This window comes from Carica papaya, chromosome 5, assembly GCF_054855325.1.
Source record: "Carica papaya isolate Zhongbai chromosome 5, ASM5485532v1, whole genome shotgun sequence".
Classification (NCBI taxonomy): domain Eukaryota; kingdom Viridiplantae; phylum Streptophyta; class Magnoliopsida; order Brassicales; family Caricaceae; genus Carica; species Carica papaya.
In genome coordinates, this window is record NC_142313.1 from 15,614,838 (window position 1) to 15,684,789 (window position 69,952).

The window sequence follows — 69,952 nt, forward strand, 5'->3', positions numbered from 1 at the left end:
ATAGCCTAGGGTCGTGTGTACCACCTAAATGAACCCATTGCTTTTCCTACTCTCATTCTTATCCATGGTATATTTTCTATTTATGATACTTCTATCAAGGCTTTAATCGATACAAGTGCTACTCATTCTTTTATTTCTTGAGCATTTACTTTATAAACTTGATTTTAAGCCAGAACCTTTAGCGAAAATATTAACGGTAGAGACTCCCTCTAGGGGATTACTAGAAACTCGCTCTCTAATCTACTTCCCTCACGAGAGGTGGAATTTCTAATTAAATTGCTACCCAGAACCCAATCGATCTCGAAAACCACCTATCACATGAGTCGTGTTGAGCTCGCAAAGCTAAAAAATTAGCTTTCTGAGCTACTTACCTGGAAGCTCATCCTCCCTAATCAATCTCCTTGGGGTGCTCCAATATTGTTCTTAAAAAAGAATGATGACTCCCTCAAACTCTGCGTGGACTACCAGAAATTTAATCAAGTAACAGTTAAAAGTAAGTACCCCTTACTTCGAATTGACGACTTTTTTGACCAATTATAAGGAGCCATGATCTTCTTCAAGATCGACCTCAGAATAGGATATCACCAGCTAAGAGTTAAAGAAGAAGAAATTCTGAAGGCCGCATTTTAGTGTAGGTACGATCTGTACGAGTTCAGGGTGATGTCGTTCGGGTTAACCAATTCCCCTGCAGTCTTCATGGACCTCATGAATAGAGTTTTTCGACATGTACTAGATTAGTATGTCATCGTATTTATTGATGACATCTTGGTGCACTCCAAGAGTCCGGAGGAACATGCAGTCCACTTGTTTGAAGTGTTAGGGACACTACGCCAGAACTAACTGTATGTTAAACTTAGCAAATACTCCTTTTAGTTGGATCGAGTTTCCTTCATCGGTCATGTAATTTTGAGTGAAGGAGTTTATATGGATCTGGCCAATGTTGAATCACTGATCAACTAGAATCTGCCCACCAATGCAGCCGAGGTGCGTAGTTTTCTTAGCTTAACAGGTTACTACTGGCGATTCATCGACGAATTTTCTAAGATTACTACTCCACTGACTCGACTCACCTAAAAGAGCATACCATTTGTCTGAAATTACGAATGTGGTGAAAGCTTTATGGAATTAAAATATTGTCTTACCTCTGCTCTGTTGTTGATCCTCCCTAACAACATTAAAAAATTTCAGGTCTACTGCGATGCATCTCATATTTGCTTGGGATACATTTTAATGCAGTATGGTAGAGTGGTCACTTATGGATCCCGATAATTGAAACTCCATGAGTAGAACTACCTTACTCATGACCTGGAGTTGGGACCATTTTCTTTTCCTTGAAGATATGACATCATTACCTATTTGGTCAAACCTTCGAGATTTACACTAACCACAAAAAGTTTGAATTACATCTTCTCGCAGAAGGAGTTGAATATGAGACAAAGATGCTGAATGGACCTCCTAAAAGATTATGACTGTAAGATCATCTACCAACCCAGTAAAGAAAATGTAGTTATTGATGCCTTAAGCTAAAAAGAGTCCGCAATGTTGGCCCAAACTGTGGCCTCTAGTTGGAAGTTAATTGATACTATACAGTTGCTCTACCTCAGCTACTATGGCAAAGGTACCTATCTCACTCAGATCCAAGTCTTGCTAAATCTCTTCATGAAGATTTGGGAAGCTCAGTCCACGGACCAGGAACTTACCAAAAATCTGGGTGATTTTTCTTTAGATGAATTTCCTAATTTCAGGATATCAGATGATAGACTGTTTAGATTTCAAAACCGAATTTGGGTCCCTATCACTGTAAGGATGGAAGTCCTGAAAACTATTCATGTCTCTAATCTATCTATCCATCCCAGGAGCACCAAGATGCACTGGGACTTGAAGCGCCAATACTGGTGGCCGAGAATGAAGAAGGACATAGTCAACTACGTCTCTTGATGCCTTACTTACTAGAGGATTAAGGCATAACATTAAAGACCCGGCGGTTTGTTACAAGGCCTCCCAATTCCAGAATGAAAGTGGGAGTATGTAACCATGAATTTTATCATCGGACTGCCCAGGATCTATTCTGGTTGAAATGCTATTTAGGTCATCGTTGATAGACTAACCAAGACTGCCCATTTCTTACCCATCAAGACTACTGACTCCACCAATAAATTAGGCCGCCTTTATGTTGATGAGATTGTTCGACTTCATGGTGTTTCCTCATCCATTATGTTCCATCGAGATCCTCATTTTACCTCCCACTTTTAAGACAACTTTCAGGAATCGTTGGGGTTTGGATTGTACTTCAGCACTACTTATCATCCCCAAAAAGATGGTCAGCTAGAACGTACGATTTAGACGTTAGAAGACATATTGTGTGCTTGCGTCCTTGACTTTGCGATAACTGGTATGAGTATCTCCTCTTATATGAATTTGCTTATAATAACACTTAGTATGGTCGTATGAAGTCTTATATGGTAGGTCTTGCTGTTTTCCCACTTGTTGGAGCAAAGTCGAAAACCAGCGTCATTTGGGATCGGACTTCATTCAGAAGATTATTGAGAAGGTCACGATCATCGGTAGAACTTGGCTACCGCCTAGAGTTGTCAGAAAAATTAAGCTGATAATCGTAGGCGACTTCTGGAATTCGCTATTGGAGACCAGGTCTTCCTCAAGGTTTTTCCCTACAAAGGAAAAATGCAGTTCGGGAAAAAAAAGGAAGTTAAGCCCTTAGTATGTAGGACCTTTTCAGATTGTTGAGTGCATTGAACCCATGGCGTACTGCCTTACTCTATCCTGAGAGTTTACGGGTTTATACGATATTTTTCACGTCTCGATGCTCAAGAGGTACCACCTTGACCCTTCTCATATCATTCCTCATGATAAGACACAGGTGCAAGCCAATATGACTTATAAGGAATTCCCCGTGGAGATTCTTGGATGGATCGACAATGTCTTGTGCAACAAGACAATTCCCATAGTGAAGGTGTAGTGGCAACATCATACACCAGAAGAAGCGACATGGAAGTTAGAAAGTAAGATGAGAGAAAAAATTTTGAACCTGTTTGAGACAAATTTGGGGACCAAATTTTCAAAGGTGGGGGGATGTAACACCAGCTCACCACTATGCTTAATTGTACTTGAAAAATCCTATTTATTCAGGCCTTAAGGCCACACAGAACTCATTTATTTTATTTCACACCTTATTATAGTAATTTATAAATTATGTTAATTTTTATTTTATTTTGATTTTATTTAATTATATCTAATTTTATTTTGATTTAATTATTTAATCGTTATTTTTGAAAAATAAATGATTTTCAGGAAAAAAGAAAAAACGAGGAGAAAATCTCACGAGAAAAATCCCGCGGGAATGGGCTACTCGCGTGGGCGCCCGTGCGCTGTGCGTGTGACAGGCGCAAGACATGCGCACAGTGCACACGTCCCATTCATGCGCGACGTGGAGATCAGACCTGCGCCGGCGTCTTGTCGCGCGCAAGCAGGCCCGTCCACGCGCATCACATTGCACACAGATAGACAGGCGTCGCACACTATGTGCGTGTCGTCCACGCAACAGGTCTGTGCAGATAGGCTTGCGCACTTGGGGCCTGCACATGGCAGGGTAGCTCGGTGGCTGTAGGCTAGGCCTGCAGCGCGTCCTGGGCAAGTAAGACCACTACCACCTCGGGTAGTGTGTTTCCACCCAAGTCTCAATGCTGCTTCGGGCAGTGTGCCGCCACCCACCTTAGGTGGCGTGCTGCCGCTGGTGGAAGAGATCTTTTTCCTCCATTTTTTATGTTGCGTCAAATTAAACATCTTCCATTTCAAAACTCTCTCTCTCTACACTGGATTTCGCCACTTGGCGTAAATATAACAACTCCTTTTTTTATAAATAGGGGTCCTTCCTCCCATTTTCTTATCACTTCCATTCTTCCACCTTTCAAGAGTTAAAGAGAGAGAGAGAGAGAGAGAAAGAAAGAGAGTGATCTAGAGAAAAAATTAAAGGAGAAGAAAAAGAACAGTGTAGGAGAAATTATCAAGATTTTGGTAAAGAATTTAGTATTTTTTTAAATGTCTTAAGGAGTATTTTTATACAAAATTAAATTTGTGATTTCGCCTGTTTACATGTTCTGTATCTGGTAGATCTAATAAATTAAAATATTCTTAATTTCAAACATGCTATGTGATTTATAGACACTTGATGATTTGTATGTAAATAAAATAATATAAAACCAGTAAGGTTATTTAGAAAACAATAAACAAAAAAAAGAGAAAGAAAAGAAAAGTGGAATAAAGTATAAATGGTCCAAAGCATATATTTATATTGATATGCATAATGCATCAAGTGTCTCGTTAGGTTTTTTTATCTTTAAGGGGTATCTGTTCTCTTATCCCCATTTGGGGTATCTATTTTTCCCTCCCCCATATGGTCTAGAAAGACGTAAGAAGACTGCTTCTTGTGGATGATGGCATACTTTCTGACAAGAATAGTGACGTGAATATCTATTAGGGGTCACCTTTGACTAAGTACTATTGTGACAATAGAATATATGATAGAACCTCTATAGTTGATACAACCGTGGTCATAGATCATACTTTGGTTTGGCAACCTGGAAATGTGCTTGAGCAAATTGCCGTTATCTATATTTGATTTGATCATTCCACATGGGTAGTAAAAAATCTGTATCTGCCCTCAGAGATGGAAGTTGTTACGACTTCGCAAAGCATAATACAAAAATCTGAGCATTTTATAATTTATTTAATTTTCTCTATTGTCGGGTATGCTATGTGTTTTATTTTGATTGTTGTGACTATAACATGATATTTTTTTTAATAAATAAATTATTTTCATAAGGCAAGATAGGACTATGACGCAACTAAATAGTAAGTATTTATGTTATAATTATTCATCTTTTAAAACCTTACGATATTATCTAAATACTATTTTCTTTACTGAGCATATGAAACTCATTATTTCCATGCCCCTCCCTCAAGATGAGGAAGATAATGAGGAATCGTCAGTTGACCTACTTATTGAATTCTATGAGGATCTTGTAGATCCACAAACCTTGAATGCATGATCGTCACCGCACTCTGATGAGTCCAATAGTACAATGATAGAAGTGGTCCTCTTTTATATTTTGACAATGTATTTTATAGCCACTTCTGGCCTCAGTTATAAATATGTAATTGGAACTCATATATTTGTAAGAGATTTATATTAATTTGTTCCGTTGCATATAATTTTTATCATGCACTCGTAATCTATTTCTGTATCTGACACCCTCATGCCTTAATTAGCATTTGAGATGTCACATGTCCCGATTCTTTATCCATAATAGTACAAGAGGTATCGCCAAATAACACTGAATACCCACTTCCCATTAGCTTCCCAACACTCAATAAGTTATGAGACATATTTGAAACATTAAATACACCATGAAAAAGCTTACCGGTGCAAGTAATAACAACAATTGTACCTTTACCTTCAACTTGAAATGGCTTATTTTCTCCAAACCTAAGTTTTGTCTTTTGAGACTCATCAAACTCCTTAAATGCTGATTTTAAACTTGTCATATAACTTGAACAGTCGTTGTCAAGATACTAGCTTCATTTGTAGTTGAATCAACATGTTTAACTTCATAGGTCATGGACAATACCTCTTCTTCTCTGTCTACTGCAGTATAACTTGCTCGTTTTTCTCGTTTCTAGCATTCAGCTTTCATATGCCCAAACTTATTGCAATAGTGGCATTGATATTGTTTTTATTATAACATTTTTTATTTGAAGATTACCCACGATCAGTTTGCCCATTTATAGTATTGCTTCTTCCTTTACCACAACCTTGATCATGATATCCAACTCTATTTGCTACTTTTCTCAACTCATTATCGTGTGAAGTTGTGTCACTTTTCACTTGAAATGCTTTTTCCTCAATATTTTCAAATGAGCTGCTTAATCTTGCCTCATGTGCTTGTAAAGAGCCAATTAGTTCATCAAATAAAAAAATAGAAAGGTCATTTGATTCTTTAATGGCAGTAACTACATGATCACATTTAGGAGTCAAACTCTTTAAAATTTTTTCAACAACAGTTCGATAATAAAGTTTCTCCCCATAGGATCTCATTTGGCTCATAATTTCTATTATGTTTAATATAAAATCTAGCACAATCTCATTACTTTTCATAAATAAGGTTTCGAAATTACGACGTATAGATTGAAGTTTAACTGTAATTACCTTTGTTGAGCCTTGAAATTCCTTCTTTGATATCGCTCATGCTTCCTTTGTTGTAGTTACAATTGAAATCTGTGAAAAAATCGTATCAAGAACAGCTTGTTGGATGAAAAACAATGCCTTTGAGTCATTCTTCCTATTTTTCCCGAACCTATTCTCCCCATCTTGGTCAGCATACCCACTTTCCACAAGGTCCCAAAGTTCTTGACACTTGAACAAAGCCATCATCTTGATGCTCTAAAACTCATAAAGTCCCCTTTGAAGATGAGACTAATGGGCTGGGTAACATCATACTACTAACATTTGCAACCATGGAAGCTTTCTCACATAATTTTTATCAAACACCTAGTGAGTAGTGAACATGGTGTGCTCTGACATCAGTTTTATTATAAAATAAAGACAGACTAACAAAATAATTTAAATCACATAGGAGTTTTTGTGGAATGCTGAAGAGAATTTTCTGAATGTTCATCAGTAAAGGAAAATTACTTATCTATAAGCTTACAAAGAAATGGCTATGCTAAAAATAAGTGCACAAAATCTACCACAATGCCCACTACCCAACTATGAAATACATACTTAACATTTAGGAAAAAACTTATCATAACTTGAAAATTTCGTTTGTAACTAAACAGATAAAATTTTAAATGTTTCCGACAAAAACAAAAATCAAAATCTACATCTGATATTTTTAAACACAAGCACTAAAATATGTAGTTTTTACAAAATAATTTTAACTCTTATTGAAAATTTATACTTTAAAACTCAACATAAATTACAGTTGTCCCAAATGCCACTAGATTGTTTTTCAGAAATTTTTTTTGAAGAGTTCTCTTTTTAGAAAAATATATTTTGATCTGTTTTAAGGTACTGTGTTCTCCAATTATTCTAAAAATTTAGCAATTATGTAGGGATTGAAATGTTGAGGGAAAGACTGCTTCCAAAAACCCCATGCCTTACACAAGAAGAATATAAAAAGTTCTCTTTTTCGATGTTTCTCTTCCAAAAAAAAAAAAGAAAGAAAAAGAAAAAAAAAAAAAACCCAAATGCATTTGGGTGTGCTGCCTCTGAAAACTGCATTTCCTCTCGGCTATTCTGAGTTTGGAGTCATCATCAACCTCAATATGTATAGAACACGCCTTTCTTGCAAAAAACTCTCATCCACATCCCAAGTTTTCGCCCCTGAACAAAACCCAGGTCTTCTTCTTTCTCTCTCTCTCCTCTCTGTCTCCCCGTAATGTCTTCTTCTTTTTTACCCTTTTTGTTGGCCTTTTGTTATTGATCTCCTTCTGTTGGGTTACAGGTTATGAAATTCGGGATAATGCTTCTGCGTCGGATGTTCGTGTTTCTGTTAGGAAAAAGAGAGTCAAAAAGTCTTTGGAAGTGGTCCAACCAGAGCCAAAAATGGAGTCTAACTGCAACAAAGTTTCTTTTCTTCTTTTTGCTTCTCGACTCCGCTTTCTTTTTGTTGATATTGAATTTTTCTTTTGTTAGTTTTTTGTTTTATGTAATACTCTGAGGGAGAAAAGTTTGAATAGCTTTTTCATTGCTTGTTTTTGTTTTCTTACACACAAATGACTTAAATTTAATTGAAAAAAAATAATTATAGTTTTATTTAAAAAGAAATGGAACGTCATTGGTAATTTTTCCTAAACAAAGTTTTACTGACCATCCAAAATTCTTAGTTGTCACTTGTTTCCCTCTGAACTGAAAAGGACAAAAATGAAGATAATACAGTGTAAAAGACCTGTTTAACACATTGCCTTTTCTTTTTCCTTGAATTTTTGGATGATGCAGTTATCTGACTTGCCAGATATAGAAGAATTTGCATACAAACAGGCAAATGGTTCTGCTCTACCGAGTTAGTTCTCTCTTGTTGATCTTCCCTTTCCTTTCTCCATATAATTGTGCAAATGAAGGGTTTGTGGATCAAGGGTTTTTCAGTCCCACCAAATTTCAGCTATTATGGTACTAGTCTATCTACATAATGGTACTAAGAGAGTGGGAAATTATAGATAAAAAAGGAAAAGGTGAAGGGGAAATCAAGTTCTTGTTTACTTTTTGGGGAAAATGGACTTCTCTGCTGTGTTTTTTTACTTTTAACTAGGGGCATTACTTCTTTCCAATTTCAACAACAAAGTTATGCTAGTGTTGGTTAATCAATTTAATCTAGGAATATGTACGTGCAAATTTTGTAGTTCATTTGTAGAAACTGATCTTCCTAGATTGCTGATACATGTTTTTGACACGACCTTTGGCATTAGGGTCTCAAGTGTTTTTTTTTTTCCTCAAAGGTCCAATATAGTAGTTATTCAAGAATCAGTACATTTGTTATTGAATGGGTTTTTAATATGACTGAGGAGGGAAGAAAGAAGTGGTAACAATTTTTCAGCAGCGGAAGCCAATGAAATGAATTCAAGGAAGTGTTGGAGAGGTTTGGGCTGGTTGATTTGCCTTTGTGCAAGGGGCAGTGGACGTGGTCGAATCAGAAAAGTAAATCCAGAATTGACAGATTTCTTATATCTTCTTGTTTTTTGGTTGAGTTGGTGGGGGCTAGCCAAAAAATTCTTCCTAGGCCAATTTCTGACCACTTTCTCATCTGTCTTGAGAATGATGGAACTCATTGGGGCCCGATTCCTTTTAGGCTTGATAACAAGTGGTTGAAACAGGAGTGTTTCCGTTAGTTGGTGGAAGATATCTGGGGAAATTGTAGCATTAAGGGTTGTGCTAGTTTCAGATTTGTCCACAAATTTATTGCCTTGAAGGATGCTGTCAAAACCATGGCCAAGGAGGAGAGGGAGCATAATAAAGTCTTTTTTTTATGATGTTTTGACCCAAATTAATGATTTGGATTTTAAAGTGGCAGCTGTGGGTCTAAATGATGAGGGAAGGAGTAGAAGGGGGTCCTTAAAGCTTCAACTATCTATACATATGAAAGATGAAGAAATGGTTTGGAGGCAAAAATCCAGGGAGAAATGGCTGGCAGAGGGAGACCGAAATACCAAGTTTTTCCATGCTTTAGCCTCTCACACAAAAGAAGAAGCAATTATGTTGACGAAATCTGGGTTGATAGCAGGAAGATTAGTGGGAATTCTGACCTGAGGGAGGCTGCCAGAGAGCATTTTTGTCAGTTATTTGAGGAGAAGTGTGCTATCAGACCTGTTTTTTATGGTCTGCATTTTAACTGTACATCTGAGGATAATAGGCAGATGCTGGAAGACAAGTTTTCTGAGGAGGAGGTTTTTGAAAGTTTGAATCCTTGTAATGGTAATAAAGCTCCGGGACCCGATGGGTTTAATATGAATTTCCTTCAATCATTATGGGAGATTTTGAAATCTGATATTATGGGAACTTTCAATGAGCTGCATCATTCTGGTAAATTTGTCAAATCATTGAATTCTACCTTTATTTCCCTCATCCCTAAAAGACATGGTGCTAATGAGTTTAGGGATTTTAGGCCTGTTAGTTTAGTGGGCTGGATGTATAAATTAATAACGATAGTGTTGGTCAGGAGATTATCCAAGGTGTTGGGGGAGGTTATTGGGGATTGTCAACATGCTTTTGTGAGTGGGAGACAAATTCTTGATGCTATGATGGCTGCCAATGAGACGGTTGATGATCTAATGGCTACTAAGAGGGATGGTTTGGTGTGTAAATTGGATATGGAGAAAGCATATGATCATGTGAATTGGAATTTTGTCGATTATAGGATGGGCTTTGGATCTAAATAGAGGAAATGGATGAGAACTTGTATCTCTACTACCTCTTTTGCTGTTTTGGTCAATGGAGGTCCTTCTAACTTCTTTCATGCATCAAGAGGTTTAAGGCAAGGGGATCCTCTATCCCCCCATATTGTTCATTATGGTGATGGAAGGCTTAAATGAGCTTCTTGAGAGAACTAAAGATCTTAATTTACTGAGGGGTGTTGTGGTGGGGAATGGTGATAATACTTTGGAGGTGTCCCATTTATTCTTTGTTAATGTTACGCTTATTTTTTGTCAACCAGATTTGAAAAATTTATTGCATCTGAGATATGTTTTATTATGGCTTCAAGCAGTGTTGGGTCTTAAAATAAATCTTTTCAAGTCTGAATTAGCAAGAATTGGTGGCAGCGGTGAGGCTGGCTCTTTTGCTACAATTTTAGAGTCCAGGAGGTAAAATTCCTCAAATATCTTGGGATTCCTTTGGGAGCCAAATACAAGGATCAACTTACATGGGAACCAATTATTGATTTATTTGAGAAAAGGTTTGCGGGGTGGAAGAGAAATTTTCTTTTTGAATGGGGTAGATATACCTTAATTAAAAGCACGCTTGCTAACCTCCCAATATATTATCTGTCTACTCTTACCATTCCGGTGAAGGTGGCAAAAAAAATGGAAACTATCCAATGCAGATTTTTGTGGGGTGATGTGGGTGATAACCGTAAATTCCATCTTGTGAATTGGGATGCCTTAAAAGAATCTATTTCTTGTGGGGGGCTTGGCTTCAAATCTTTGGTGAAAATGAATGAAGCTCTACAAGGCAAATGGTTATGGAGGTACTCGAGGGCGCTAATAGTCTGTGCAGGAGGGTTGTTGAGGCTCGGTGCAGCAAATTTATGAATTCCAGTGTTTCTGGTCGGGTTTCTATCCCCCATGGGAAAGGGCTGTGGAGGAAGATTCTTATGCACAGATCCTGTTTTATACATTGCGCTAAGTGGAAGCTGGGCAGGGGAATTAAATTAATTTTTGGGAAGATAATTGGGTGGGCAGTGGTAGCCTCAAGGGGAGGTTTTCAGGCATTTTCAATTTTTCAAAAAACAAGAATATGGCTGTTATTGAGGCTTACCAGCGGTCGAATGGGAATGTGATTTGGTCCATAAGTGTCAACAGAAATCTAAATGATTGGGAGTTGGGGAAATATGAAGGTATGTTGCAGCTTTTGGTGGAACAGAAAATGTCTTGTGTGGATGATCAATTGGTGTGGGATCTGGAAAAAAATGGTTTCTTTTCTGTTTCCTCCTACTATTAGTTCTTGTGCAAGGGGAGAGACGTGTGCAGGAGGGTCTTTCCAGCCAAACAAATTTGGAAGACCTTGGTTCCCCCTCATGTGTCTTTCTTTGCTTGGGAGGCTTGTTGGGAGAAGATTTTAACTACTGATAAGCTTAGAAACAAGGGCTGCATTCTGGTGAATGGGTGTTATTACTGGTTGGAGGCAGAGGAAACTTGTAACCACTTATTATTGTGGTGCCCTATGGCTTATGGTTTGTGGTCTTTTATTTATGGGTTGTTGGGTATTAATTGGGTTATTGCGGGTTCGGTGGGGGCAAGATATGGGCTTGGGATGGTTTAATTGTAAAAAACAAGTTAGCCAATATGATCCCATTGACTGTTTTTTGGGTTTTATGGAAAGAAAAGAATAGTAGAGTGTTTGAGAATGAGGTTAGTAGCATGACTAGGTTAAAAGATAGGTGGTTGCATTGTTTTGGGTGTATATTGTTAGGGTATGGTATTATTAAAGATGTGGATTTTGGGATCGTCATTGATTTATTAACCTTATTGTAAATTTATGTACATGGGCGGTACCCCTGTTCTTGGTACCATGCTAATACACACTTGATACTTTTTATTTTTTTAAAAAAAAAAATTCAAGAATCAGTACATGAAACTTTAATGAATTTGAAAGAGATTGTATTAAGAAGTAACTTGTACGGGGCTTACGCCGCCTTTATTTGTGTCAAAGGTTTCAGAGATGTATCTGCTCGAGACATTGTTTTATCGCCCTCTGTGGAAATCGTCAATAATCAACATATAGCTAGCCTAACGGAGCTAGTTGATTTGCGTATTGGATTATAATTTGAGGGAAATCGAGGATATGGCATAAAAATGCCAAATAACTTTCAAGATAGAAGTTATCCTATCGATGCTGTATTCATACCTGTTTAAAATGCGAATCATAGAATTCATTCTTATGGAACTGGGAATGAAAAACAAGAAATTCTTTTTCTAGAAATCTAGACAAATAGAAGTTTAACTCCTAAAGATGCACTTCACAAATCCTCCTGAAATTTGATTAATTTATTTATTCCTTTTCTACATGGGGAAGAAGAAAAGTTATATTTAGTGAACAATCAACACAAGGTTACTTTACCTTTTTTTCCTTTTCATGATAGGTTGGCTAAACTAAGAAACAAGAAAACAGAAATAGAATTTCAATATATTTTTAGAATGGCCTCCCAGAATCTATAATTGTCTCAAAAAGTCCAATATTCATACATACATTATTGGACCTTTTGAAGAACGATCAAGAATCAGTGCATGAAACTGACTTAGATTTGAAGGAAAGTCTAAACACACCTTAGATTTGCCATCTGTAGGAACTGACTTAACATCTTCAATTACACAAATAGATAAACATGAATTATGGTTGCATCCTTTTCATATAACTGAATGCAGTTTGATTGAGTTGTTCTTTTGATAAGTTTTATTCAAATCTATGCATAAGCGACTTTAGGCAATTAATTTTTCTCCCTTAAGTAGCATATTTGATGATTCAATACCTAGCTTGAAGGATATACCTGGCGTGCATATTCTTTGCAATTGTTTAGACTTGTAAATCTTTGTGCTAACTGAAAGAGTCGTTTGGTAACATTCTTTCCAACTACGTTTGATTGGAGAGCACAATAAACTAAAAGTTAGAATAATGAGAGGCATGAAATTGAGTTCTTACTTATGCAACCTTTTATTTCTTTTGTAAATTAAGTTAATAGACATGGATAGGGAGAAAACAACTTTATTAATGGGAAAATAAACAAATACATTCGCAAAATATGGATTCTTAGACATTTTCATGTTGTATGTTATTAAATGCTTGTATGAATGAATATAAATTTCCCTTTTTGAGTGAAGTAACCATCTCCTCCTTCAGTGTCCTGTGGCTAGAAGGTTGTGAGGAAGCCTTTTAATCCCCTAAACGTATCCTGGGTGGTTGTTCCATGCTAGCAGATGTGATTTGGGCTTGGGATGGTATGAAAGTTTGCAAGACTAGGAAGAAGCTTCTCTCTTTCATTACCTTGCCTATTTTTTGGGTGATATGGAAAGGAAGGAACAATAGAATTTCGGGGGCATTTGTATTCCTTCTGGATAGAAGAGATCATTTGTTCAAGATCTCGAGTATTTTGTTTTACAGCTGATATGCTCTTTCATGGAGAGGATTATAGGGAACCTAAGAAAGTATTGTCTTGTGGTGAGATATAAATATATATGCTACTTGGGTGGCACCCCTGGTTGCCTTGTTTACAATTTTCTTGTTTTTTGTCCAAAAGAATGTCTCTTGAATATATGTTTACCGTGGTGATAAATTTGATGAATCTCTTTGAAGATTGTCTCTTGTTTGAGAAACCAGGAAGTTTCCAGGCTTTGGTATTTAGCATTGCATGATGCTCTTGTTATTACACTAGTTAATAAATATAGAAATTAGAGAAAATAAATTCTTATGGTTTGTGTGAAAACACATCATACAGTATATAGAAGAATGTTGCTATAAGCAACCCTATGTCCCAGCCTTGGATGCAAGTTAATTATAGAAAGACTCCTACTAAAACGAGGAAAGGATTGCTGGTGGATTCTGGTACAATAACCAGATTCTCCTTATCAGAATATCCCCAAAGAAAATGCTAAAATAATCCCTAACTTTATAATTTAACTCCAGCAGGAATTCTACACTCCTTCTCAAGGGGTTGTATATATTAAACAAACACAGTTTGTGACTCAGTTCTTCAAAGTTGGTTCTTGTTAGGGCTTTAATGAGTACATTTGCTGTTGGGGACTTTGTAGGGGTATAAACTAGCTGCACAATCCATCCTCAATTCTCTTTGAGATGAAATGTCGATCAGTCTCAATATGGTTTGTTGAATGGTATTGAGAAAAATAAATATTAATTTTGATGAATGACTTTCTTTAAATTTTCTTAGTAATTATTTATAAGTTTTGAAGTATTTAATTTGACAAGTTCTTAAAACAGGAGCAAGGAACATGAAAATTTCCAAGATGTTTGAAGAAGAAGGAAGGAATCAAGATCAAAAGAACATTGAAGAAATTTCTCAAATAAGTACAGGTAAGTCAAAAAGTAAGGCTCAAGAAAATAAGGTTTAAAAGTACTTTCTAAGATTTTAAGTTAATTTTTCAAATATGAACTTTTATATGAAAAAAATCCTTGAAATGAAGTTTGAGAATAAAATATTTTGAAGCACAAAATTGTTTTTGGAAGTGAAGAATGTGATGTGATGATCTCTTTATTACACAAAATGCCTTTTGTTTGTATAGTGAAAAATGTGATGTGATGATCCCTTCATCACATAGAATATTTTGCTTAAAGAAGTGAAAAACATGTATAATTCTAAATGTGACAAAAATTTCATCATATTATTGCACTGGATAGTTTTCCAGAAGATGCGTTTTTTAGGGTTTTAAAAAGCAAAAATCACATTTTTCAATGTGAGTAACGACTACTTTTCAGCTTCATTATAAATGCTACTCACCCATCACATTTATTAAAAATTTGAGATAAAAAATTGAGAAATTTTTACCTTTACTCGAGTCATAGTTTTTGATCTTCCTTGCACTTCATCTTGTTCATCTGCTCTTGAAGGGAGAAAAGCTTGTTCTTCATCTGGTTCATCTACTCTTCAAGAAAGAAAAGTTTGTCTCATATTTTATCTATTCTATAAGAGAGAATCTATTTTGAATCTTTTCATCTATTTTCGTTAGATCTTGTAAGAAAGGATTGGGGAATCCTTGAGGAGGAATTTTGCATTTGTAAAAGGGGAACTCTTGTATAAAAGAGAGAAACTCTTGTAAAAGAGTATGAACCTCTTGTAAAAGAGAGAGAAACTTTTTTAAAAGAGTATGAAGCTCTTGTATAAGAGACAGAAACTCTTGTGAAAAAGTATGAAGCTCTCGGGAAAGAGAGAGAATCTCTTCCGAAGGAGAAGAAATTCTTGCAAAAGTGAACCTAGGCACTATAAACTAGCGCTTGTAAGGAGTTTGTTGAAGTTCAGTGAAAATACTCGAGCGGTGGCTTGGAAGAGGATATAGGAGGAAGATTGATGCCCGAATTTCTATAAAAATAATGTTTACACACTCTCTCTAACTCCTTTGATTTTCATAGCATTTAAGATTTTTCTTTATTTGGTGGTAGATTAATTCATAAGAGCTGCATTTATTATCCCTTAAAGGTTGAAATATTCAATTTGTTATATCCCTTTAGCTGTTAAAAATTAAAAAATTGAAAGAAAGACCCAATTCACCCTCTCTCTTGGATTTTTAAATTCACTTGGGTCAACAGGTGTCAATGCTTATAATTGCTTGATTGTGACAGAATAGCTTGGTAGGCTTCTTCATTGCTATCCCCAGCTCATTAACTAATCTCTGTATCCGAATTCATTCTAATACCCATGGCTAGGGCTTTAAACTCAGGTTCTGCACTACTTCTTGAGACTACAAGCCGTTTCTTCTCCAAGTCACAAGATTCCTCCTAACATAGAATCAATATCTGGATCTTGAATGCCTATCTCTCATACCCCTGCCCAGATCTGCATTTGAGAAGACTTTAACATCTCTGTTGTCACTCTTCTTGTACAACAAACCTTTTCTCGAAGTTATCTTGAGGTACCTTAAAATTCAGTACACATATTCCATATGTGCTTCAGTTGGGTTGTGCATAAACTGACTACAACCCTATCAAAGAAACTTATATTAGGTCTAGTGTGTGGAAGGTATATAAGTCTCCCTATTAATCTCTGATATCTCCTCCTTTCGATTGGTGCACTATCTATTTCAATTCCAATCTTCTTGGTTAAATCCATTAGAGCTGCTATATGTTTACATCCAAGTATACCTTTCTCTTTTAATAAATCCAGAACTATTTACATTAAGAGATAAATATAAGTTTCTTAGATTGTGCCACCCCCATAGCCAGAAAATATCAGAGATAACTAAGGTCTTTAATTTCAAATACCTTGGCTAAAAATTCTCTCAATCTCAACAACTCCTTATAATCACCTGTTAGGATGATTTCATTCACATACTCAATTATTATTGCTATTTTCTTTTCAGGAGAGAACTACACGAAGTGTGTGTGACCTACTTGACGTCGAGTGTATCCATGTCTCATCATTGACTTAGCAAACCTACCAAACCATGCACAAGGAGATTATTTGAGCCCGTATAATGATCTTCTAAGTTTGCACACCTTGTTATTGTAGTTGGTTTCTTGCCTGAATGGTATTACCATGTATACTTCTTCGTCTGGATCATAATTCAGGAATGCATTGTTGACGTTTAGTTGATATAATGGCTAATCTTGGCTTGCTGCCAGAAAGAAGTATTCTGGTGGTGTTAAGTTTGGTCGCTGGAGCGAATGTTTCTTGATAATTTATTTCATAAGTCTAAGTAAAGCTCCTTGCAACAAGATGGGTCTTGAGATTTTCAATACTCTCTTTAGCCTTATGTTTAACAATTAAGATCCACTTACAACCAGTTGGTTCCTTTCCATTGGGAGATCTAATATCACCCATATGGCAATTTTGAAAAGTCCTACTAGCTTTTCATAGAGTAATTTAGATGTTTAAGTAATTCATAACAGGTGCAGTAATCTCAGGATTAAAGTTTTCCTTATCGGAGTAAATTTAAGCAGATAGTAGACTCACTCAGATTCTTAGTCGTGTATGACAAGTGTTGAGTGCCCCATCACCCTTTCATGTCTTCTTCCTCCTAGTAAAGGCAAGGAGCTCTTCATTTGCAATTTGTAGTGGATAATCTCAAGCTAGGGATGTAGAAGGTCTTGCAGGAGGATGGCTCTTGACTTGTTCAAGATATGGTTGGTGAGTCTTATGGTCAGTGGTTTCTAGTTGAGGATAGGTTGAGATGTGAGTGAAGGGTCCCTAGATTGAAGATTAAGATCCCAAAGTTGATATTCCTTCATGTTCTCCCCTTAGATTTCAGGTTTGGCTTAGTAGGATTTATGTTCAAAGAACGTCACATCCATTAAGCTGTATAACTTTTTGGTGATGAGTGAGTAACAATTATAACTCCTTTAGTTTGAGAAGTAGCCAAGAAAATACATTTGTGGATTTGGAACCTAATTTGCTTCAATATTATTGATGTATAGGAACAAATGCTGAACATCCAGATAGTTTAGGTTCCAATGAAAAGATGATTTTGGTATGTGGAAAGGTTTGAGTGACAAGTTGACACGGAGTTTGGAATTAGAGAATTTTATAAGGGATTCTATTGATGAGATATGTAGCTATAAGGACTATCTCTTCACAAAAATGTTTAAGAGCGTAGGTGGAGGACATGAGAGATCAAGCTACCTCTAATCATTGTGAACTATACCTTGACTCAATAGGTAAGTGAAGAACGGACTTGAATGAGTTTTTGGCATTATCAGTCTTAGGACTTGGATTTTGGTCTGGAGTTATGTTTCTGTCATGGAGTAGATGTTTTGGAAAATTCCACCAACTTCGAGTTTTTCTACCATCAAGAAACCTAGGTCAATCTAGTGAGATCATCAATAAATGATACAAACTATCGTGTTCTAGTTATATTTTTTATTCTATAAGGACCCTGCACATCATTGTGTATCATAACAAATTGATGGGATGGTTTCTATGACAGAGTAGGATAGTTACCACGGGCTTATAATTAATGAAGAAGAAGTTTTCAAGGTACATGAAATTAGGGTGACCAAGGAGTTAACATGCCTCACTATCTTTATTGACACTGGAATTTAAAGGTGACTGACACTTTAGCGACTCATAACTCGCATCTTGAGTTTGTCTTCTAGAGGTGTGGTATCCTTGAGAAGATAGAGTCCATAATACATGTCAACATTGCCAATCTTCTTCCCTTAATTTAATTCCTAAACTTCACATACTGTTGTGAAAAAACTTAGTTACACCGTTGAGATCACAAGTTAATTTACTGATAGAGAGTAACTTGCAGTCTAAACTATGAACATGAAGAACTGAGTTTAGAGTCAAATCCTTTGTAACCCTGGTTGACCCAGATGTTGCAACTTGGGGTAGGGATCGATTAGCTATTCAGACTGTTTTATTCTCATGACATGGACTGTGTGAAATATGATAGCATCTCCCATCATGTGATCTGATGCTCCAGAGTCAATGATCCACAAATTTGAGTACCTTTTATTAATTGTGAGAGCCTTTTAGAAATTACCTTTTTGTACTAACTTTCTGGTTTCAGAAACAGTGGGGGCTAGCCTGAGATAGAGAGCTTTGACTGAAGAGTTTCTATAGGGCTTCAAGTTGTTCTTTGGTAAATGGACTAGTCTTAGTTTTGTCATCTGGGATTGCTGCCGAATTGGCACAACTCTCCATGTCATTGGCTGATTGTAATGTCTTCTGATCATTTAGCTTGCCATGTATTTTCTAGAAATTTTCTCTGCCATGTTGTGGTTTGCAGCAATGATTGCACCAAGGTCATTCTTTTCTCTGTTGATTTTTCATGGTAGTCGGTGGACTGAGGTTCTCGGATTATAAAAGCAGGGAGGCAGAATTTTGAGTGCCCATCATCAGTTCCTATCTACTTTATTCACGCTCAACTTTTGAGAATGGTTCTCTAATACTCAGAAGAGGCTTTTTTCCATCACTCTTCCTCTGACTTCATCCAGGTCTTTGTTGAGACCAAATAGAAACTTGAATGTCTGTTTCTGTTACACAATTTCTTGTACAAAGTTGTGCCTGCAGGACTCTTCCATGTGCGAGTTTCGAACATGTCAAGGTATTGCCATTAATGGGTAAAGGTATTGAAGTATTGGGTGGTCATAAGGCCTCCCTGGCGTAGGTCATGTAATATAACTTTAGTATCAAATAGGCTTCTCTGGCAAACAGAAATCTCTCAAACTCATTCCTCTCACCATTTTCTGGGTCATATGGAAGGAGAGAAACAACAGGGCATTGAAGACAAAGAAGTAGAATTTAACATTATCATTGACAATTGGCTCCATTATTTTGGTCCTACTATTTTAGGGCACAACATTGATTGTTTTGAAGATCTTGGTTTCATTGTTGATATGCTAACCAACTTGGTAAATCTTTTGTACATGGGAGGTGCCCATTTGACACAAATTTTCAATACAATACTTACACTTCTATTTTTTTTAAAAAAAATTTAGTATCAAATAGTTTTGATTCAGAATTGGAGTATGTTTCTGTTGTAGCATCCCATATTTCCTTAGCAGTACCATATAGGAGAAAATTTTCTCCTATATCATTGTTCGTTAAATTGATTGGCCATGGTAATACCACATGATTTTCAGTTCCAAACCCTGAATTTAGGATCATTCATTTCTGAAATTGTGACTTCACTGTTGAGATATTCATCTTTGCCCTTTCCACAAATGAACATCATCACAGATTGAGACTGCTGGAGGTAATTGTGGCTGTTGAGTTTGTGACTGATGATAAGGATAGAAGTGCCTTCCACTCCTCCATGGTTGCTGGCAGCTGATGCTGGTTCAGGATTGGAGGTTACTTCAGAAGTTGAGCTTATTCGCTCAGCAGCAGTGCTGTACTTGATCATGAGGGAGACTTAGGGTTTGTGTGTTTTTTTGTTTGTCTTTTTTTTGAAGGTATGCTCTGATACCATGTAGAGATTAGAAAAAATAAACTGTTCTGTTTTTAGTGAAAATACGTCGTACAATATATAGGAGAAGGCTGCCATACGCAACCCTAAGACCTTGCCCTAAATTCAAGTTAATCATAGAAAGACTCCTACTGAAACAATTAAAAAATTGCTGGTGGATTCTGGTACAATAACCAGATCCTCCTTATCAGAATATCTCCAAAGAAAATGCTAAAATAATCCCTAATTTCCTAATTTAATTCCAGCGGGAATTCTAAGATGAATAAGCTGCTTAAATTAGGACGATTCAGGTTGAACTTCCAAGGAAAATTCTGGTTGACTGGCTCCATATAATTCATTTTTATATTTAAATATTGAAATAAAAGTCCCTGGATTGATTTTTTTTTATGGGATTTGAATTTTTTATCAGTTTATCCCCACAATGGAGCTTATAAGAATAATATGCATATAATTTGATATAGGTAAACCACCTGCTGATTGGGAAAGAGTGCTCCAGGGCATCCGCCAAATGAGATCTTCTGAAGATGCACCAGTAGACTCCATGGGATGCGAGAAAGCTGGGAGTGCTCTTCCTCCTAAGGTATAATCTTCATCAGTGTAGCTATGGGTAGAACTGAGTGAAGAACAGATGATTTTTAGGTGAATTTTTTATTTTTCTGGTTTTGTTTTTCCTTTTTATGCCATTCTCTAGTTAGGGTTTAACATGCAATAACAAAACTTCCATAGATCATCCAGAGCTGTACTGCTTCTTTTCAAGTTTATATGTACTGATTGCTGCATGCCGAGCTTTATTATTTTTGGATTATATAGTAAACCTGTTTTATTGTTTTGATAATTTTGTTTTGTTTTATTTTTCTTTTATAAATATTTTTTATTTTATACTACCTACTAATGGACCATTCCATACGCAAGGATTTTTTACTCACTTATGTAAGAATAGGAGTTTGAAATGATTTGTATCTTCATTATACCTTTTTGTTTTAGTTTTTCATTTCTTTTCAATTTGAAGGATGATATGGCAAGCTTCTATTGGTAGAATGAGGTGGCATCTTTCTTATCATTAGGAGGAGTTCTTGCACTTTGTTTCTTGGTCCCTTTTAGGTGCTACATCTATTGTCCATGTGCACTTGCTATTTGTTCTTTGTGCCACTTATTTTTGTTTATTTAGAATTGAACTTGCAGTTTATTCCTTAAATTCTTGTTTCTCCACTACATGATTCTTTCTTTTCCCTCAACTTGCTGATGTTCTCCTACCCTTCCAGTTCTTCTCTTTTTATCCTTAAACTATGGTAAACTAGTTTTGTCAATACATGTTACTTACTGATTCTGTTACTGTGAGCGGTTCCTCCCTCAAGTTGATTTCTATCAGATATGCATCCTGTTGGACTTTAAAAAGTTATCTTCTCAAGCCCAACTTGAACACTTGTACAATTTACAGCATGGAGCTACAGATACATTTTCTTGCAATATGGATTCCATTGATTGCCCTGCATGTAGAATAGCTGATCATTTGAGGAAATAATTGATGTAATAGTCCTTTGTTAATCAAGAATTTCGCTGATTGATAGTGTAGCAATAGTTAGTCAGTTGTAGGATTCTTTGTTGGAATATTTCTGTATATGTTTTGTTTTGCTGTAACCTGTAGGAGATTCTAAATCAACAATGATATTTTACTCATGCAAGAAGCAGATAAAATATGAATTTACATTCAGGCTTTATAACCTATTTACATTTTGGGTTAGGAAAGAAGATTTGCGGTCCTAGTATCATCACTTCTATCAAGTCAAACAAAAGATCACATTAATCATGGCAAGTTCCTCCACTTACTACTCTTAATTGTAGGGAAACATTTGCATTCGCTCACTGTCAACTGTCATTGACGGTCCTTTTTATGTATGTCAAATGTCCGGACTTATCATTTATGCCCTTAAAATTTTATCATGTTTTTTAATGCAGGAGCAATTCAGCGTCTCCTTCAGAATGGCTTGCTTACTCCCGAAGCTATTCATGAAGCTGATGAATCAACTATCAGGGAGTTAATTTATCCGGTATGCTTTCTGTGATAGTGTATGAAAGTAAGTTTTTTGGTTGAGGAAAATAATTCCAGACTTATGACAGAAGAACAGTTTTCATTTGATTTTCTTTCTTTTATCTGCTTATCATGACAATTTTCTACCTCTTTTGGCTTGGTAATTTATTTAGTTTGATACTGCAGCTTTTGACATTTCTACTTTACCTTTCTATTTAGGTTGGGTTTTATAGTAGAAAGGCTAATAATTTGAAGAAAATTGCAAAAATTTGTCTCATGAAATATGATGGGGATATCCCTAGCTCTTTGGAGGAATTGCTTTTACTTCCAGGAATTGGTCCCAAAATGGCTCATCTGGTAAGAATTAGTTATGGTGTTTATTTAAATGAATTAATTTAGGCTCGTATCTTGAAAGTTATTTGGTTATTGGTTATTGGCTCTTTTAGGTTATGAATGTTGGATGGAACGATGTTCAAGGTATTTGTGTGGATACTCATGTGCACCGCATTAGCAATCGCCTTGGGTGGGTGTCTCAGTCTGGCACAAAAATGGTACTTCCCAGTATACCTTAGCGATGGCATTTTATTTTCTAGAAACTGTATATATTGTATCGTTATCTAGATATGATGTTATCACATAAAACTTATGATGTAGATTGATGGTTGTGTACAAACAGACAATTAGTTCCAATTAATTACATATAGGTATAATTTATCCTTATACTTTTTAATCTAATTTACTATTTTTTTAATACTCTTCTTTAAGCTGGGAATGGATGTTGTTCTTCCTCAGTTTATCGATAAGAGTTTGGAATACTGATCTACATCCTTTTCCTGTAACCTTTGGTGCCGATAAGAGTTTGCAAACACATCTTGCTTTGGTGCCCCTTTTCCCATAACCTTTGGTTCCTGGTCTACAACCTTCTAGGTGTCAATTGGGTTGTAGTAGATTTGATGAACAATGAACTTTTGGCTTTGGAGGGATTGACCCTCAACAACAAAGTTGCATGCCTTATCCTGTTGTCAATCATTTGGGTCATTTGGGAATCTTTGTAAATATCAAAGATAGGTAGTTTCACTATTTTGGCTCCATTATTTTGGGTTACAACTTACATACTTTAGAAAATTGTGGGGCGCTTGTAGATATATTCGTTGACTTGTAATTATTTTTGTATACGGGGGCACCCCCTTGGTGCCATTTACTTAATATACGTCTCATTTTTATTTCAAAAAGGAAGTGTTATAGACTCTTTTGTGAGTCGTTCTTATTGCAAAAAAAGCAAATAAGAAGCTGATATGGTTTAGATTTATCGTATTTTGGAAACCTATCTATTAGTTAGGAAAATTTATTTCTTATTTAGAAATTAATTTTTATTATATGGTTAAGGTTTATCATATTCTAGAAACATATCTCCTATTTAGGAATTTAATTTTTATTTTGGAGACTTATCTCGTAATTAGGAATTTCTTTTATTTTTGCTATGAGAAACCTTAATAATAAAGATTTTCTATAATGTAATGCATCTAGTCCTATTTAAAGGGCTTTAGAATTAATAAAGAGGTAAGTAGAACTATAATTACAATATAGAGATCGGAGCTCTCTCTAACGAGGTCCAAGGTATGAAGCTCCCTTTGATGAGTTTGAAAATAATTCATAATAGGTCGCTCGAGGAATTATAACAAGGAAAAGAAGCAAGATCCAGAATCTGATTATCTGGTGAACCGTCTGGTGACAAGATCCTGATCTCAAGAATATAACAAATTGGTATCAGAGTTTAATACTTTGGACAACTCTGCAACAAAAGAAGATCTGCGATTGATGCTCTAGGAAGCCTTGGCCGCAAATGAGGCACGAAGCGCAGAGATTGAAAGGCGATTGGGCAGTCAATTGCAAGAGTTATCCTTGCAATTCAAAGAAATATTGGTCAGCTTAAATTGTGGCAAACAAACAAAGTCAGAAGGGACTGCAAGTAGCAACCACCTACGAGAACAAACACCTCAAGAGCTTCAAGCCGGTAGTTAGACACATAATGCAAATAATCCAACAAGTAACTAGGTTGTTCCACGCTACACCAAGTTAGATTTTTCAACTTTCGACGGCTTTCAAGATCCCCTAATCTGGTTACATTGGTGTGAGAAATTTTTTGCCAATCAATACATGCCGGAAAGGGATAAGGTAGGATTGGCTGCCTTCCATATGCTTGGAGAGGCGCAGTTGTGGTAACACTAGTTAAAATCTGAACAATCTACGATCAACTGGACCGGCTTCAAAGATTATTGTTCTCTGAGATGCCCACCAGCGGGTAGTAACCGTTAGAAGAATTGGTAAACTTAAAACAAACAAGGTTGGCGGAGGACTATCAGAGACGGTTCCAAGAAAAACTGACAAGAACAAATAGATTCGTATAGGTTCATCAACATGTAAGTTTGTTCACTGTAGGACTAGTAGATTCAATTCGGTTGGATGTAGAGCTCCACACTCTACCTGATTTAGCTCATGCCGTGAATCTAGCTAGAGTCTTTGAATCCAAGTAACGCATTCTGAAAGAAGTAGAGTCGAAGAAGGAATCATGGTCAAGCAATATGCCTAATGTCCCCTCTAAGACGCTTTCCTCAGCAACCTCATCACCCAAAGGAACAACCACTGCTGTTAGTGGAGGAGCAATAGAAGTCAAGTCCTAAACTTATCAAAAAATTATCAAGAGCAGAGATGACAAAGTGAAGAGTAAAGGGTCTTTGCTATAACTATGATGAGGCATACTCAGCAAGTCATCAATGTAAGAAGCTGTTCTAGCTTGAGTTGGCAGACTTAGATGAAGTGGAGCCGGCAGTCAGTGTCGAAGGAGAACTGAAAATCTGTCTACATGCAGTCACAGATCAAAAAGGGGCACGCACCATGCAAGTGAAGGTTGTCTTGCACAATTATTATTTACGGGACCTGGTAGATTCAGGGAGTACATACAATTTTATTAGTTTAACAACTGCAAGAAATCTTGGAATCAAAGTTCGACCCAACACAGAAGCTAGTGTCTTAGTGGCCAATGGGGAAATTGCCAACAACACAGGAATTTGCAATGCAGTAACCGTTTCAATTGATAATCATGAGTTTACCGCTGATTGTTTTGTCATTCCTTTGACTAGATTTGATATGGTGTTAGGAATTATATGGTTACAAACTCTAGGACACATCATTTGGGACTTTGTGTCATTAACGATGAGTTTTAAGTTTTATGGCATTAGTATCATATTGCAAGGACTACAGCCCCACCATGACCGACAACTTAACCATACTATTGGACCCCATCTTCATCGGGAGGAATTACAACTGCTCCTAGGCGAGTTTAATGACATGTTTTAGGAACCATCCGGCCTTCCACCTCTTTGAAACTGTGACCACCGAATCTGTCTACAACTCGGAACGGGACCAATGGTAGTTAGACCTTATCAATACCCATATTTGCAGAAGGACGAAATTGAAAGACAGTGTACTGAGATGCTTTTAACAGGAGATCATTAGACCTAGCAAGTCCCCATTCTCCTCACCGATTTTATTGGTTAAGAAACATGACGAGACTTAACGGTTTTGGGTGGGCTACCGCGAGCTCAGTACTAAAGCAGTTAAGGACAAATTCTCTATTCCAGTGGTAGATGAGCTACTCGATGACTTGCATGAGTTCAAGTACTTCACTGAACTGGATTTGAAATCTAGATACCATCAAGTAAGGATGCATGACTCGGCAATTGAAATAACAGCCTTTCGGACACATTAGGGGCACTTTGAGTTCTCGGTTATGCCCTTCGGCTTGTCCAATGCACTTTCTACATTACAAGCTCTTATGAATGAAGTATTTCGTCCTCACTTACGCAAGTTTATACTGGTTTTCTTTGATGATATCTTAAGTTATAACATCTCTTGGGAAAGTCACTTGCTATACTTTTATTTCGCTTTTGAATTGCTACGTACTCATCATCTAAACGTGTCTTTAGGAAGACCCAAGTTGCATAAATTGGGCATATTATTTCTGCTACAGGAGTGACAGTGGACCTTGCAAAAATTCAAGTTATAACCGAATGGCTAAAACCTCACTCAGTGACTGCTTTGCGAGGATTCTTAGGGCTGGCCGGTTATTATTGCAAGTTCATTAAGGAGTTTGGACAATTGGCAGCACCATTGACTAGTATGTTACCCCGAAATTCTTTCTGTTGGGAAGAAATAGCTAAACTTTCCTTTGATAAATTAAAGCAAGCATTAGTTGCTGCTTTAGTCCTACAACTTTTGACTTTGAGCAGTTGTTCGTGGTAGAATGTAATGCGTCAAAAGGTGGTATAGGGGCTTTTCTATAGGAAAACAACCGCCCAATTATATTTTATAGTTGCCAGTTGGTTGAACGACATCACAAATTAGCTGCTTATGAACGAGAATTGATCAGGGTGGCCAAGACAGTACAACACTGGCGTCCAGGGGAAGAGCTTTCTTTATCCGCACTGATCATTACAATTTAAAATTTTTATTAGAACAATGGATCACAACTTCTCCTCAACAATACTGGAGTAGCAAACTTTTGGGATTTGATTTCACTGTCGAATACTAGGCTGGCTATTTAAATTGGACTGCAAATGCTCTGTCCACACGCGATAACGAGGAAAACGATGTGTAATGCCCTCGGAAGTCACTACTGATTCTTCCTTGCAAAAGCTATACTCACAAGTTGTGTAAGGAGAAAAGGAATTTACTTGGTTTGTACAGGAAGGGCTAATTCTCTACAAACAAAGTATCTATTTGTTGCCCACCTTCCCATTAATTGCTTCCACTTTGTCTAGTTATCATAATGGTGCACATGAAGGGACCCAAAAGACTCTATATCGCATCAAAGTTGATTTCTATTGGGAAGGGATGAAGTCCACCATTGCCGACTATGTGTCTTCTTGCCCGATTTATCAGCGCCACAAATCCAAAAATTTGAGTCCAACCTGATTACTTCAACCTTTGGCCCTTCCCACTCAAATTTGGATAGATATTGCAATGAACTTTATTGAAGGATACCAAAGGTCTAGGGAAAATCGGTTCTTTTTTGTTGTTGTGGACAGATTTTCAAAATATGCACACTTTACTCCACTGGCTCACCCGTATACTGCAACAAGAGTTGCCCAAATTTTCTATGAATAGATTGTTCATCTTCATGACATTCCAAAGACTACATGTGGTAGAGATGTTCTGTTCACCAAAAATTTTTTTAAGGAGCTTTTCTGTTTAAGTAATACAAAATTGGCTTTTTTTCAGCTTATCACCCACAGACGAACGGTCAATCCTAGGTGGTGAATCGTATAATTGAAATGTATCTTTGTTGTTTCAAGGGGGACAAGCCTAAGAGCTAGATTCAGTGACTTCAATGGGCTGAATACTACTATAACACATCATTTCATACTGCACTCCAGAGCACGCCCTTCAAAGTGGTGTACAAGCTCGAACCACCACGTCTCCTTTCATACATACTTGGGTCCTCTCCGGTCGATACGGTAGATGAAGCCTTACTTACCCAGGATTAGGTTTTAACCGAGATCCAAGCTAAACTGCAGCAGGTACAAACTCATATGAAGGAATTCTATAACAAGGGGCATCGATATGTAACCTATGAAGTAGGGGATCTTGTGTGGCTCCTTCTACAACCATATCGCCAACACTCTGTCTCATCAGCACTCCGCCATAAGATGTTTCCTAAGTTTTACGACTCATTTTCCATTCTACAGCATGTGGGCACTATTGCATACAAGCTTTAACTACCAACTGCGTCCAAGCTTCATAATGTCATCCATGTTTCCCTTCTCAAACCTTTTAAAGGGAGACCTCCAACCTCAATTTCCTCATTGTCTCTAATGGAAGATGGTCGTGTTATCCTCACTCCAGCTTCAGTTTTGCGCACTCGACTTAATAGAGGCACTTAAAAACTTCTAGTGAATTGGAATGGAACTAATGCAGCTAATGCTACTTGGGAAACCCGTGAACATTTCAAGACTACTTATCCAAACTTTGAGCTTGAGGACAAGCTTTTTCTTCAGGGAGAGGGTGATGTTATAGACTCTTTTGTGAATTGTTCTTATTGCAGAAAAAACAAATAAGGAGCTGATATGATTTAGGTTTATCCTATTTTGGAAACCTATCTATTAGTTAGGAAAACTTATCTTTTATTTAGAAATTAATTTTTATTAAATGGTTAAGGGTTATCCTATTCTAGAAACATATCTCTTATTTAGGAAAACTAATATCTTATTTAGGAATTTAATTTTTATTTTAGAGATTTTATTTAATAATTAGGAATTTCTTTTATTTTTGCTATGAGAAACCTAAATAATAAAGGTTTTCTATAATGTAATACATCTAATCCTATTTAAAGGGTTCTAGAATTAATAAAAAGATAAGCAAAATTATAATTATAATATAGAAATCAGAGCTCTCTTTAATGAGGTTTAAGGTGTCAAGCTCCATTTGATGAGTTTGAAAATAATTCACAATAGATCACTCAAGGAGTCATAACAAGGGAAAGAAGCAAGATTAAGAATTAGATTATCTGATGAACCGCCCGGTGACAAGATTCTGCTCTCAAGAACATAACAGAAGAGTTTGGAATACTAGATTTTTAAGTTTTTAGTCAACGCATTAGTCAATTGAAAATTAGTAGGCATGTATGGGATACATATTAGACTACTATCAAGTTTTTCTTTGATAATTGCTATTAATGTCGATATTTTTGGCCTAATTATGTTGCACTGAATTGTGTGCAGTGCTTATGTCTAATTTATTCTCACAGTATAGATGCATGAAGTTTTTCCACTTGATTCTAAAATCTTCCAAAATTTTTCTTATCTATAGTAGTTTACATACCATTTCTGCCATTTTTTAAAATTCTGATTTTGTCCTTGATTTCGTAACCATTTTTTGTTTCTTATTTCTCCAGTAACTATGTTTTCCCTAAGGAAGATACAATATCATGTGGTAGAGTTTCTATCTACAACTGACCTTGCATAATTTACATCTGTATAGACAATCTATCACTCTTCCTCGATATAATTTTTTTTTTCTAGGTAACCATTTTGGGTAATGCAATACTCTGTAGGCTGCTTGTAATTGCACGTCTTTCAAACTGTGCATGAATTAACTTATAAGACTCACTGCATAGACGATGTTTGCTTTCGTGCAAGGTAGGTATATCAATTTCCCAACTAATTTTTAATACATATTTTTTGTTTACTGGCATATCTTTTTCTGCTATTCTTAATTTGTGATTAGAATCAATAGGAGTGCTAGTTCGTTTGCAAATGCTAACTTACAAGTATCTCTCAACAGGTTATGAATGTTTATTGAGAAATAAAAATTTTGGATTTTGAGAATGCGACTTCAATTACTAGAAAATATTTTAACTTATCTAGTTCCTTGACTTCGAATTCTTTTGCCAAACACTAGTTAGTATTAGTTTTTCTTTCTAATCATCTCATATTATGATAATATTATCAATATATAATACAGTATAGATGCATGAAGTTTTTCCACTTGATTCTAAAATCTTCCAAAATTTTTCTTATCTATAGTAGTTTACATACCATTTCTGCCATTTTTTAAAATTCTGATTTTGTCCTTGATTTCGTAACCATTTTTTGTTTCTTATTTCTCCAGTAACTATGTTTTCCCTAAGGAAGATACAATATCATGTGGTAGAGTTTCTATCTACAACTGACCTTGCATAATTTACATCTGTATAGACAATCTATCACTCTTCCTCGATATAATTTTTTTTTTCTAGGTAACCATTTTGGGTAATGCAATACTCTGTAGGCTGCTTGTAATTGCACGTCTTTCAAACTGTGCATGAATTAACTTATAAGACTCACTGCATAGACGATGTTTGCTTTCGTGCAAGGTAGGTATATCAATTTCCCAACTAATTTTTAATACATATTTTTTGTTTACTGGCATATCTTTTTCTGCTATTCCTAATTTGTGATTAGAATCAATAGGAGTGCTAGTTCGTTTGCAAATGCTAACTTACAAGTATCTCTCAACAGGTTATGAATGTTTATTGAGAAATAAAAATTTTGGATTTTGAGAATGCGACTTCAATTACTAGAAAATATTTTAACTTATCTAGTTCCTTGACTTCGAATTCTTTTGCCAAACACTAGTTAGTATTAGTTTTTCTTTCTAATCATCTCATATTATGATAATATTATCAATATATAATACAGTATAGATGCATGAAGTTTTTCCACTTGATTCTAAAATCTTCCAAAATTTTTCTTATCTATAGTAGTTTACATACCATTTCTGCCATTTTTTAAAATTCTGATTTTGTCCTTGATTTCGTAACCATTTTTTGTTTCTTATTTCTCCAGTAACTATGTTTTCCCTAAGGAAGATACAATATCATGTGGTAGAGTTTCTATCTACAACTGACCTTGCATAATTTACATCTGTATAGACAATCTATCACTCTTCCTCGATATAATTTTTTTTTTCTAGGTAACCATTTTGGGTAATGCAATACTCTGTAGGCTGCTTGTAATTGCACGTCTTTCAAACTGTGCATGAATTAACTTATAAGACTCACTGCATAGACGATGTTTGCTTTCGTGCAAGGTAGGTATATCAATTTCCCAACTAATTTTTAATACATATTTTTTGTTTACTGGCATATCTTTTTCTGCTATTCCTAATTTGTGATTAGAATCAATAGGAGTGCTAGTTCGTTTGCAAATGCTAACTTACAAGTATCTCTCAACAGGTTATGAATGTTTATTGAGAAATAAAAATTTTGGATTTTGAGAATGCGACTTCAATTACTAGAAAATATTTTAACTTATCTAGTTCCTTGACTTCGAATTCTTTTGCCAAACACTAGTTAGTATTAGTTTTTCTTTCTAATCATCTCATATTATGATAATATTATCAATATATAATAGGAGAGCTGTAACTCCCTTTGTTTCTGGGTGCTTGATGAATAGAATGCGGTCTCATTGAGTTTGCTTAAATCACAGATTTACCATAACCTTTTTTGAACCTACCAAACCATGTTCTTGGCTATTGCTTGAGTTCATACAATATTTTTTTTAGTTTATATACCTTATTTGGTCCTGTTTCTCTATTAAAAGCTGGTGGAATATTTATGTAGATTTTTTATTCTAACTATTCATACAGTAAGACATTTTTTACATCAAATTATTATAGTGGCTAATCAAATTGGGCGGCTCAGCAAAATTCACACAATGTTAATCTTGGCTACTGGTGAATGTCTTTTGGTAGGCTATCCCAAATGTCTATATGTAGTCCTTTACCACCAACCTTGGTTTATATTTCTCGATTGCCTCATCTGCCTAGCATTTGATAATAAAGATCTATTTGCATCCCACCACTTCCTGGGCTTTGGGTAGATTCATTATTTTCTATGTATGGTTCTTTTCAAGTGTCTGGATTTCCATATTAATAGTGTATTTTTTTTTTCACATGATACTACCTCATATATTATGTTAAGGATAGATTTAGTATTTAAACTAGTGTGAAAATTTTTATAAGACGATGAACATTTATCTAATGACTCAAACTTTAATATAGGATAAAGAGGATATTTAGCGCATTGTCTTGTATCTTTATGAAGTACAATAGATATATTACTATTTGAATATATGGGTTTTTTGGGAGTTACCTCAACTCCAGGATTAAGGTTAGATTCTTGGACTGGCTTAAGCTTAATAGTCAACATTTTTTCCTTATATACACTTGAGAAAACCTAGGTTCTAGTATGATCTCTTGAGTGAATGAATTTTCTAGTGGCTTCTAAAGGTTTTTCTTGTGGTCATGGTGTTGGATGTATGACAAAGGATTGTGTAAGGTGATAGGTTAGAGTATATTAAAAACTCTGTCTCTTTATCTTCCAATATAGACTTTCCCTAAAGGTAAGGTTGAGTGAAATAAGATTCTTGTTCAACAAATATGATGTCAGCAAAACATAGAATTTTGGGTGGATGGATGGTAACATTTGTATCCTTTTTGAGTGAATACCCTACAACATTCTAAAGCTCGAGGTCAAGTTTTTCTCTTTGATGGGAATAAATATGAAAGAAGGAAATACACCTAAATATCCAAGAAGCCATACGGTTCATGGCATTTATTGTCAAGTAAAATTTTTGAAGTGTTTATAGAGGACTTTTACAGTCAAGAATACTAGTGAGTAATCCGTTTTAGAAAGGAAAGCTCTGATGTGGGCGATGGTAAGGACGACTTTTCTCTAATATTGTTTTGGGACGCTGTTTTAGAAAAGGAAAGCTCTTATGGAAGAATGATAGAAGTGTTTGAATGAAAAAATCATTGGTATTTGTCAATGCGAAATCTTTTTAATGCTAGTTCTGAATTGGACTTTTATCATGTTGCGAAATTGGGGTTTGATATGGTTAACATCATATTTGATTTTGAGTAAAAACAATTTGGTTACTCTAGTGTAATTGTCAATAAACGACACAAACTATCAGACTCTTAAGTATGCGAGTTGGTCCCCAAATATCATATAAATTAATGAAAATGGAATAAAGTTCTTTTATTACTAATAGAAAATATTATTCATTTATGCAAATTCACAAATATCCCATTGTAAACTTTCATATTCTGAATTTTTAAACAATAAGGGAAACATAACCTTCAAGATGGAAAAGGATGGGTGCCCAAATCTTTTATGGTGTAGTCAAATCTTGTATATGGAGTCGGTAATAATAGCAAAGAAGGATTTCCCAAGTGCATCTACGTAGTAGAGTTCATTTATGGCTTCAACATGTCCAATCATCTTCTCTGAATTTTTGTTCTGAAAGTCACAATGAGAAGGTTTAAATGTTATTTTGCAGTTCAAGTTTCGCAAGAATTTATTGATTGACACAAGATTAGTAAACCGTTTTAGGAAACATGTAACACATTTTTTAAGACAAAAGTAGAACTGAACTTAATGTTACTCTTGCTTGAATAGTATTGAGGGAACTATCTGTAGTGACTATCTGGTACCCAAAAGGTGGCTGTGTTTGCCCTATCCTTTGAGGGTGGTTCGGATTAATTGTGACCAGCTTAGATACTGGTGCAAGTTGAAGGATCCTGGTGTCAGCCATGAAGGCCGGTTTGACTGCTATTGGTGGCCCGTGGCAGTGACTGGCAGCTGGCCTATAGTTGCTAGCTATGAAGGCTAACCTAACCTCTATAGGGTTTCTATTTTTATTATTCTTTTCTAGTTTGGTAATAAAATCTTAATAGGATTTGTGAAAGAGTTTATGATTTTTTTAATCTAATACTTTAATATTACGTTAAGAATGGTTGATGTATCTTTTAATGAATATTACAATCTTATATATACAGGTTTTCTATTATAGAAAAAGAAATAAACAATTTATTATAATTAATTACATAAAGTATAATTTACTTATATATTCTTTAACTTAATTTATCATTTCTTTAACAATTTATATCTTTCTGATGTTGATAGCATTATCAAAAAGTAGGCTTCTTTTTTCTTTGTTGGTAAGATAAGCTAAACGTAGTTGACCTTAGCAAAAGTCCGGGTCCTGGATTCAGTCCCCTTTTCTTCCCAATTTTGTTGATTGATCCATGAGCACTGAGTTCCCAAGTCCTGATTGTGAAGGAGAAACTCAACTATGGATCTTTTGTCAGTCAGAGCTACCGTTGCAATGCTTTGTCTTTCTCATTTCTTAATTCTTTCCCAGTTTATATTAATACCGTTATGCCACTTACAGTTTCTTTTACTCTGTTTCAGAAAACTTCTTCTCCGGAGAAAACAAGAGAGGCTTTGCAGCTTTGGCTTCCTAAGGAAGAATGGGTCCCAATCAACCCTCTTTTGGTATGCAAAGCTAATTGAACTTCATACTGGATCACATGGAACACAGATCTTTGATCATCTAATCATCCTTGTCAGTGGCTGAGTTTTTGTTCGAGATTCTGCTCAGTTATAAGAATTTCCATTGGCTAGTTTACGTCTTGATTTATTCAATAAATTCTCTACCATTTATTTCTTCCCTGCAGTTGATAAGCATGTATTTTCTTCTTGTGTTAGCCTGTAATCTAGCAGTTCCAAATATATGGTGCACATCTTATTTATTAACTGAATCATGTCGGCTTATGTTGGAATTTATTCAGGTGGGATTTGGACAAACAATTTGTACCCCAGTTAGACCTCACTGCGAAATTTGCAGTGTTAGCAAGCTTTGTCCATCTGCATTCAAGGAGATCTCAGGACCATCACCCAAGGTAAAGAAGTCTGGTTCAAGCAAGAAGCATTCACCAAATTAGCTTTTCAAACAGCCATGTCTATATTGTTTTGCTGCCATACAGTCATTTTTTGGCCTCCGTATTATTCTCGACCACTAATAGTTTGTGGATGCTTACTTCAGACTAAAAGTAGCTTTTAGGAGTTCATTAGGCAGACTTCTGGAAAGGATGCTTTCGTGTGTGTGTGTGTGTGTGTATATTTTGAATTATAAAAGCAATTCTCAAATCGTCTTGATTCTTGCAGCAAGTTTTTGCAACTGAGTTTCACTCAAATTACAGCAGAAAGGGTAAAAGACAAAAGCATCTCCCACTAAAATATAACATTTTGATACTCTGGGGAAAAAATAAAGAATTTCTGCCATTAAACAGATTAAATGACCAAAGTATCTCTATACCCATTTTTAAATGAAATCCGAGATACATGCTCATATCAGTTAAACAGACAGCTTTTTATAAGCAGAGCGCCCTTGTTGGGAAAGCATAAATCTTCAAGTACAGGCTGACTGCCATAACCAATATTCAAACTCCCTTTGAACAAAGAAGAGGACGTAACGTTGATATTGATTGTGAGTACGTAAGGATCCCTTCTCACTTCGGTACATGCATCCAGAGAATGAAGTCTTGGAAACCATATTCAAAGTTTTAAGGAGATTTGCAAATACCAACTCAGAAAAATTCAGTGGTCTTGTAGAATAACGTTCCATCCTCTGATAGGGCTTTAGACAGCTTGAGTAATCTTGTTCTTCCGACACAGCCAATAACTAGCTATGAGGGGATCCTTCCGCTCCAAAACAGAACAAACCGCAACTGCCAAGCTGGAGTCTAATGGATCAGAATCAATACTTAAAGCATCTACAGCATCCGTAAACTCTGTTTGGTTGGAAACCATGACAGAGAAGATCCAAAAGCGTGCTCAGAGCAAACACACAATCGGTATTGGACTGAAGAACCTCCAAACAAACTGAAGAAACTTGCGAATGATTGATCTACAACTCTGAATCACCTTTGTAGAGGCCCCTAAGGTATCTCCATGGGCTTTCATTCTCAGGGTTGGCTAAAATGGCTTCAATTGTACAATGTACTTCAGACTGTCTCATGGCTTCTGGACCTCACAGGAAGGGCGATCTAGTGATAACAAAATATCTCTGTTGCATCGAACTTACAAACCTAATTTAACTTTCCAAACAAAGAGGACTAAATTTTTATGTAAAAGGAAAGCAAAAAAACTGATTATCATAACCTATCCATGGTAATTGATTCATGGTTATTACGACATTATATTTTTATCATCCAGCCAAAATCAGCAGTTACAAAACTAATAAGCAACTGATTCCGTGCAGAATTATTAAAAACATCTTTGAGGAGCCGCTGACAATAGTGAAGTTCATCTTCCCATCCTCCCAAGGCATAAAAACCCACTTCTTAATTTTCTTTTTTGGGATTTCATTTCTTAATTTTAAATGTGAAGAAAAAGAAAAAAATGAGTTTAAGTAATATCACAGAAGAGAAAACAATAGGTCACACCATGTAATTAAATACACTCCTGGCTAGAGAACGGCAATAAACATGTCAGTGCAACCAACCATGACAATTTTAGCACCAAAAGAGTATTTTCTTTGTCAACTCAAGTTCTTTACTCGCAAACATCAGCTCCCAATTTCTTAATTAAATACAATTGATGGCTACAGAAAGGCCTGTCTGTGTGACCATGCAAGATAGTTTTTAGCATCAAGAGAGTATTTTCTTCGTAAATTCAAGTTCTTTACTCGCGGTATCAGCTCCTAATTTCTCAGCAGCCCAGCATCGATGGTGCCTACAACAGGCAAAAACAAAAGAGAAGAGTTTATCCTCATTATCAAGTTGGTAGTGCAGGGTTCAATTTAAGAGTCAAATTCGACGTCTATTAGCAAATCAGATAGAACCCAAATTTCCAAGCTTGTTGCAACCCCAAAACAGTAATTGATAATAGCTTGAATCTCTGTATTTTTTAAGATGCTCTTGGGTTTTGGTTTATGTAAGGTTTCTGGGTCACCCCCAAGGTGGCAGCATATTGTTATCTTCGTAGATTAAAGTGTTCAATTAACCTTCATAAAACCTTGATTTTATCAATGGCCCAAGTATGTGTTTTTACAAGAATTTTGGTTTGCATTTGTTAACTTTGAGATAAACTCATTGAAACAAAATTATTTCAGTTATATGCCTACCACAACTGAGAGTTTTTGGAATTATTCTTGGCAATTCGCTCAACAAAATCCAGTTCATCATGCAGATCTGCATTAAATGCCTGAAGTACTACACGCCTGAAATGCCACACCTTCAGAGAAGATAAAATCAGGCTTATGTTGGGTATGGTTATACAGAAGAGATTAGCAAAACCTTCCCAAGAGTCAGAAATTTACATGTTTCTAACAAGTTAGGTAAACATTAAAATAATACTTAAAAATGACTGTGACTACGGAAACGAAATCTGAAGAGAATAAAATTAGATCTCTGCAGGTTTTTGACAGTTCTCTTTTAGCCAAGTGGCTTCAGAGGTTTAAACATATATTGCAAATGCAGTTTGTGTAAGGAGATTATTATTGCGAAGTATTACTTGGAGAGAAAAGGGTGGATATGGCACTAGCCTTTACAGGTGGCTAAGCAGGAACTAGAATCTGGTAGTCAATCTGGTGCATTTTAGGATAGTCAATGTGAGATGGTTTCTGGCATGATCTTACAAGAACTGAGAGTTCAATTCTTGAGATTCTTTAAGCTTGCTAGACATAGATGCTTCAGTCAAGGATCTCTTGAGCTGGGACAATCTCATACCCTGCTACAATATGTTACTTTCTTACAATCTGAATGATTGGGAGATTGATAACTTAGAGACATTACTGCTAATGTTATTTTGGTGCTAGGTTGATCGGTGTTTCTAACAACCCAGTCTGGTTGTTTGAAGAATGATGAATTCTTTGTTAATTCTTCTACCCCAACCTTGCCAATTTGAAGTTGCTTTCAGATTTTCTTCGAAGTAGATTTAGGAGAAGGTCTCACATAGTGTATATAGCTTTCTTTGCTTGGGAGGTTGCCTGGACAGAATTCTCACCTATGAGAACCTAGGAATAGAGGAAGAATTATTGTGAATCGCAGTCTACTGTGCCTCCATACGAATGAAACCCTAATCACCTACTCTGGTGCCCTCGGTTTAGGGAACTGATAGCCAGTCAGCAGGTTTCTCTTCAAATATAATTTTGATATTGAAGCGTGTGTATGTAGACAAAGAACACCTTGTAGAGAAAACCTAAGCAATCCCCTTCTTCCTCTCGAGTCTTGACAGTTCAGAAACACAAAAGCAGTGCATACTTATGAAATAAATAGAGGCGTACAGTGTAGTTTCCAGCATTGAGATAGATGGCCTCTTCGGAGAGGCGGAGAGCGCGAAGGGATCGCTCATTGGCGTGATAAATGGCGCGAAAATAGTTCATTGTTTATCTGAAATCTTCCTTGTCGGCGATCGGCACAACCGGATTCGGGCCGTCGTCTTGGGGGATTGGAATCACGTACGATCATTCTTCCCTCTGGCTCAGTAGCACTCTCTCTTGCGTCCCCGCTTCCATCTCCATCTCACTCTCTGAACAGACTTTGCTCGACGAGCGGCAGCAGTAGAGAAATAAAAACATTTTGTAATTTTTATTTCTTAAATTTATATATTTTATGAAAATTTTGATTAAAAATAGCCCCTAAACATTTTTTTTTTTCCCCCCGATTTTCTGTATTATATTTTAATTGTTATAATTAAGTTTGTAATTTTCATTTCTTTATTTAATTTATATTTTGAAATCAATAGATAATTTTAAAAGTCCAGCAACCTCTCTCCTTTGGCTGGTTGGATTTTAATATTGCATATTAACTCGCCAAGAGAAATGGAACATGGTAGGAAATCAGTCGTGACCGAAAAAGCAAGTCATTGGATAGACTATATACGTGCCAAGGTGGAAATAAATCTAACATAAGAATTGTAATCTGCTCTTATTCCTAAAATGAATAGAGATGAAAGTTGGATACTGTCCTAGTATTAAAAAAAATCACATAATTCTATTACAATTATGGTAAAATTGGGCACCATGATAAAACATGCTTTGAACTTTCTCTAATTATAATCACTCCTAAAGCAAAATTCTTTAAATTCACAGTTTGTCAATGAAAATTGATTAATCTACTACCGTGCATAAAGTTATTTGGAAAGTTGGATGTCAATTTAAAAATAAATTAAAAAGGAATTTTTCAAATTTATAAAAATGTTACATAATTTTTTAAAAAATTAAGGAATTTTTTTTTATAGATGTACTAAAATTATATTGCATAATTAGGATATGGTAAGACAAATATCAGATTTAGCTTTACATAAAAACAATCAAGTAACTCTAGTATAGCCGTCACTAACTGATATGGACCATCGAATTCTAAAAATATTAGGTATATGAGATGGTTCTCAAATATTGTTGTGGATTAATAAATATAAAACTAAACTTCATTTATTATAAATGATGTAAGATTATATGTTCTGAATTCTTAAATAATGAGATAAACATAACTTTTAAGATGAAAAATGACGAATGTCCAAGTCTTTTATGCTGAAACCAAATCTTGTGTATGAGGCTAATAGTAACAGTAGAGAAGGATTCCCTAGATGCATCCAAGTAGTAGAGTTTGTTACTATACAATTCAAGTATTATGATAATTATTTAATTGACACAAAATTAGTACATATTTCGGGAAGTTACAAGACTTTTTTTAGACATAAAAGAGGACATTTTTAGGTTTACAATACGTGAAATGATGGTCTCTAAAAAATTGCAATCCTAAACTGATGTGATGAGAATCATTATATGGGTCATTTTAAAATAACAAAAAATATTTACGTAAATATTTTTATGTGACGATGTACGCGATAAATTTCTTCTCACTGTATTATCTAGACACCTTTCATTGTGATAATGTGTGTGATAATTTTTGTCATATCATACTAAAGTTGAAATATTTTAGAAAATTAACTTTAACAAAATTTTATGTCAACTCTTATTTTCTTAAAAATAAATTTTAAATCTTTTTTACTTGAAATCCCCAATATTTCTTGAATTTAAAAAATTTGAAGGAGAAATTTCACTTTAGCCTTAATTTGAATGACCCACTTAAATAAAGTTAGATAGGTCTTTATGAATTTCTTCCCAAATGATTTTTTCTTAAATATCTTCATGTCTCTTTCTTCTTTCTTTATTCTATGTGGTACTTTATTTTTCAAAATCTTATAAAACAAACATTAAAAAAATTAATAAAATTTTTTGACAATGTTGTTATTAGAGAGTATGGGCCCATTTGGCGAACTTGTACATGTATTGTGAATGGTAAAAATACTGCTAAAATAAAATTTAAGTGAAAATATTTTTAACTAAGAAGTTGTATTGTATTTGATAAAAATAACTGTGTAAAGTATTGTCATCTTAAAAGTAAAAACTATTGTATTTGGTAGAAATGACTATGGATAGTAAAATGACGAGGAAAGATATAATTTTTTTTTCTTAATATTAATAAAATTATTTATTTTTTAATTTTAAAAATATTTAAATAATTTAAAATATCTCACTTTTTTCCTCTCCCTTCCTTTGCCTCCACTTTCTTCTCACGACCCTTTTCTCTAGCTCTCTGGCCTTTATGTTCGAGCATATACAAACAACCAAATTCTTGTACATGAATATTTTCCAAGGGTGTTAATTTCATGTCTAATCTAAACACCCTCTTCTTCTTACTCGTCTCCTTCATGGTTAATACCGCTAACCCAATCACCATTGTTGATCTCTTTGTTTCTAGCGGTAAACTCCCAATACTACTTGAAAACTCACCTCTATGGTACCTCATGTGTCCACCTCGAACATCTGTTTGACTGCAAACTCAAGCCCATAGATCGAGCATTCATATGTTTTTGATTTCCTTAATAAAAACAAAAACTGCTAGTATTTTCTAGAGATGTCCACTGCAAAAGCCAAATGGGAAAAAAGGTGGTAGGGCGATGGTGGCAACTATAGTTTTTATGGAGAAGATATGTAGTGGGAGATTTATAAATAAGGATATGTTTATAATTAATAAATTTATTTCAAGATAATTTTAAAAATCATGTATATATATTTTTCAAAAGGCATATGTAAGTTTTGAAAGTCATGTAAATAAGGATATGTTTGTATTTATATATGTTAAATTTATATTATAAATATTTTAACTTTTTTTTGTTTTCTTGCAAAGTGCTTAGACACATAGAAGGTGTTACCAAAAACTACAATCAAAAATTCCATATATCTCTTAAACAGTTCAAAATAATATATTAGAGCTCTATATCTTTTTAAATTGATTAAATGACCAAAATACATATCATTGAATCACTCTTATAACGATGAAATTATCTAACTTTTTAATTAGCTAGCTTTTTTTTTTATTGACACCTTCGCCTTTTTTAAGAAATCACTTATATAATTGTTTTAGTTTAATTTTTTTTAATTATTCTCTATTTTTTAAATTAGTTTTTCTTTTTTATTTATATCATAATTTTAACTTATAAATAATATTTAATTGGAGTGTCAATATATGTTGTACGAATTGCACTTTTTTCTAGAGTTTTATAATGACAAGAATATTTCTCATTAAGATTTTTATACTCTTTAAAACTTTTTGAAAAGTAATTAAAAGCAAAAAAAAAAAAAAATAATATTTTATAAACTCTATGCGTGTTAAGGTTCTTTCTTTCATATCAAGTTCCTTAATAATTTTTTTTTTTTGGGAAAAATATTATTTTAAAAGACATCTATTTAAAAGTGAGATAAATGCACATTAAAATTCACTAGAATTTAGTATATCCGAACTTTTGTCAATCCAAAGTTAGTTTATACTAATTTAAAAATAATTAAATTTATTTAATAGTTAATAGCTTATAAAACTAAATATTTTTTATAATTAGTATAGATGAACTAACAATTAGTAAATATTGTAATTTCATATACAAATATTTCATAAATGCAATATTAATCAATAAAATTCTCATCTTTTATTAATAAAACAATATTTCTTATTTTTATTCTTGTAATTAAACCTCATAAATGCTTTTAAGATAGTAGATAATTAATTACTTATAATTAATTTACTCATTTCTTGTGATATAAACAAAAAACAGTAGAGTTAAGAGCATTTGTTGACTTCAATGAATAAAGAACATTTTTATCATTTGATGAATTTTAAAGAATGATATTATTATAAATAATTTTTATTCATTGAAGTCAACAAATGCTAATTGATATTATTATAAATGTTAAAGATTGTTATGTTGGAGAAGGGAGCCGATTGTTGCCCGCCGCCGCGTTGGAGTCATCTTCAATCGCCAAAAAAGGTAAAAATTCACCTATCTGCTCGAAATTTGATTCTGAACACCTTCATGGCCAAATCAGAACAAAAGAAACGGCGAATGAGCCAAAAACTGCGGGTAAAGTCCAGCGGTACCGCACGGGCAAAACTCGAAACCGCCTCCGATGAGCCCCTTCTAGTTTCCTGTTTTGTGCAATTTTTCCACCATTGTTTTCACCGTTTTATTTTCTATAGTTGACCGAAGTAAAACACTCAGTTGCGATGGTGAGCTGGCGGAGCCGCTGCACAAGAACATTTTGCAATGTTGTTTCATACCGGACGGGGTATCGAGGATTGGTATTTTTTACACTCATACCATACGGAGTATGAGGATGACCCGTTTCACCCTCATACCGGACATGATATTGAGGGATAGTATTCTTAGCGCTCATATTGGACGGGGTATGAGGATGGCCAGTTAGTTGACAATGTTGAATAATAGTTCACGCGTAGTGGAACATCTCTATTGATCACAGGGATACCATGTAACGGCCCCGGAAATTAAAAAGGAAATGTATATAAAAAAAATCTGAGTGCGGAAGCGAAATAAAAGGTTCTGATTCCCTTACACAATAACTTAAACATACTAAATAATATCAAAAAAATAAGTCCTCTAAAGAAAATACTATAAATAAAAGACTATAAAGAAAACTATAAGACATCTAAACATCTATTCGCCGTCTTCTTGTGGATCGGGCTCGGGAACCAAGTCCTCCTGATCTGAAATGGTTAAGTAAGGAATGAGCTACACTGGCCCAGTAAGGACGTCACACTATATCACTATCACATAAGTAAAGGTTGGTAGAAAAGCAAAAACAACCAATGGAGCACAAATTTTAAACAAATTCATTTATCAATAATTAAACCATTTACCGTCCACTTACCTTAGTGAGATTTATAAAAACGACCCATGGAAACAATAACATCATAGATATCATGAATTCATATATAATTTGTAACATAACATATGTCATACTTTTATATTTCAATCATCAAACAACAGTTGCCCCCTTTTCATCAGCCTACTAGTATCCATGAGGATCCATAGGGGTCCCCGCTATATGTGAACCATTTCTTTAACAAACTTAATTTCCAGGGCCGTCCCCATACCCCGTCCAGTATGGGCGCCAAACAATAAACCTCAATACCTCGTCCGGTATGAGGGTGAAGCGGGCCATTCCCATACCCCGTCCGGTATGAGCACCAAAACATTTAAAGTCTCCATACCCCGTCCGGTATGAGACAACGTTCCCGGTAGGATTTCCTATGGACCCGGTCCGTCCACCATCTCCCAAGATATCTAGTGAGGCTGTTATCTTATCCATTTATCAATTCACGCCTCTTTCCTATTTTTTTTTCCTTAGTCTTCGTTACCCATTTAAACATGAATACTGAAACAAGCAACGTGCATCCAACAAGACAAGCATATCTTAGATTCACAAAATCAAACAGTAGTGAAGTAAACAGTTATTCATGCATTCAAAACCATAGAATAAATAAACCAGATAACATAATGCATTTAAACTGTAAAATAAATCAAACAGGAATTGACAGAGAAATATTTTCTGTTCGGTCTCCATTAGAAACCGTAATTAATTATGCATATCTATTTAATTTGTACAAAATACAGTATTACCATTTATTCAGACTTCAATTCCATGATAAGAAATAGGGTGAGGGGTCCTTACCTGATTCGACATCCAAAACTAGATTTTCACTGCGCCTACGGATAGTCCCTAGATTCTTTGAATTTTTCTCCGGGAATTGAAACGCGCTTACAGTACCTACACATGTCCCAAATAACTCAAAAATCAGACCCAGGGCCTACTCGGCCAATTTCAGAATTCTGGCACGGCGGCTCCGCCGTGCTCTGGCGGCGATTCGCTTCGGGTTGGCTATTTCTGGCTGTTTTTGGCCGAATTCAGCCAAACTTGCATTGGTTCCTGTGAGAAAACACCCCTAGGGCCCTCGGTGGGCAGTAAAAACATAGAAAATTGAAACTTATCGGCGGTGGGGCTCTCCGGTGCGGCGGCTCCTCTGGCTCGTGTCGCGGTTTGGTGTTTTGCTCCAGTCAACCTATAGAGGAGGGAACGATGGTCACAATGGTGAAAAAATTACATCGAACAGGAATTGGGAAGGGCCTCATCGGAGGTAAAAACTGAGACAACCCGCGACAGCGCCACTGGGCTTTGGCGGCGTTTTTTGGCCAATTGGCCAGTGTTTTTTCTCCAATTTGGCCATAGGTGGGTTTAGAATCGAATTATGAGCCAAAGGGAGAATTTTTACCTCGTTTGACGGCCAAAAATTACTCTGGTGCGGCAGCGAGTGGCGGCGGTCGGCTCCCCAGCGGCTGGGCTGTCTTCTTCGGCGATGGGCTTTGGCGGCTAGGGTTAGGGTTTGGGTGCGGATGAGATTATTTATAGCCATCCACTTTTAATCTGAACCGTCCATCGTGATGCAATCTGAGCCGTCCGTGTGCGATGCAATCTGAGCCGTCCGTGTGCGTGCAATCTGGGCTGTCCGTGCGTGTTTTTGATCTGGGTCGTCCGTGCGCGCGGGGACGGATCTCAGCCATTTGATCGCACGCACGCGGATCGCCCACGTGCCCTCCCACATCAGCGTCTCTGCCACGCGGCGCGTCCTGATTGGCCAGGGCTGCTGACTGGGCAGCTGACGTGGCGTAATTTTTTAAATTACGTTTTGACCCCTGATTTTTAATTTTTCTTTCATAAATACCCCCAGACCCCAAATTTTTACATTTTTTTCCCAAAATCGTTTTCAATTAAATTCCTAAATAATTTTTAACCCTTTTTATTATTATTATTATTATTTCCATTAAAATAAATTAAATTCAATATATTATATTACATAAATAATAATTATATTCCAATAATAATTACAATAATAAAAAATAAAATAAAAAGAAAGGGTTGGGGTGTTACAACTCTCCCCCCCTTAAAGAAATTTGGTCTATCAAATTTGCCTCTTAATCTTGATCGAACAACTGAGAGTACTAGGCTCTAAAGTCTTATTCTAGCTCCCATGTAGCTTTCCTTGGTGTGTGGTTCTGCCATACAACCTTTACAAAGGATATTTTTCGGTTGCGAAGTAATCTACTCTTTCGATCCGTAATACCGACTGGTACTTCCTCGTAGGATAAGTCCTCTTAGAGTCGGAAGAGTTCGTGGGCCAAGACATGAGAGTGGTTTGGGTTGTACTTGCGTAGCATGGACACATGAAACACATTGTGGACCTTGGAAAGCTCTGGAGGTAGTGTTAGTCTGTAGGTGGCGGTACCAATCCTGTTTAAGACTTCGAATGGTCCAATAAATCGGGGGTTTAGTTTTCTCCTCCTGCCGAACCTACTAATTTCCTTGAAATGAATGACCTTAAGGAACACCCGGTCGCCTTTCTCAAACGCTAAATCTCTCATCCGGGTGTCTGCGTAACTCTTCTGCTTGCTCTGAGCTGTCTGACTGTTCCTCCTGATCTTAATTATCTTGCATGTGGTCTCCTCTACCAGCTCCGGGCCGAACAATTTTCTATCGCCCACTTCTTCCCAACAAATCGGCGATCTGCATGGACACCCATATAACGCCTCATACGGAGCCATGCCAATGCTCGCTTGGTAGCTGTTGTTGTAGGCAAATCCTATCAGGGGCAGATGGTCATCCCAATGGCCCCCAGAGTTAAGGACACAAGCTCAAAGCATACCCTCAAGTGTACGGATTGTCCTTTCTGATTGTCCATCAGTCTGAGGGTGGAATGCAGTACTAAGGGACAACTTCGTTCTTATGGCTTGCTGAAAGCTACTCCAAAATTGAGAAGTGAACCTAGGGTCCCTGTCGGACACCACTATCACTGGGACTCCATGCAATTTGACTATTTCTCGGATATACATTCTTGCCAACTTATCCAAGGGATCGGTCATCCTGATGGCTAAGAAGTGAGAAGACTTGGTGAGCCGGTCAACAATTACTCAGATAGCGTCATGTCCTGAGCATGCCTTAGGTAATCCTGTCACGAAGTCTATGGTGATGTGTTCCCACTTCCACTCTGCAATTGGTAAAGGTTGAAGTAGCCCGCTTGGGCGCTGATGCTCTGCCTTGACCTGCTGACATACCAAGCATTTAGATACAAAGTCAGCTATGTCCCTTTTTATCCCATTCCACAAAAACCGGGGTCGCATGCTTTGGTACATTTTGGTGCTTCCGAGATGCATGGCAAACTTTGATATATGGGCCTCTATCATGATGTCTCTCTTCAACTCACTATTATTTGGAACACACACCTGTCCTGAAATCGGAGTAACCCATCGACAGAGACTCGGAATTCTGAACTAATTCCCTGTTTTGCATTGTTCTTGAGGGCTACTAGGGCGGGATCAGCTGACTGAGTTTCTCTTATTCTCTGGATTAACTCAGGCTGAACGGTTAAATGGCCCAAACATGTGGCTTTCCTCAAGTCCTGAAGTCGAACCTGTTGTGTAGCCCCAATTTTCCTGCATTCTGATACCATCGAATGGGCTAAGATACCTGCACTTTTTCTGCTGAGTGCATCAGCTACCATGTTGCCCTTACCCAGATAGTACAAGATATCATAATCATAGTCTTTAAGAAGTTCTATCCAACTTCTTTGATGCATGTTGAGATCCTTCTGAGTGAATATGTGTTTCAAACTCTTGTGATCGGTATAGATCTGAAAGGTCTCTCCATATAAGTAATGGCGTTAGGTCTTTAAGACGTGTATGATTGCGGCAAGCTCCAAGTCATGGTTGGGATAATTTTTTTCATGACTCTTTAACTATTTGGATCCATAAGGTATGACCTTCCCATGCTACATTAGAACACAACCCAGGCCTAGATAGGAGGCATCACTGTAAACCGTATATCCTCCCAATCCACTCGGTAAGGCCAGCACAGGTGCAGTAGTCAGCCACTTCTTTAGTTCTGAAAAACTTCTTTCACAGTTCTCATTCCACTCAAACTTGTCATTCTTCTTTGTGAGTCGGGTTAGGGGAGCCGCTAGACTAGAAAATCCTTCAACAAACCTGCAGTAATAGCCTGTCATTCCCAGAAAGCTACGGATTTCTTTAACTGATGTCAATTTCTCCTAGCCGAGCACCACTTCAACCTTTTCAGGATTCACTAGTACTCTATCCTTTGATATGATGTGTCCTAGGAAAGCGGTCTCCTCAAGCCAGAATCTACACTTACTCAACTTTTCATACAGCTTCTTTCTTCTGAGAACCTGCAAAACCTGTGCTAGATGGTGAACATGTTCTTTTCTACTTTTTGAATAGACCAAGATGTCATCGATGAATACGATAACAAATTGATCTAAGAGCTCTCTAAAGACCCTGTTCATCAGATCCATGAAGATGGCTGGGGCATTGGTTAGCCCAAATGGCATGACTAGGAACTCATAGTGTTCGTACCTGGTTCGAAAGGCTGTCTTGGGGATGTCTTCTGTTCTTATTTTTACCTGATGGTAATCTGATCGCAAGTCTATTTTGAAGAAGACTTGCGCACCCTACAACTGATCAAAGAGGTCATCAATTCTGGGAAGGAGATACTTGTTTTTGATTGTGACCCTGTTCAATCCTCTGTAATCAATACATAACCTCAACGTTCCATCTCCCTTCCTGTCAAAAGTGACTCCGGCACCCCACGGGGGCACACTGTGTCTGATAAAACTACTGTTTTGCAATTTAGTGATATGTTTCCTCAGCTCCTCCATCTCAACGCGGCTCATGTGGTAAGGAGCAACCGAAATAGGTTGGGTGCCAGGCTGTAGATCTATGGTGAACTCGACTTCCCTGTCTACTAGTAGTCCGGGTAATTCATTCGAAAACACATCTAAAAAGTCTCGGACTACTGGAATCTCTTGAATACAATTCTCTTTCTTGGGTTTGCCTAGTTAGAGAAAATAGCAAGGTTAAGGTACTCAACAAATAAGAAAATTTACCATCAAGGAAGAAATACTAAATAATTTTATTAATTTGTAAATGGCTCCTCGTTAGGAGGATTAAATACAACTTTCTTGCTAAGCAAACTACGGTGGCGTGATACGCCGCTAACCAATCTATCCCTAAAATTACATCAAAATCCCTCGTGCCCAATTCTATTAGGTCTACACTCAGTTTCCTATTTGCTATCTCTACGGCACAAGCCCTATAGACAACTTCTCCCAATGGTGTTGCACTCCCAGTAGTAGACACAAATAACATTGAATCAAGTTTATCAGGTAATACATTAAATTTGGATGCAAAAACAGGTGAAACAAATGAATGCGATGCACTAGTATCAAATAAAACATGAGCAAGATGGTTACAGATAGTGTACATACCCTGTACCACGTCTGAGTCGGCATCGGCATCCTGCTAGGTGAGGTTGTAAACCCTGCACTAGATAGGAGGTCTTCCCTTATTCTGGTTCCTTGGGCACTCTCTCGCATAGTGTTGGGCACTACAACATATGTGACAGGTGTTGTTGAGGCAGTAGCATGGTCGGTCCCCGTGATCCCTGCCACAATGCTAACAGATCTTACCACGTCCTGCCACTGAAGCCTAAGGGGGAGCTTGGATCACCGGTCTAGCCCTCTTGTTCTGTTGGACAGGTGCAGTAGGTGCTGGTTTGCGGAGTGGAGCTGAGGGTCTATGGTTCCCTACTAACTGAGGAAGGGTGTGGAGGCTCCTCTCCACTAACTGTGCCCTGGCCAGAACGGCTGAGAATGTCTTGAGTTCCAGTACAAATAGGTGCTACTTGATCTCTGGGCGGAGGAACCACTGGAACCTTCTAGCCTTCCTACCCTCATCCATCAATGTTTTAGGGGAGTATCGGCCCAACTCTAGGAACTTACGGGCATATTCTGACACCGTCATGTTCTCCTGGACCAACTGGACAAACTCCATCTCCTTAAGATGTCGGATGTGCTCTGGGAGGTACTCAGCATGGAAGGCTGCTAAGAACTGTTCCCAAGTGACTAGAATAGGCAGGGTGGTCTGCTTGAGTTTCCACCAGTGGTCTGCTTCTCCCACCCGTATGTAAGTAGCAAGGGTGACCCTCTACTCGGGAGTCACTCCTAGGGTTTCGAAGGCCTTCTCCGTCTCCGCCAATCAATACTAGGCATCTTCAAAGGAGGATTTCTCTGCAAAAGTGGATGGTTCAGTCTCCTGTACCTCTCTCCGTAACCTGGGTCAATCATGGAAGGAGCTGGGTCCCGTAGAAGAGGGACTGGGCCAGGCTGAGGATAGACTAGGGGACCCTGTGGTGGTACTTGCTGATATGGTGGGGGCACCGGATTATACGGTGGCGATGCCAGGTAGTACTGTGGCTGGGGCACCAGATTATACTGCGGCGGTGGCACAGGGTGGTACTGTGGAGGAGCAGGCTCGTACCGGAGTTGCTCGGGATCCTCTCGCTGCAGTGGTGGCTCAACCTGTGGCAGCGGGGGAGGGTCAGGTAGCTCCCCTCTCTCCTCTCGGCCCTGCTGGGCAGCAATGAGTCTCTCCAGCGTCTCAAATATCTTGTCAACATCTTCCCGAAGCGAACCAACCCGGGCTGCTCAGTTTAGTGGGGGGTCTTCCTCTTCTCATCTCTCCGTACTTCCATTTCACAAGAAAGGGTTGAGTAATAATTTATTGGTTTGGTGTTTCTCATTGTGTAAAGGACGAGTCCGAGGAACACGACTCTGATACCAACTGTAACGGCCTTAGAAATTAAAAAAAATGTATATAAAAAAAATTTGAGTGCGGAAGCGAAATAAAATGTTCTAATTAATATTCCTTACACAATAACTTAAACGTACTAAACAATATTAAAGAATAAGTCCTCTAAAGGAAATACTATAAATGAAAGACTATAAAGAAAACTATAAGACATCTAAGCATCTACTCACCGTCTTCTTGTGGATCGGGCTCAGGAACCAAGTCCTCCTAATCTGAAATGGTTAAGTAAGGAATGAGCTATACTACCCCAGTAAGGACGTCATATTATATCACTGTCACAAAAGTAAAGGTTAGTAGAAAAGCAAAAACAACCAATGGAGCACAAATTTTAAACAAATTCATTTATCAATAATCAAACCATTTATCGTCTACTTACTTCAGTGAGATTTATAAAAACGACCCATGGAAATAATAACATAATAGATATCATGAATTTATATATAATCTGTAACATAGCACATGTCATACTTTTATAATTCAATCATCAAACAACAGTTGCCCCCTTTTCATCAGCCTATTAGTATCCATGGGGATCCATAGGGGTCCCCGCTACATGTGAACCATTCCCTTAACAAACTTAATTTCTAAGGCCGTCCCCATACCCCGTCTGGTATGGGCGCCAAATAATAAATCTCAATACCTCATCCGGTATCAGTGCCAAAATATTTAATGTCTCCATATCCCGTCCGGTATGAGACAACATTCCCGGTAGGGTTCCCTATGGACCCGGTCTGTCCACCATTTTTCAGGATATCTAGTGAGGCTGTCATCTTACCCATTTATCAATTCACACCCCTTTCCTATTTTTTTTCTTTAGTCTACCCATTCAAACATGAATACTGAAATAAGCAACGTGCATCTAACAAGGCAAGCACATCTTAGATTCACAAAATCAAACAGTAGTGAAGTAAAAAGTGATTCATGCATTCAAAACCATAGAATAAATAAACCAGATAACATAATGCATTTAAACTGTAAAATAAATCAAACAGGAATTGACAGAGAAATATGTTTGGTTTGGGCTCCATTAGCAACCGTAATTAATTATGCATATCTATTTAATTTGTACAAAATACAGTATTATTATTTATTAAGACTTCAATTCTATGATAGGAAATACGGTGAGGGGTCCTTACCTGATTTGACATCCAAAACTAGATTTTCACTGCGCCTACGGGCAGTCCCTAGATTCCCTGAATTTTTCTCCAGGAACTGAAACGCGCTTACGATACCTACACATGTCCCAAATAACTCAAAAATCAGACCCATGACCTACTTGGCCAATTTCAAAATTCCGGCACGGCGGCTCCGCCATGCTCCGGCGGCGATCCGCCTCGGGTTGGTTGTTTCCGGCCGTTCTCGGCCGACTTCAGCCAAAATTGCATTGGTTCCTGTGAGAAAACACCGTTAGGGCCCTCGGTGGGCCGAAAAAATACAGAAAATCGAAACTTACTGGCAGTGGGGCTCTCCGGTGCGGCGACTCCTCCGACTCACGTCACGGTTTGGTATTTTGCTCCGGTCAACCTATAGAGGAGAGAACGGTGGTCACAATGGTGAAAAAATTACATCGAACGAGAATCGGGAAGGGCCTCATCAGAGGCAAAAATCGAGACAACCCGCGGCGGCGCTGCTAGGCTTCAGAATCTTTTTTCGGTCAATTGGCCAGTGTTTTTGCTCCGATTTGGCCATAGGTGGGTTTAGAATCAAATTCTGAGCCAAGGGGATAATTTTTACCTAGTTTGACAGCCAGAAATTGCTCCAATGCAACGGCGGGTGGCGGTGTCGGCTCCCCGGCGGCTGGGCTGTCTTCTCCGGCGAGGGGCTCTGGCAGCTAGGGTTAGGATTTGGGTGCAAATGAGATTATTTATAACCATCCGCTTTTAATCTTAGCCGTCTATCGCGATTCAATCTGGACCGTCCGATCACGATTAAATAGGAAATGAATCTGGACCGTTCATCGCGATGCAATCTGAGTCGTCCATGCGCGATTCAATTTGGGTCGTTTGTGTGCGTGCAATCTAGGCCGTCCGTGCGCGTTTTTGATCTGGGTTGCCCGTGCACGCGAGGACGGATCTCAACCGTTCGATCGCGCGCACGCGGATCGCCCACGTGGCTCATTTCCGTGTGGCCTCCTGTCTCAGTGTCTCTGCCACACGGCGCGTCCTAGTTGGCTGGAGCTGCTAACCGGGCAACTGACGTGGCGTAATTTTTTTAAATTACGTTTTGACCCCCGATTTTTAATTTTTCTTTCAAAAATACCCATAGACCTTAAATTTTCACCCATTTTTTCCAAAATCGTTTTCAATTAAATCCCTAAATAATTTTTACCCCTTTTTATTATTATTATTATTATTATTTCCATTAAAATAAATTAAACTAAATTAAATTCAATATATTATTACATAAATAATAATTATATTCCAATAATAATTACAATAATAAAAAATAAAATAAAAAGAAAGGGTTGGGGTGTTACGTACCAGTAGACAAATAAAAATAGAAAATTATTATTCTTACCCAGTTGAATATGAGATTGAAATGTTATTTGGGTTATTGCCTTTATAGGTCGATTTTGAAAATCTCGCAACGGTAAATATATGTAATAAATAATTTTCTTTATGATAAATAAATTTACTTAAATCAAGACCTTCATTGATTATTTTTATGATTTTTATCAACCTTCAATTTTTATATGGGTGAGTAGTGTGATATTCTTATTAGGATAGTGTAGCTCACCATTTCATTAATTATTTCAGATCAAGAGGACCAAGACCCAGATCCCGATCAACCAGAGGGTTGTGAATAGTTCACTACCCGAACTCCCTTTAAAAGTTAGTGAAGGTCGTCCTAGAATGCTTAGTTATTAGTTTTTTGTTTATTTCCTTAATTTTTATAATTTCCTTTAGAATGGTCATTCTTGTATCCCTATTGGATATTCCAAATTATTGTATAAGGAATGTAAACCCTAAACTTTATTGTTTCCCTTCCGCATTTAATTCATGACTTTATTTTCTTTTTAAGTTTCAGGTCATTACAGTTATGATTGATGTGAGACATCATAAATAAATAAGACAAAGATTGTTTGATTTTCATGTCGTTATTGAGTTAGTGTAATTCATCCAATTCATTATCCTTTTCGGTAAAGACATTTAGGACCTCATTCCCGAACAGTTAGAGATTTGTTAAGAGACTATTCTATTTCATCTTACTTTAATTTAGGCAGTAATTAAAATTATTTATTTTTTATAATAAATATTTATTTTAAAATTTAGATATGTCTCATGAATTTTGAATATTTTAAATATTTACTATACAAAATATTTTTATAAATTATTTGTTATTATATAATCGGATGCGATCAAGATTCCGAATGGGGTTTGAGATTGTTAATGAATATACTTTTAAATTTTTAAATATTTACTATACAAAATATTTTTATAAATTATTTGTTATTGTATAATAGGATACGATCAGGATTCCAAATGGGGTTTGAGATTGTTATTGAGGTGGATATAAATAATGCCTACATTCGTTTGGCACCCATCTGACTTATTTGTATTTTCAATCATTTTATTATATATAGATATATGTGTATATGTAATATAATTGTGATTAAAATATTTATTTAAATATTATTTTTAACTTTATGTTTGAATTTTGAATATTTAATGGTTTTATTTTTAATATTAATTTAGTTAACATATAAAATATAATTTTATTAATTTATGAATTTTATTTAATGTGAAAAATTAGAAAAAATAGGTAGAGGATGAAATTGAAAATAATTTTGAAAAAAAGTGGTGAAAATTTGGGTTATATGGGTGTTTTTAAAAGAAAAATCAGGAATTGGGAGTCAAAACGCATTTGAAAAAAATGTGCCACATAGGACTGCCCAGTCAGCAGCCCCGATGAACCGGAGTGCGCCATATGGCAAGCCACGTTGACCCGGTGCTACGCAGGAGGCCACGCTGGCAATCCGCGTGTTGCGATCGGTCGGTCAGGATTTTTCCCACGCGCGTGGACGGTCCGAATCCGTTTCCTCATTAGGCGCAACCGTACGGTGCAGATTCATTTTATATTTAAACGTGATAGACAGTCCAGATTAAAGGGAGATAAATATAAATACCTCACTTTACATCGAACCCTAACCCTGGGCGCCAGCCCCTCGCTAGAGAAGAAGAACTAGTCGCCGGGAGAGGGAGCCAACCGCCGTCTGCCGCCATGCCGGAGCCACCTCCGACTGTGTAAAGAGAAAGAAATTTTTTTATTCACTTAAAATTCAATTTTGAACACCCCCACGGCCAAATTGGAGTAAAAAGACCGACAGATGAGTCAGAAACTGCAGGTAAAGCCCAATAGTGGCACGGCGAGAAAAATCAAAAATCGCCTTCGATGAGGCCTTCCCGATTCCCATTTCGTGCGATTTTTTTACCATTGCATTCACCATTCTGTTTTTCACAAATTGACTGAAGAAAAATGCCCAACTGCGAAGGTGAGCCGGTAAAACCACCGCGCCGAAAAATTCCGCAGTCGGTAAGCTTCTGTTTTTCGACTTTTTTCGGCCAACCGAGGCTCCTTAACATATTTTCTCACAGGGATGAATATAAAACTGGCCAAAAATGGCCAGTTCGAGGCAAACTGCCATTGTGGACGGTGGTGCCATCGCCGGAGCATGGTGGTGCCATCGCCGGAGCACGGCGTGCCAGAATTTTAAAATTGGCCGGAAGAGAGTTTTAACACCAGTTTTGAATTTTTTGGGGTATTTCTAGATACTTGAAGTGTATTTTAATCTCCAAATAAAAATTCAGGGAACTCAGGGATCGCCAGTAAGTGCAGTTGAAAGTTTAGCGTTTGGACACCGATTCAGGTAAGAATCCTTCAACCTATTTCTTGTTATGGAATTAAAATTTAATTATAAATAATGTAGTATTTTGTACAATTTTAAAAATCTCGATAATTAATCACATGTAACTAATAGAGCCGGAACCGATTATTATTTACTGTTGATCCTGTTTAATTGATTTTACTGTTTCAAATGCATAATATTACACTGGAGTTGGTACACTGATTCAATTGTGCTTCCTTTATGCATGTATTGTTTGTTTTGTGTGATTTGCAGTTAAATTATGAACCTGGAAATTAAATATAAATGAAAAATTATTTGATTAAGTGAATGAATGAATGGTAGCCTTACTGGATATATTGAAAAATAGTGGATGGAGTGAATACATAAGGAACCCTACCGTGAACGTTGCTTCATACCATACGGGGTATTGAGGATTGGTATTTTGGCGCTCATACCGAACGGGGTATGGGGATGGCTCGTTTCACCCTCATACCAGATAGGGTATTAAGGAATGGTATTTTTGGCACTCATACCGGACGGGGTGTGGAGACGGTCAGTTAATTGACAATGTTGAATAAGAGTTCACGCGTAGTGGAGATATCCCTATAGACTTCCATGGATACTAGTAGGTAGGTAAAAAGAGAAATTTGTTGTTTTGATTAATTGAATATGAGATTATGATGTTGTTTGTGTTATTGCCTCTATAGGTTGGTTTTCGAAATCTCAGTACGGTAAGTATATAATGAATAATTTTATTTATGATAAATGAATTTACTTAAATTAAGAGCTCTATTAGTTGTTTTCATGATTTTTTGCCAACCTTTATTTCTGTATCGGTGAGTAGTGTAACATTCTTACTAGATTGGTATAACTCACTCTTTTATTAACTATTTTAGATCAAGATGACCAAGATCCAGATCCCGATCCACAAGAGGGCTGCGAATAGGATGCCTAGTTGTTTACTTTTTATTTATTTCTTTGATTTTTTGTTGTTCTTTTAGAAAGGTCATTCTCGTATTCTTATTGGGTATTCTGAATTATTGTATAAGGAATGTAAACTCTAACGCTATTATTTCACTTCCGTATTTAATTTATAATTTATTTCATTTCAAGTTCTGGGTTGTTATAGTTGGTATCAAAACTGCGTTCCTCAGAACCATTCTTTACACAAAACCCTAAGAAATACCAAAGAATGAATTATCACTCAACCATTCCTTGTGAAATGCAGGTATAGATAGATGAGGAAAGGAAGACCCCCACTAAACCGAGCAGCCCGAGAGGGTTCGCTTTGAGATGATGTTAACCGATTATTTGAAATGTTGGAGAGACTCATCATTGCCCAACAGGTCTAGGAGGAAAGAAAGGAGCTACCTGATCCTCCCCCGCTACCACAGGTTGAGCCACCCCTACAGTGGGAGGATTCTGAGCCACCCCTGCAGTGGGAGGATTCTGAGCCACCCCAGTGCGACCTTACTCCTCCACAGTACTATCTGGCACCACCACAGTGTGATCCGGTGCTCCAACCACAGTACCACCCGACACCACCACAGTATAGCCCGATTCCCCAATCGCATCACCCGACACCACTACAGTACAATCTGGTGCCTCTACCATATCATCTAGTGCCACCACAGGATCATCCAGTCCATCCCCAACACAATCCAGTCCCTTTTCCACGGGACCCAGTTCCTCCCATGATGGACCTAGGCTACATTTAGAGGTATAAAAGACTAAACTTATCTACTTTTACAAGGGATTCCTCTTTTGAAGAGGTCGAGTACTGGTTAGCTGAGACAGAGAAAGCCTTTACGACTCTTAGGGTGATTCCCAAACAGAGAGTCATACTTGCCACCTACATATTGGTGGGAGAGGCAAGCCGCTGGTGGCAACTCAAGCAAGTCACCTTACCCGTTCCAGTCACTTGGGTATAATTATTGATGGCCTTTAATACAGAGTACCTCCCAGAGCATCTCCAAAATCTGAAGGAATTGGAGTTTGCACACCTAGTCCAAGGTGACATGACTGTATAAAAATATGTCTGAAAGTTCTTAGAGTTGGGCCGTTATTTCCTTGAGGGCATGATGGATGAAGGCAGAAAGGCAAGAAAGTTCGAGTGGGGTCACCATCCTGAGATCGAACAGCAGCTGTATGTGTTCGAGCTTAGTACTTACTCGGTTATTCTGGCCAAAGTACAAGTAGTGGATAGGAACCTTCGCATTTTTCCTCCAGTAGTAGGGAACCGCAGGCCCTCAGTTTCACACTGTAGACCAACACTTACTGCACCTGTTCAGCAGAAAAAGAGACCTAGGCCAATGACTCAAGCTCCTTCTTAGATTCCAACAACAGGATCTAGTAGGACTTGCCAACACTGTGGCAAGGATCACGGGGGCCGACCCTGCTATCACCTCAACGATACTTGCCGCATATATGAGAGTGCCCAGCATTATGCGAGAGAGTGCCCGAGGAATCAGAACCAGGTCATACCTCCTATCTAGGGCAGGGGTTGCAACCTCACTCAGTATGATGCAAAAGCCAACCCAGACATGATACAGGGTACGTATACTATCTATAATCATCTTGCACATGTTTTGATTGATACTGGTACCTCACATTCATTTGTTTCACATGCTTTTACACCAAACTTGAATGTATTACTAGAAAAACTGGAATCTGTGTTATTTGTATCTACTCTTATGAGTAGGACACTACTAGGGAATGTTATATACAGAGCTTGTGTCATAGATATAGCGGATAAAAAATTGAGTGTGGACCTAATAGATATTGACACAGGGGATTTTAATATAATCTTAGGAATGAACTGGCTAGCAATGTATCATGCCGCTATAGATTGTTTTCATAAGAAGCTTGTATTCAACCCTCCTAATGAAGAGTCATTTATAAATTAATAAAATTCTTTAACATTTATTCCCTCATGGTAATTTTTTTTTATTATTAAGTGCTTTAACTCGACTGTTTTCTTTAACTAGGCAAACTTAAGAAAGAAATTTGTATTTAAAAAATTTCTGTAGTCCGAGACTTCCCAGATGAACTACCTGAACTGCCAGTGGACAGAGAAGTTGAATTCACCATAGATTTTCAGCCAGACACCCAGCCTATTTCAGTTGCCCCTTACCACATGAGTCGTGTTGAGATGAAAGAGTTGAGGAAACAGATCAATGAATTGCAAGATAGTGGATTCATCCAACATAGTGTGTCCCATTAGGGTGCTAGAGTCACATTTGTAAGGAAGGGAGATGGGACGTTAAGGTTATGTATTGACTACAGATGACTGAATAGGATCACAATCAAGAACAAGTACCTCCTTCCCAAGATCGATGACCTTTTTTATCAATTACAGGGTGCCCAAGTCTTCTCTAAAATAGACTTGCATTCAGATTACCATCAAATAAAGATCAAGGCAGAAGACATTCCCAAAATAATTTTTCGAACTAGGTACAGACATTATGAATTCCTGGTCATGCTATTTGGACTAGCCAACGCACCAGCCATCTTCATGGATTTGGTGAACATAGTTTTTAGACAATTCCTGGATCAGTTTGTTATTATATTTATCAATGATATCCTGGTCTATTCGAAAAGTAGAGAGGAACACACTCACCATCTGGCTCAGGTCTTACAGGTTCTTAGAGAAAAGAAGTTGTATTCAAAGCTGAGTAAGTGTAAATTCTGGCTCAAGCAGACTACCTTCCTAGGGCACATCATATCAAGGGATGAAGTGTCAGTGAACTCCGAAAAAGTTGAGGCAGTGCTCGACTGAGAAAAATTAACCTCGGTTAAGAAAATTCGTAGCTTTCTTGGGATAACAGGTTATTACTGCAGATTTGTCGAAGGATTTTCTAGTCTATCTGCTCCTTTGACTCGGCTCATAAAGAAAAATGTCAAGTTTGAGTGGAACGATGACTATAAAAAGAGCTTTCAGAACTAAAAAAATGGTTAACTACTACACCTGTGTTGGCCTTGCTGAGTGGGACATATGGATATACAGTTTATAGTGATGCCTAATATCTGGGGTTAGGTTATGTTCTGATGCAGCATGGAAATGTCATAATCTATGAGTCAAGGCAGTTAAAGAGTCATGAGAAAAACTACGCCATCCATGACTTAGAACTTGCCATGATTATCCATGCCTTGAAGACTTGGCGCTATTACTTGTATAGGGAGACCTTTCAAATCTATACCGACCACAAGAGGTTGAAACACATATTCACTCAAAAGGATCTTAACATGCATAAGAGAAGATGGATATAACTCCTAAAGCACTATGATTGCAATTTCTTATATCACTCGGTCAAGGGCAACGTGGTAGTCGACGTACATAGCAGAAAAAGTACAAGTATATTAGCTCACTTAATGGTTTCAGAACATAGGGCAATAGGAGTCGAACAACAGGTACGACTTTAGGACCTGAAGAGAGTTACATGTTTGTCCCACCTGACTGTTCAACCTGAGTTGGTCCAGAGAATAAAGGAAGCCTAATCTGCCGATTCCACCATAGCAGCCCTCATGAAAGATACAGAACAGGGAGTAAATTCAGAATTTTGAATCTCGGTCGATGGGTTACTTAGATTTTAGAACAGGATGTGTGTTTCAGGTGACAGTGAGCTGAAAAGGGACATCATGACTGAGACTCATAGTTCAAAATTTTTCATGCATCTCGGAAGCACTAAGATATATCAAAGTATGCGACCCCGATTTTGGTGGAACTGGATGAAAAGAGATGTGGCCAACTTTGTTTTCAAGTGTTTGGTATGTCAGCAAGTCAAGGTAGAGTATCAACGCCCAGGCGGGCTATTTCAGCCATTACCAATTCTTGAGTGGAAGTGGAAACATATCACAATAGATTTCGTGATAGGATTGTCTAAGGCATGCTCGGGACATGATGTCATTTGAGTAATTATTGACTGGTTCACCAAGTCTTTCTACTTTTTGGCCATCAGGATGACCGACCCATTGGATAAGGTAGCAAAAATGTATATCCAGGAGATAGTCAGGTTATATGGAGTGCTAGTGACAGCAGTGTCCGACAAGGATCCTAGGTTCACTTCTCGGTTCTGATCTAGTTTTTAGCAAGTTATGGGAATGAAACTGTCCCTTAATATTGTACTCCATCCTCATATCGATGGACAATCAAAAAGGACGATCTGCACATTGGAAGATATACTCCGAGCTTGTGTTCTTGACTTCAGGGGCCATTGGAATGATCATTTACCCTTAATAGAGTTTGCCTATAATAACAACTATTAAGCAATTATCGGCATGGTTTCGTACAAGACGTTGTATGGTTGTTCATGCATATCACTGATATGTTGGGAAGAGGTAGGTGATAGAAGATTGTTCAGTCCAAATCTTGTAGAGGAGACTATAACCAAAATAGTTAAGATCAGGAAGAACATCTAGATAACTTAGAGCAGACAAAAGATTTATGCGGATACCTAGATGAGGGATTTAGAATTTGAGAAAGGTGATCGAGTGTTCCTTAAGGTCACTCATTTCGAAGGAATCAGTAGGTTTGACAAGTGGGGGAAACTAAATCCCCAGTTTATTGGGCCATTTGAAATTTTAGACAGAATTGGTACCACCACCTACAGACTAACACTACCTCCAAAACTATTCAGAGTCCATAACGTGTTTTATGTGTCCATGCTACGCAAGTACAACCCAGACCCCTCTCACGTCTTAGCTCATGAGCCCCTTTCACTCTAGGAGAATCTGTCATACGAGGAGGTAGCGGTCAGTATTGTGGACTGAAAGAGCAGAGTACTCCGCAATTGAAAAATTTCATTCGTTAAGGTCCTATGACATAATCACGCACACAGAGAGGCCACATGAGAGATAGAATCCGACTTTAAAGCCCAGTATCCTCAACTGTTTGATTGAGTGAGAGAGAAAAAAATTTGAGGGATCAAATTTCTTTTAATGGGGGGAGAGTTGTAATACCCGCAATTAATTTTTTTAAAAAATTAAAATTAATGTGTAAAATATAAATTTTTAATTTATGAATTTTATTTAATGTAAAAAATTAAGAAAAATAGGTGGAGGATGAAATTGAAAATAATTTTGAGAAAAAGGAGTGAAAATTAGGATTTTGGGGGTATTTTTGAAAAAAAAATCAGAAACTAGGGGTCAAAACGTAATTAAAAAAAATGTGCTACGTAAGATTGCCCAGTTAGCAGCTCCGACGAACCGAAGCGCGTCACGTGGCAAGGGATGCTAGCACGGTGTCACGCGGGAGGCCACGCTGGAAATTCACGTCCCCGCGATCGGATGGTCTGGATTTGTTCCCGCGAGCGTGGATGGTTCAGATCCGTTTCCTCCTTAGGCGCGATCATATGGTTCAGATTAAATCACGATGAATGGTTCAGATTTATTTTCTATTTAAACGCGATTGGACAATCGAGATCAAACATGATGGACGGAGCAGATTAAAGGTAGACGGATATAAATATCTCACTTCACATCGAATCCTAACCTAGCTGTCAGCCCCCTGCTGGAGAGGAAGAACCAGTCACCGAGAGAGGGAACCGACTACTGACTACAGCCCGCCGCCGTACCGGAGCCACCTTCGACCGCCAAAAGAGGTAAAAAAAAATTTTATTCACTCGAAATTTGATTCTGAACACTCACATGGCCAAATTAGAGTAAAAAGACCAGTAGATGAGTCGAAAACTGTGGATAAAGCCCGGTGACACTGCCGTGGAAAAAATCAAAAATCACCTATGACGAGGCCCTTTTTTATTCCTGTTTTGTGCGATTTTTTTACTATTGTATTCACCATTATATTTTTCACAAGTTGACCGAAAAAAAAATACCCAACCGCGAAGGTGAGCCAGCGGAGCCGCACCACTGAAAAATTTCGCCGCCAGTAAGCTTATGTTTTTTAATTTTTTTGGGTCAACCGAGACTCCTTAACGTATTTTCTCACAGGAATGAATACAAAACCAGCTGAAATCGGCCGAAACTGGCCAAAAACGGCTAGTCCGAGGCAAACTGCCACCGCGGGTGGCAGTGCCATCGCAGTACCACCATGCCGAAATTTCAAAATTGGCTGGAAAAGGGTTTTAACACTAGTTTTAGATTTTTTGAGGTATTTCTAGGTACTTGAAGCGTGTTTTAATCTTCGAAGAAAAATTTAAAAAATTCAGAAACCACTAGTAGGTGCAGCGAAAAGTTTAGTATTCGGACACCGATTCGGAAAAGAATCTCTCATCATATTCCTTATTATAGAATTGAAGTTTAATTATATATAATGTGGTATTTTGTACAATTTAGAAAATTTCGATAATTAATCATAGGTTACTAATGGAGCCGGAACTGGTTATTATTCACTATTGATCTTGTTTGATTGATTTTACTGTTTCAAATACATAATATTACACTAAAGTTAGTTTGATGATTCAGTTGTGCTTCCTTGATGCATATATTGCTTGTTTTGTATGATTTATAGTTAAATTGCGAAACTGGAGATTAAATATAAATGAAAAATTATTTGATTAAGTGAATGAATGAATGGAAGCCTTACTGGATATATTAAAAAATAGTGGATAGACCGGATACATAGGAACCCTACCGTGAACGTTGCCTCATACCATAGGAGGTATCGAGGATTGGTATTTTGGCGCTCATACCGAACGGGGTATGGGGATGGCTCGTTTCACCCTCATACCAGATAAGGTATTGAAGGATGATATTTTTGGCACTCATACCGAACAAGGTATGAGAACGGCCGGTTAATTGACAATGTTGAATAAGGGTTCACGCGTAGTGAAGACATCCCTATGGACTCCCATGAATACCAGTAGGCAGGTAAAAAGGGAAAGTTATTGTTTTGATTAATTAAATATGAGATTATGATGTTGTTTTTGTTATTAACTCTATAGGTCGGTTTTGAAAATCTCATTACGGTAAGTATGTAATGAATAATCTTATTTATGATAAATAAATTTACTTAAATTAAGAGGTCTATTAGTTATTTTCATAATTTTTTACTAATATTCATTTCTGTATCGTTGAATAGTGTGACATTCTTACTGGATTAGTGTAGCTTACTCTTTCATTAACTATTTCATATCAAGAGGATCAAAATCCAGATCTCACTCTACAAGAGATTTGCGAATAGGATGCCTAATTGTTTATTTTCTATTTATTTCTTTGATTTTTCGTTATTCTTTTATAATGATCATTCACGTATCTCTATTGGGTATTATGAATTATTATGTAAGGAATGTAAACTCTAAATTATTATTTTGCTTCCGCATTCAAATTATAATTTATTTCTTTTCAAATTCCGGGGTGTTACAAATTTTTAAAAATATTTTAGAAAGAAATAAACAGATAAGTATAAAAAAAAAAATTTAGCCTCAAATTAGAGGTATATGTTTGTATATATAAAAAGTGAAATATATCCATCATAGTTCATAGATCATTAAATATGATAAATTTAATTAAATAAGGCATGTATGGGAGTGTGTATTCGGACCGTACTCACCACGTGCTCATTATTAGTCAAATGGGAGAGAGCTGAAAATGTTTTGATGAGAATAAGAAAAATGAGAACTTTTTTTTATGAATAACAAAATAATAAGATAAAAATTAAATTTAAAAAATTTAGGGACTAGGGTATAAGTCTTGTAAGGAAAAAAGAAAAAAGAGAAAATATTCTGTAAAATTTTTTGATTTACTATTTAGTTATTGAATTACTTGATATATTATAATTATAAATTTAAAATTTTATTTATTACAATTTGATTCTTAAATTTGTAAAATTATTTTAATTTATGAACTTTTTGTTATAATTATAAGAATTTTGACAACAATTGATAAAAAAAAATTCTTTTTGATTTAGCCACATTTTTTTTATAGAGTTTATGAATTGTAATTAGAGGTGAAAATTAATTTAAAATTAGATCGAATCAAAACCGTACAAAAATAATTTCGTATAAAAAACCGGATGAATGTAACTTTGATTCATATTGAACAAGACTAAAAAAATTTTATTCGTTCTAGTCTTGATCTAAAATAGACTAAATTTTATTTGAAAATTTTAATTATAGTAATATATTAGTTATATATTAATATTTTAATTTTAAATATTAAGAAATATTTATTATATATATATTTAATATGTTAATAGTCTACTTATATAAAGTATGTAATACACATATATATTGTAACGGCCCCGGAAAAATTTAATATTGGAAAGATATATATATAGATAAATAATCTGAATTTGCGGAAGTGTATTAAACATTGCAATTAACATCCCTTACGCAATACCAAAACGTGTTCAACAAAATGAGAGAATAAACTAATTAAAATAAATGCTCGAAAGTAAGAACTACAATTATAACTATGGGATCTTTAGACGTCCCATTCACCGTCTTCCTACGGAACGGGCTCGGGAACCACGTCTTCCTGATCTGAAATGGTTAAGTAAGGAGTGAGCTACACTAGCCCAGTAAAGACATCACTCTACCTCACTGCCACAGGAGTAAGGGTGGGCAGAAAACAAAAACGACCAATGGAGCATAATTTGTAATAAACCCATTTGTTCATAAAAACGTTTACTTTCCATTTACCTGGGTGAGATCCATAAAACAATACACAAGCAACACATTATCATCATCACGTTATCACATAGACTTTATAATACAACATTTATCACGCATTTGCATTTCAATCTTTAAACAGCATAATTCCTCTTTACCAGCCTACTAGTATCCATGGGGATCCATAGGGGTCCCGCTACCCATGAACCCTTAATATTTATAACTTGATTCCAGGGTCGTCCCCATACCCCGTCCGGTATGAGCGCCAAAACTATGAACCTCAATACCCCATCCGGTATGAGGGTGAAACGGACCGTCCCCATACCCCGTCCGGTATAGGCGCCAAAACAAATAAGGTCTCCATACCCCGTCCGGTATGAGAGACCACGTTCCCGGTAAGGTTCCCTACGAACCCGGTCCGTCCACCATCTCCTAGGATACCTAGTCAGGCTATCCACATTATCCGTTTGCCAATTCACATAACCTTTTATCCATTTTTCTTTAGCCACCATCATCAAGTCACACACAAACATGCAAACCAGTAGTTCACGCCAACAAGACAACACACAACATCGGGTTCTCAGTCATTCAGTCCATAATCAATGAAACAGTGATACATGCACACGAAACTATAAAAAAAAAATATCAGACATCATACTGCATTTAAAACGGTAAAATAGAACAAACAACAACTGACCGACAAATACACTAGACTCGGACTCCATTAGCAACCTTAAACAATTTCACACAGCTATTGATTCATGAAATACCATTTTATCATTTATTACACTTTAATACCGTGGTAGGAAATAGGGTGAGGAATCCTTACTTATTTTCGGGACACGAAATAGGCTTTTCCGAGCGCCTGCGGGTTACCCCTAAATTTCCTGAATTTTTTTTTCGAAAAACTGAAACACGCTACCGGTACCTGCACGTGTCCCAAAAATCTCAGAATCAGACCTAGGGCCCCTTTCGGCCAATATCGCAATTCCGGCACGGCGGCTCCGCCGTGCTCCGGCGACGGCGCCACCGCAAGTGGCGGCGATTCGCCTCGGGTTGGCTGTTTTCAGCCGTTTTCGGCTGAATTCAGCCACACTTGCATCGGTCCCTGCAATAAAACAACCCTAGGGCCCTCGGGGGACCAAAAAATTACGAAAAATCGAAGCTTACCAGCGGCAGTGCTCTCGAGTGCGGCGGCTCTCCGGCGTGGTTCATGTTTTGGTGATTTGGCTCCGATCAACCTGTAGAGAAAAGAATGGTGATCACGGTGATATAAAAATTGTATCAAACGGAGGCCGGGAAGGGCCTCATCGGAGGCAAAAACCGAGGAGGGGCGTGGCGGCGCCGCTGGGTTTCGGCCGTATTTTCTGGCCGTTTGGCCTGGAGTTTGGCTCCGATTTGGCCACAGGTGAACTCAGCATTGAAAAACGAACCGGGGGAATGAAATTTACCTCGATCGGCGGTAAAAAAACTCTCCGGTGCGGTGGCGGGTGGCGGCGGCCGGCTCCTCCGGCGTCTAGTTCGTCTTCTCCGGCGAGGGCTGGCGGCTAGGGTTTTTGTGGTCAGGTGTGGGGGTTTATTTATACAATTTGCCTTTTAATCACAACCGTCCATCTTGATTTAATCTGGATCGTTCGATCGCAATTTAATTTGGATTAAATCTGGACCGTCCATCACGATTAAATCTGGGTCGTCCGTGCGCACGTTTGATCTGGGTCGTCCGTGCGCACGGGGACGCATTTGGGCCGTCCGATCGCGCGCACACGGATCGTCCACGTGGCCCGTTCCCGGGTCGTCGTGGCCTTGCCACGCGGCAGGTCCTGGTTGGCCAGGGCTGCTGACATGGCTGTTAACGTGGCGCTGACGGGGCACAATTTTTCTAAATTGTGTTTTGACCCCCGATTTCTGAATTTCTTTTCAAAAATACACCAGAATCCAAATTTTTACCCATTTTTTCCAAAATCAATTTCAATTAAATCCAAATAATATTTTTACCCAATTTTATTATTATTAATATTTTTATATTCACAAGAATTAATTTAAATTAAATTACATAAAAAAAATAAAATAGAAAAAATTATTTTGGGTGTTACATATATTATTTATATATTTATTATTTTAATTATTAAAAAATATTAATCAATTCAAGTTGAATTGATTAATATAAATATTTTTTAAAAGTAGATAGCAAAAGAAATTAAAAAAATTAGTATATAAATTAATTTGAGTATTTAAAAATAATAGAAAGATCAATTTAATACTTAGACTAATTTAGTTTATAAGAATAGTAAAAAAAAAAAAAAACTCTTATTGTTTTACTTGAATGAGAAAAAAGAACTTTTAAAAGAAAGAAGTTTTATTTAGAACTAAGACTTAAAACATCATTACACGACTCTTCATTTTTATTTTAATTTAAATTGTTATCATTTGTATTGTTTGAATAAAATAAATAAAAATCTATTGCTTTTGTCATGTTCATTAGGATTAATATTTGAATTGAATTAAACTAAAAAATTTTAATTCAAAATTTTTTAAATAAAAAATTAAATCAATTATTATTTAATCTGGTTCAGTTCAAACTAAATTTTTGATATAATTTAATTTTTCAGTCTAAATTGTATAATGTTCACCTTTAGTTGTAATCACTACATTTTAATCCTAATGAACATGACAAAAGCAATAGATATTTATTTATTTTATTCGAACAATACAAATGATAACAATTTAAATTAAAATAAAAATGAAGAGTTATGTAATGATTTTTTAAGTCTTAGTTCTAAATAAATTTTTTTTTTTAAAAAAGTTTTTTTTTGTCATTCAAGTAAAATAATAAGAGTTTTTTTTTACTATTCTTAGAAAATAAATTAGTCTAAGTATTAAATTGATCTTTCTATTATTTTTAAATACTCAAATTAATTTATATACTAATTTTTTTAATTTCTTTTGCTATCTACTTTTAAAAAATATTTATATTAAACTTTATTTATTAAATACCACTAATACTTGTTAATAGACTTACCATGTAAGAGTGAGTTTGATAAGTAATTTCTAGATAAGTGAAGTTACCTGATATTTAACGTATAAAAAATTATATAAAAATAGTGCAAACATCAATTTATTATTTATGCTATAACATTTGTAATTACATTTTAAAATTATAATTGTAAGAGGGTCAACATCTTTACTACAAAAATTGAAGTAGACTGGAATCAAACAGTCACCGTGTAACGGCCCCGGAAAATATTAAAAAGAAATGGGTATTTAAATATATCGAATGCGGAAGCGAGATCAAAATTTCATTTAACATCCCTTACACGAAAAACCAAAAACGTACTTAAAATATAAAAGATTAAACTAACTAAGAAAGAAACTCGAAAATAAAACTATGCGTATGACTACAGAGTCTCTAGGCATCCCCTTCGTCGTCCTCCTGCGGAACGGGCTCGGGAACCATGTCTTCCTGATCTGAAATGGTTAATTAAGGAGTGAGCTACACTAGCCCAGTAAGAACATCACGATATCTCACCGTCACGGAGATAAAGGTGGGTAAAAAACCACAAAAAGACCAATGGAGCATAATTTACAATAAACTCGTTTATTAACAACAAAACCTTTTATCAATAATAAAACTTTGACCATCCACTTAGCTTGGTGGAATTTATGAAAACAATATGAGAAAAACAATAACATTATCATAATCATTGAATAATCTAAGCTGTAAAACATAACACTTATCACGCCTCTTGTAATTCAATCATTGTACAACATATCTTTTTCTCATTTACCAGCCTACTAGTATCCGTGGGGGTCCATAGGGGTTCCGCTACCCGTTAACCTTTAACATTCATAATCAGTTTCCAGGGCCGTCCCCATACCCCGTCCGGTATGGGCGCCAAAACCATGAACCTCAATACCCCGTCCGGTATGAGGGTGAAACGGGCCGTCCCCATACCCCGTCCGGTATGGGCGCCAAAACCATAAACCTCAATACCCCGTCCGGTATGAGGGTGAAACGGGCCGTCCCCATACCCCGTCCGGTATGGGCGCCAAAACCATAAGATCTCCATACCCCGTCCGGCATGTGAGACCACAATCCCGGTAGGGTTCCCTACGGACCCGGTCCGTCCACCATCTCCCAGGATATCTAGTCAGGCTGACCCCCATAATACAATTATCAGTTTACACAATCTTTCATTTTTCCTTTTCCTCAATCAGCATCATCAATTCACATTTAAACAAGCAAATCGTAATTCATACCAAACAGACAACATACAGTATCAGTTTTTCAGTCATTCAACCCATAATTAATAAAAACGTAGTACATGCACACAAATCTGTAAAATGAACACATCAAACCTCATTTTGCATTTAAAGCTGTAAACAGGCCAAATAACAGTAAACCACCAATCACACTAGACTCGGGCTCCATTAGCTACCTTAAGCAATTTCACACATGCATTAATTCAAGAAATACCGTTTTATCATTTTGAACTTTAATACCGTGATAGGAAATAAGGTGAGGGGTCCTTACCTGTTTTCGGGATCCGAATACGATTCACAGTGCGCCTGCAGGCTGTCCCTAATTTTCCCCTGAATTTTTCCCGGGGAACTGAAACACGCTCACAGTACCTGCACGGGTTCCAAAAAAAATCCAAATTAGGCCCAGGGCCTCTTTCGGCCCAAATCGCAACAGATGAGGATATTGGTCCCCAAATTTGCCTCATTACTCTTGATCAAACAGATGAGGATATTGGGCCCTAAATTCTGATTCCAGCTCCCAAGTCGCCTCCCTAGGCGTGTGGTTCTGCCACAAGACTTTTACAAATGATATTTCCCGGTTACGGAGTATTCTGCTTTCTCGGTCCGTGATACTGACCGGTACTTCTTCATAAGACAAGTCCTCTCGGAGTGAGAGCGGTTCATGAGCCACGACATGAGAAGGGTCCGGATTGTACTTGCGCAGCATAGATACATGAAACACATTGTGAACCCGGGAGAGCTCAGGGGGCAGTGCAAGTCTGTAGGCAGTGGTACCAATCTTGTCTAAGATTTCAAAGGGTCCAATGTATCTGGGGTTTAATTTTCCCCTTCTGCCGAACCTACTAATTCCCTTGAAGGGGGTGACTTTAAGAAACACCCGGTCACCTTTCTCAAAGGCCAGGTCCCTCCTTCGGGTATCAGCATAGCTCTTTTGCCTACTCTGAGCTGTCTGGATGTTCTTCTTGATCTTAACTATCTTGGACGTGGTTTCTTCCACTAAATCCGGGCCAAACAATCTTCTATCGCCCACTTCCTCCCAACAAATCGGTGACCTGCACGGACGCCCGTATAACGCCTCGTATGGGGCCATGCCGATGCTTGCTTGGTAACTGTTGTTGTAGGCAAACTCTATCAGGGGTAGATGGTCGTCCCAATGGCCTCCGGAGTCAAGGACACAAGCTCGGAGCATATCCTCCAGCGTACGGATTGTCCTCTCTGATTGTCCATCGGTTTGGGGGTGGAAGGCAGTACTGAGCGACAGCTTTGTTCCCATAGCTTGCTGGAAACTATTCCAAAACCGAGAAGTGAATCTGGGATCCCTGTCGGATACCACTGTTACTGGGACCCCATGCAGTCTGACTATTTCCCGGACATACATTCTTGCCAACTTGTCCAACGAATCAGTCATTCTGATGGCCAGGAAGTGGGAAGACTTAGTGAGTCGGTCAACAATTACCCATATGGCATCGTGTCCCGATCGTGCCTTTGGTAGTCCCGATACGAAGTCCATGGTGATGTGTTCCCACTTCCATTCTGGAATCGGTAAAGGCTGAAGCAACCCCCCTGGGCGTTGATGTTCTGCTTTGACCTGCTGACATACCAAGCACTTAGATACAAAGTCAGCTATATCTCTCTTCATCCCATTCCACCAGAATCGGGGTCGCATAGTTTGGTACATTTTTGTACTTCCTGGATGCATGGCGAACCTTGAACTATGGGACTCTGTCATGATGTCTCTTTTTAATTCATTGTCGTCTGGGACACACATTCTGTCCTTGAAACGAATCAATCCGTCGGCAGAGATCTGAAATTCTGAGTTCACTCCCTGTTCTGCATCCTTCTTGCGGTTTACTAGCGCGGGGTCGATTGACTGGGCTTCCTTTATTCTTTGGATTAGCTCGGGTTGGACTGCTAGGTGGCTCAAA

General features: G+C 37.1%; 2 protein-coding genes and 1 pseudogene across 9 annotated transcripts; 1 reads left to right on the forward strand and 2 right to left on the reverse strand.

Annotated features, from left to right (window-relative positions):
• The first annotated feature begins 7,121 nt into the window (after window positions 1–7,121).
• Window positions 7,122–34,444, forward strand: LOC110824900 (endonuclease III homolog 1, chloroplastic-like). Of its 5 annotated transcripts, none has more exons than XR_015819160.1 (11): window positions 7,122–7,417; window positions 7,524–7,645; window positions 8,018–8,081; window positions 14,222–14,326; window positions 20,328–20,446; window positions 21,609–21,675; window positions 21,823–21,914; window positions 22,115–22,252; window positions 22,342–22,446; window positions 33,690–33,878; window positions 34,070–34,259. XR_015819160.1 is itself a non-coding variant. In XM_088220121.1 (11 exons), the coding sequence occupies exons 1-11, from the start codon at window positions 7,267–7,269 to the stop codon at window positions 34,220–34,222; spliced, it is 1,200 nt and encodes a 399-aa protein (XP_088076247.1). In that variant the 5' UTR covers window positions 7,123–7,266; the 3' UTR covers window positions 34,223–34,444. The 5 variants fall into 5 exon arrangements, 3 of the variants coding, with proteins under 3 accessions (XP_088076247.1, XP_088076249.1, XP_088076248.1); XR_015819159.1 differs by having other exon boundaries at window positions 33,690–33,843; XM_088220121.1 differs by having other exon boundaries at window positions 7,123–7,417; window positions 33,690–33,773; window positions 34,070–34,444.
• Window positions 34,445–34,919: 475 nt separating this feature from the next.
• Window positions 34,920–35,298, reverse strand: LOC148253782 (protein farnesyltransferase/geranylgeranyltransferase type-1 subunit alpha pseudogene; annotated as a pseudogene).
• Window positions 35,299–35,682: 384 nt separating this feature from the next.
• Window positions 35,683–37,879, reverse strand: LOC110816224 (protein farnesyltransferase/geranylgeranyltransferase type-1 subunit alpha-like). Of its 4 annotated transcripts, none has more exons than XR_015819162.1 (3): window positions 36,795–37,867; window positions 36,406–36,515; window positions 35,683–36,014 (listed from the first exon to the last, which is right to left on the reverse strand). XR_015819162.1 is itself a non-coding variant. In XM_088220124.1 (3 exons), the coding sequence occupies exons 1-3, from the start codon at window positions 37,632–37,634 to the stop codon at window positions 35,930–35,932; spliced, it is 249 nt and encodes an 82-aa protein (XP_088076250.1). In that variant the 5' UTR covers window positions 37,635–37,861; the 3' UTR covers window positions 35,683–35,929. The 4 variants fall into 4 exon arrangements, 2 of the variants coding, with proteins under 2 accessions (XP_088076250.1, XP_021900029.1); XM_088220124.1 differs by having other exon boundaries at window positions 36,406–36,501; window positions 37,567–37,861; XM_022044337.2 differs by having other exon boundaries at window positions 37,567–37,861.
• Window positions 37,880–69,952: the final 32,073 nt, after the last annotated feature.

Excerpts from the sequence above, each read along its gene's own strand:
- LOC110816224 (XM_022044337.2), bottom strand. The coding sequence starts at position 37,665 with ATGAACTATTTTCGCGCCATTTATCACGCCAATGAGCGATCCCTTCGC. Across the intron at positions 36,516-37,566 it reads TCAATGCTGGAAACTACACT|GTGTGGCATTTCAGGCGTGT; the intron begins GTACGCCTCTAT and ends TCTTCTCTGAAG. Across the intron at positions 36,015-36,405 it reads TCCAAAAACTCTCAGTTGTG|GCACCATCGATGCTGGGCTG; the intron begins GTAGGCATATAA and ends TGCCTGTTGTAG.
- LOC110824900 (XM_088220121.1), top strand. The coding sequence starts at position 7,267 with ATGCATTTGGGTGTGCTGCCTCTGAAAACTGCATTTCCTCTCGGCTAT. Across the intron at positions 8,082-14,221 it reads AAATGGTTCTGCTCTACCGA|GAGCAAGGAACATGAAAATT; the intron begins GTTAGTTCTCTC and ends TTCTTAAAACAG. Across the intron at positions 33,774-34,069 it reads TCCCAATCAACCCTCTTTTG|GTGGGATTTGGACAAACAAT; the intron begins GTATGCAAAGCT and ends GAATTTATTCAG.